At 36.1% G+C, this 72089-nt stretch overlaps 3 protein-coding genes across 9 annotated transcripts in view; all 3 read left to right on the forward strand.

Annotated features, from left to right (window-relative positions):
- Positions 1 to 2125: 2125 nt before the first annotated feature.
- LOC106058110 (HHIP-like protein 1) lies at positions 2126 to 27275 on the forward strand. 2 transcript variants are annotated; one of them, XM_056022353.1, is made up of 10 exons: positions 2126 to 2303; positions 3905 to 4280; positions 10443 to 10572; positions 11598 to 11683; positions 17577 to 17782; positions 21438 to 21581; positions 22545 to 22674; positions 25137 to 25276; positions 25901 to 25982; positions 26775 to 27275. In XM_056022353.1, the coding sequence occupies exons 1-10, from the start codon at positions 2288 to 2290 to the stop codon at positions 26851 to 26853; spliced, it is 1389 nt and encodes a 462-aa protein (XP_055878328.1). In that variant the 5' UTR covers positions 2126 to 2287; the 3' UTR covers positions 26854 to 27275. The 2 variants fall into 2 exon arrangements, with proteins under 2 accessions (XP_055878328.1, XP_055878329.1); XM_056022354.1 differs by having other exon boundaries at positions 26854 to 27275.
- Positions 27276 to 35622: 8347 nt separating this feature from the next.
- Positions 35623 to 49405, forward strand: LOC106073930 (putative phospholipase B-like 2). Of its 2 annotated transcripts, XM_056023834.1 has the most exons (13): positions 35623 to 35846; positions 37753 to 37854; positions 38629 to 38788; positions 40818 to 40912; positions 41555 to 41802; positions 43323 to 43411; positions 44017 to 44174; positions 44290 to 44385; positions 44543 to 44614; positions 45225 to 45377; positions 45506 to 45665; positions 46328 to 46491; positions 46648 to 49405. In XM_056023834.1, the coding sequence occupies exons 1-13, from the start codon at positions 35653 to 35655 to the stop codon at positions 46661 to 46663; spliced, it is 1707 nt and encodes a 568-aa protein (XP_055879809.1). In that variant the 5' UTR covers positions 35623 to 35652; the 3' UTR covers positions 46664 to 49405. The 2 variants fall into 2 exon arrangements, with proteins under 2 accessions (XP_055879809.1, XP_055879810.1); XM_056023835.1 differs by lacking the exon at positions 46648 to 49405 and having other exon boundaries at positions 46328 to 46507.
- Positions 49406 to 61577: 12172 nt separating this feature from the next.
- LOC106057090 (SPARC-related modular calcium-binding protein 1-like) overlaps positions 61578 to 72089 on the forward strand; it is an 82278-nt gene continuing 71766 nt past the window's right edge. For 2 of the 5 annotated variants that reach the window (XM_056023836.1, XM_056023840.1), the window contains exons 1-2: positions 61579 to 61841; positions 62713 to 63142. In XM_056023836.1, coding sequence (XP_055879811.1) covers positions 63011 to 63142 — 132 coding nt within the window. In that variant the 5' untranslated portion in view covers positions 61579 to 61841; positions 62713 to 63010. Of the gene's footprint in view, positions 61842 to 62712; positions 63143 to 72089 lie in introns of all 5 variants that reach the window. The other 3 variants (XM_056023838.1, XM_056023837.1, XM_056023839.1) reach the window with 3 other exon arrangements.

Raw genomic sequence — 72089 nt, forward strand, 5'->3', positions numbered from 1 at the left:
TTCCCTTTTCACCTGGGATACCGAAGCCGTGCTGTGAAAATTGGCAGAAACATTGAAGAAAACAAGAAAACAAGAAAACAAGAAAACAGTGCTGGCAGAAGAAAAGCGCCAGAGAAAAAAAAAATCAAGGCAAGTGATATAATCTCCGCTGGAATAACCTGCCCAGTGTGCAGCCAAACATTCTGGGCTGACGTAGATCTCTACAGCCACTCAAGGAGGCACAAAGCCCCAGTGCAAAGTTCTTGGCCCACAGATCTCTGCAGCTACTCAAGGAGACACAAAGCCCCAGTGCAAAGTTCTTGGCCCACTGATCTCTGCAGCTACTCAAGGAGACACAAAGCCCCAGTGCAAAGTTCTTGGCCCACTGATCTCTGCAGCTACTCAAGGAGACACAAAGCCCCAGTGCAAAGTTCTTGGCCCACTGATCTCTGCAGCTACTCAAGGAGACACAAAGCCCCAGTGCAAAGTTCTTGGCCCACTGATCTCTGCAGCTACTCAAGGAGACACAAAGCCCCAGTGCAAAGCTCTTGGCCCACTGATCTCTGCAGCTACTCAAGGAGACACAAAGCCCCAGTGCAAAGCTCTTGGCCCACTAAATGACAAGCGTTCATCACCGCATCACGATGGGCCAACTATATTTATAAAGTAACCTTATTCTAGCCAGTGAAGCAAAATCTAGCTACAAAATAAGAAAAAAGTTACTTATTTTTACAATACCTCTATTCAGAACTTCATGAAACCTTCAGGAATCTGCACGTATGGAATCTGCACTAGTACCACGGACCTCAAAAACGGCTCTAAGGATTTTTCTAGAAATGTAACATGTATATCACTGAAAAAGACTTACCAGCTCGATGGCCACATGGGGAAAATTCTAGTTGATCGTTATAATTTTTCAAAGTAAAAAATAAATATAGTAAATTTGGCTTGAGTACTTGACTTAGATCTAGGGCTAATATCGGTTTTGAAAGGACTATCGCGTTCTAGAAAAGACTATTTCCGAATTTAAGGCTTACTGATTCAAGAGTTTAATAAATGAAAGTTCAGGAAAATGTTGCGCACCGTCATCCAAGTCTAGCTGTTATTATAATTGAAGTTGTCTAATGGAGCTATTGTCTTTTTACAAAAATGTAGTTTTTAAATGTTTTTCTTGGTAGTTAGTAAAGCAAAATTTAGCAACAAAAGAAAGTGTGACCTAGTTCTAGCCAGTGAGTCGACATCTGGATAAAAGAAGATATCTACTTAAAACTCCTAATTAATAAGAGCAAAAAATTTTTTAGTTTTGGAAGCACAAACACACAGAAAGACCAAAGCAAAAGTCAGTCCAGGTGTACAATGGCTCCAAAGATCAAGTGTAATCATTCTTTGAACTTGACATTTTGGTGACCTCCACAAGTCCTGACGGTGTTAACAAAATTAGGTCATTATTTTGAAACCCTATTTCATGTTATTTTAGGCAGCTAAAACTGTTCAGAAATTGATACGTGCCAATCGTCTGATCTTTACATCAAAACAAATTTAAAAAAACAACAAAAAAAAAAAACCAAACAAGATGTGAATCTACTTTTCTACTAACATTTCTTGAAACTTTGATGAAAGCGATAATTGGTTACAATTAAAATTAGATCTTGATAAAAAGCCTAGCATATAATAACAGCAAACAATTAAAATTTGTCATTCACAGCTTGTCTTCGTAACATTGCAAAACTCTGCAATCCTTTTTAATATTCAGACTCGAAGACACATGTCTTATTAACATTAAGCAATAAAATAAAAAAAAATTAGTAACTTATATGAGATTATACAATAAACAATTTCATAATGTCATTTATTTGTTAGTTTTTTTTTTTTTTGTTTTTTTTTTACTTTTAATCATTACAGTTATGGCGTAAAATACTTCCGTAGAATCGATCTATATTTTCTTTTATCTTTAAGTAGACTTTAAGTATCGATGTCTCGTCATCTTATTGTTCAGCGTCCTTCCTGGTCACGCCAAATCTCCATGTATTCTACTCCAGACACGATACATAAAAAAATGATCGGATACTGGAGGCCAAAAGCCAAATCGATACCGCCCATCTAGAAAAAGGTCTTTACTCCTTTGGAAGAAAACGATTCTTGTGTTCCTGCGAGCCAGGTTGGTTCGGTGCTGTCTGGTTCAGATTCAGTATGAAATTACTAGCATTGTGAAAAATAATTATTATTGTATCAGACTATGTTTGCGTGTAGGCAATACCTGTACTATGTGTTTGTAGGTTCACCTTTAAAGTGAGATACAATTAGGATTATGGCTCACAGTCCAGGTAAGTTTCCACTAAAGGTATACATTTTAATGATGAAATACGTAAACTAATGTTAATATTTTATTAAAAAGTATTCGTCGGGTTGATTGAAATCGATTCTGTTTTGCTATACACTCTGTGAATCTTTTTTTTTTTTTTGTAGACTTGAGCTAGGTTCCTATTTTTGTAATCGCTTATACCTAAGTCATAATAGAGAAAAATGATGTCAGGACACACTAACCCAGCGAGTGACCTTTGGTCAAAAAGGGCTACTATATATTTTAAAAAACTCTTCCGTATTCTGGAGTTCGGTGTTATTAGGAGTATAGCTGTTCTGGAGTATTGCTGTTCTGGAGTATAGCTGTTCTGGAGTGTAGCTGTTCTGGAGTGTAGCTGTTCTGGAGTGTAGATGTTCTGGAGTGTAGATGCGTTTTTCTGATGTAACCACAAAGAAAGTAGAGCGGGTATTATGGTTGTGAAATTGATTCTGATGAAATCACGGGCTGGTCTGACATAGAATAAATACTGGTGTGGAAGTTGAAGGGAGGGGAGACAAGCGAGAGACGGGGGAACAGTAAGACATATATTTGTAGTGAATTATAACTTTTAAAAATGATATATTATTTCACTCTTGTTTTTACATACATCTAGTTTTGAGTTGAATCTGTGTACATTGTTAATAAATGTTATTTGGAGTGTTTGTTCTAACGAGAGGCTTGTTCAAGTTTATTTAAGGCTATACTTTAAGAATAAAATGTTTAGTTATACTAGCTGCTACGAGCTACACATAAACATAAAGCATTAAAGTATACAAACTTAGTAACATAATGGTGCCAGAAGTGAAAGTGAAATATCAACATATGCATCATAAGTGAAAGTATTTATTAACATAATGGTGTCGGAAGAAAACTAAAATAAAGAAAAATGAGCATACTGCTGTCCGAACTGAAAGAAAAATGAACATACTGCTGTCCGAACTGAAAGAAAAATCGACATATTAATATCATAAAAAATAAAGAAAAAATATCCGACATGCTTTCCTAATGATTACATCAGAAACAGTCACATACATTCCATAACACCTTCTCACATACGTTATCTCTCTGACACTCAAATTTTGCAATGTATTGCGTTTAATTATTTATCTATATTCAATATCCGGTATTAAAATATAGAAGCAAGCAATTATTTACAAGGTGCAAAGGTCGCATCTGGTTAGTCTATGGACCTCTAAGCCCCTTAGTCAATTAACTCATTTCTAGATTCATTGAAAGATCTTTTACTTTATTATACAAACATATAGCAAACTTATAAAGTAACTAAATGCGGTTTATTACCCTGCACTTAATATGCTTGTCATGACGAGACGAGAACGAGGCTGTCGTCTGCTGGCCCGTTTTGTTTGTTTGTTTGTTGAAACTTGAACGATAATTTATTTTACTATAATGTACAATTTAATGTACTTCTAATTTTTTTCTTGAAGTTTTTCTATAAAAATACATTTTGAAACAAAGACATATCTTTTGTTTATATTTCACATGTTCTTTTCTTTTTATTTTTTGAAAGTGTTATCTTGCAGCCATCATAGTTTTTGTTAATTTTGTGGATACATATGTTCCTAGCAACGGAGAAGCTTGTTGTTATGGAGTTATGTGCCTTGGTTCTCACACTCTTTCCTGTGAGTTCAACACAAGTCTACGACCAGGCCAAGATGCCAGCAAGGGAGCAGTGCTACTGCCTGCACAAACTGACCTCTGACCTTCGAAGCCCCGTGTCCGCCGAGTTCTATTTGGAAAAGGGCAAGGAGCGGATACTGGTGGTCGAGCAGCGAGGCTTGGTCAAGAAGCTGACAAGGGATGGCGTTGTCCTGGACACCTTCATGGACATCCGTGATCGTGTGGTGACATCAGAGAGTTACGGAGACAGTCGTGGGCTACTCTCTATTGTCCTTGACCCTTACTACGACACTTCCAAGAAAGTGTATGTATATTACATCAGGTGAAGATTTTTGTACAAATAAAACTTGTCAATGAATTAAGACATTTTTAAGTTGCTTATCCTTTAATATAAATATTTTAAATAAATTTTGAACAAACTTAATACGTATAAGTGGTCCACATCAAAACTTTCCTGTCTGCTTCTCGAATCATAGCTCAAACAATTATGGTCAGCAACAGAGATACAGTTGTTGTTAAGGTCCTAGGTTCTAAAAGTATTGGTACATTGAAAGTCACCTCTGAATGAGGTTAAATCATACACTCGACGTACTATGATTTAATCGTCTACTTCTTCCTTAGTTTGGTCATTAAACAATAACAGACGGTCCAATGGGGGACAGTTCAATTGAACGGGCGATTGTGTGTTGTTGAAAGTTCTATGTATTGTTTAGTTTAGTATTGTTGGTAATTAAACAGTAATATAGACGGTATATTGTAGTGGACACTACAATTTAATAGACGATTGTGTGTTGTGGAAAGTTCTATGTACCCCACCCCCACCCTCCCAAACATATCCGAAATAGAGGCTTAAAAATTACAGAGAATCCTTAAAAGAAAGTCCTATCAGACACATTCGTCAAATATAAAAAAAAACTTAAATTATAGAGCCAACACTTCGCCTCCTTCAAATAAAACATTATATCGATAAAACATTTTCTACACGGTAATTTAAGGTTCAACAAACATGGAGTGTCATTTAAAAGATATATTTTGTAATTCGCAATTATAGACTTCAATATATATATATATATATATATATATATATATATATATATATATATATATATATATATATATATATATATATATATATATATATATAAAACACCTTTCACCTTCTTTCGTTAAAAAAATACCTAGAAAGTTTTGTTTGTTTGTTGATACCATGAGTTATCTCTCTCTGTTCACGGTGCTATTGACATACCAATAAAATTGACGTATTATCATCACAGTGCCATTAAGATAAAGCTTCCATTAATTGAGAAACGGACACCAAGCGGAGATAAACAGCATTTTATCAAGGACACATCCTTTATGTTCCTTAATTATGTCCCTGGTGGACGCTAATCTTTCTGAGCCGGTTTTACTCAAACGCCAACCTTTAGCTCACCGACATAACTAATGTAGAGGATTTTCAAATGTCCATTCAGCAAATATTTACTAGCATAAAAAAAGTGGTTTTCTTTCTGTAAACGAATGTAAGGTGACAAATATGAATAGTAGAGATTGGTTAGAGTGCATCTTCAGCAGACAAATATGATGTTAATTCAATAATACTGCAACTTCATAGTAGTTACACAAAGATAATCCAATTTGAAATATAATAACATCCACATAACAGCGGTACCAAATAAATCAAATATGCTAAGTCCTCTAGAGTACAAATAACGTCCGCATCACAGCGGGTAACAGAATAGCTTCAATAATACGTATCCAGCTCTAGGTACAAACGAAATCTACTGAAATATGTGTACTGTCTCATAACCCAGAGACGACTCTACCCAACTGACTTAAGGTTACCACTGACTAAAACTCAATTTAGTCATTCTTTACTTCCTCTTTCTATGTCCGAGGTTTCTCGTGCTTTTCACACTCTTGACCCAAGGCGAACATATTACTGGCAATGTCAAGCGAGACTGTGACATTTCCATAAACCAAACCATTTATCTATATCAGTGGTTCCCAAACTTTTTTGTCTCGTAGACCCCCTGCCATGTTTTCTGGTTTTCGGTAGACCCCCTACTCAACTTGCAAATTTTTGCAAATTCATCAACATTATTTTTAAACAAATTTCTAACTGTAGTGCGTTGAAGAGTGAAATAGTAATTTAAAACTACACAACTACGGAAATAATGTTTTATATACAAATCAGTTTTTCTATGAATTAGTCTTTCTAACATTAAATATTAATTAATTAATTAATGAATATGCCTTAAGTATCATTGTAAAAGGTTTCGCAAAGAGCAGTTTCTCGTGTATTTCTTGATCTCTCACGTGTGGCTCAAATATTAAATCTGCGGAACTGTTTTTATTAACAGGAGAGGGGTGAAGGCGAGTAACTGGAGCCTAAACCAGGTCTCGTCGGTCAACCTTAAGGAAATATAAGGAGACGATGACCATTACCGCCATGTATCCCTGGGCCGTCCCCTCTTCTTCTTTCCCTGTGGGTTCCAGGCTAGGGCTTGCCATGTTATGCTGGATGCAGGCTGGCAAAGGGTGTGACTTATCCATCTCCAGCGTCTCTGAAGGATATCTACTTCAATGGGCTGCTGCTTTGTTCTTTGCCACTGTTCCTCATTCGAGAACTTGTCTGGCCAGCGGATTATAAGAATCTTCCTCAGGCAGCTATTGATGAATACCTGGATTGTTTCATGGTGGTGATGGTGGTTCTCCAGGTCTCTTCTCCATAAAGTAGTATCGGCTTAACAATGGTGTTAAAGAGCCTAATCGTGGTGGTCGTGCTTTTTTCCCTAGATCCCCAGGTGTTCTTTAGCTAATGGAAGGCTGCTTGAGCTTTACCATGGCACCGCGATTTGGAAGCAGATGCCAAGCAGATGAGCAAGACGTGGAGACAGTTGGAGAGTCTCGCCTAGAACCGAGATGCCTGGAGAAAGCTGGTTGGTGGGCGGTGGTCTATGCCCAGAAAGGACCACAGGCATAGATGAGATGAGATGAGATAAGATGGTGACCATTAGAAAGTTTGTAGCACACAGCGCTACACCTTGTCTGACCAAACTGTATTTATATCTTTTGCAAAGATTTACATAAGAAGGTTTTAATTTTATAACTCATGCCACCGAAGCGACCTTAAACTGTATTGTCGCTTAAAGAAATTCTTTTAATAGCATCAGATGTAGGTTTTTGTAAAAAGGTAATAACAATGTTTGACCTTTGCTGTTTTCCGTATTTTGCTATAAGTAAAGAAATCTTGAAAGACGCTCACTAACCAAAATCTTCTCTAAATGATGTCGAACAGAGATTTTGTGGGTCAATTCTGAACTTTGAGTGTTTGAAAGTTGTTCAAATCTTAATTTTTGTCAGGGTGGCATTGTCTTAGATGATCCTCCAGCGTAACTGGTGTCATATCGTCATAAAAGAGTCACTTAGGCAACTGCGTGTTTGACAAGGAAGGAATGAATCCCAATTTTAAATAATTAACGCTGTACAGTCTACATTTCTTTTTTTTTTTAAATATTAGTTACATGTAGACAAAATTAAGCTATTTAAATAAGTATTGAAACTGAATACAACAATGTTTCGTTTCAATAGCAGGATAAATATTGAAAGGATTAACTCGGGTACAGATCATATATTAGTGTATGAAATAATTACATTAATAGAATGTGAAAATTAAGTTACGACCTGCTTAAATGAAATCTATTACCGTAGACCCCCGTGGACATCTCATAGACCCCCAATTTATTTTTTTACTTTCGTAGACCCCTTGGAGGTCTTCGTAGACCCCTGGGGGTCTATATGGACCACTTTGGGAATCACTGATCTATATGTATAAACAGGAAGAGTAACATCAGATAGGCCTATATAAAATAGGTGTTTGTATTGGCGGAAAAATTATATTTGGCTTTTTTCGCATGTGGTTTACAGAACATAATAAGTCTTGATAAGCTCTGTGTTTTTTTTATAAGTTCTATAATAATTTGTGTGTACTTTTTGGCTATGCAGGAAAACAAATTTAAAGCTCTTCCTTTTGTAGCTCAATTGTTTTAGTTGGCAACTTTGAACCTTGACATTGTTTACTTGTTTGTAAAAAACAATTGATCAAAAGCTTTTTTTAAAATAGATGTCTCCTTTAATGTTAAGATCACATAAAATGAAGGATAGCATGTGGTGACACTGGTGATGACAATTTTAACATTTAAAGCCATCTGTGCCGGTCAGTATCTCTATAGATGAGACCACCCTGCTCGTTTATTTTATTCGCTAACACCAGAAACTCAACGAAAAGCCCTTGCAGACGACGGAAGTGAAAGACGAATAGAAGTGAAAAAAATATGTAGGTCGCCACTGGATTTGCATAGTCATGTAAAAACAATGCACTCGTAAACAATGTCATTATTAGTATTATTTCAAAACGAATTAATTTTCATTCTCTGGCACTGCCAGGGTCGAACTTCGTTAAAGGGAACCAAAATTCATTGTAGTCTCCCTTTAACAGTGTCCACTTTGAAATATTCTGATGATGTGGCAGGCAGCAGTACAGCAGTTTTGTTTTAGCTTTTCATTTTTTTTTTTTTTAGGGGAGGGGGGTGAATCTCCAAAGCTCCTGGCTCCTGACTGTAGTTTTTCTACGCTCATGAAATTTGTGACTGTAGTTTTTATACGCTCTTGAAATTTGTGACTGTAGTTTTTATACGCTCTTGAAATTTGTGACTGTAGTTTTTATACGCTCTTGAAATTTGGGACTGTAGTTTTTATACGCTCTTGAAATTTGTGACTGTAGTTTTGCTACGCTCATGAAATTTGTGACTGTAGTTTTGCTACGCTCTTGAAATTTGTGACTGTAGTTTTGCTACGCTCATGAAATTTGTGACTGTAGTTTTGCTACGCTCATGAAATTTGTGACTGTAGTTTTGCTACGCTCTTGAAATTTGTGACTGTAGTTTTTCTACGCTCATGAAATTTGTGACTGTAGTTTTTCTACGCTCTTGAAATTTATGACTGTAGTTTTACTACGCTCTTGAAATTTGTGACTGTAGTTTTGCTACGCTCATGAAATTTGTGACTGTAGTTTTGCTACGCTCATGAAATTTGTGACTGTAGTTTTGCTACGCTCGTGAAATTTGTGACTGTAGTTTTTATACGCTCTTGAAATTTGTGACTGTAGTTTTTCTACGCTCATGAAATTTGTGACTGTAGTTTTTATACGCTCTTGAAATTTGTGACTGTAGTTTTGCTACGTTCGTGAAATTTGTGACTTTATTTTTGCTACGCTCTTGAAATTTGAGACTGTAGTTTTGCTACGCTCATGAAATTTTGGACTATATTTTTGCTACGCTCTTGAAATTTGAGACTGTAGTTTTGCTACGCTCATGAAATTTGTGACTGTAGTTTTGCTACGCTCTTGAAATTTGTGACTAGTTTTGCTACGCTTTTGAAATTTGTGACTAGTTTTGCTACGCTCGTGAAATTTGGGACTATATTTTTGTTACGCTCTTGAAATTTGTGACTAGTTTTGCTACGCTCTTGAAATTTGTGACTAGTTTTGCTACGCTCGTGAAATTTGGGACTATATTTTTGTTACGCTCTTGAAATTTGTGACTAGTTTTGCTACGCTCGTGAAATTTGTGACTGTAGTTTTGCTACGCTCGTGAAATTTGTGACTGTAGTTTTTATACGCTCTTGAAATTTGTGACTGTAGTTTTTCTACGCTCATGAAATTTGTGACTGTAGTTTTTATACGCTCTTGAAATTTGTGACTAGTTTTGCTACGTTCGTGAAATTTGTGACTTTATTTTTGCTACGCTCTTGAAATTTGAGACTGTAGTTTTGCTACGCTCATGAAATTTGGGACTATATTTTTGCTACGCTCTTGAAATTTGAGACTGTAGTTTTGCTACGCTCATGAAATTTGTGACTGTAGTTTTGCTACGCTCGTGAAATTTGGGACTATATTTTTGTTACGCTCTTGAAATTTGTGACTAGTTTTGCTACGCTTTTGAAATTTGTGACTAGTTTTGCTACGCTCGTGAAATTTGGGACTATATTTTTGTTACGCTCTTGAAATTTGTGACTAGTTTTGCTACGCTCTTGAAATTTGTGACTAGTTTTGCTACGCTCGTGAAATTTGGGACTATATTTTTGTTACGCTCTTGAAATTTGTGACTAGTTTTGCTACGCTCGTGAAATTTGGGACTATATTTTTGTTATGCTCTTGAAATTTGTGACTGTAGTTTTGCTACGCTCGTGAAATTTGGAAACTCTTGTTTCCAATTTTTTTTTTGTTGAAGTGTTGTGAGGCGGCGTGGGAAGTAACTCTTTTCTACGCTTATAGAACTTGGTGACAGTAGTTTGGCTTTAGTTAAAAAAGAAAATAAAGCCAAACTACATCATTGACTGAAACTGCCCCCTCCTATTACGCCCATGAATTATAAGACTGGTGATATTGTATTCAATTGAACATAAAGCTCTCGTGTTCTACCAGGAAGTTTCTGAATGAAGACTACGCCTACGTCAGCACGTTCAAGGTCACAGAGAGTGGAAGGGTAGACACGAACTCGGAAGTGTTTCTTCTGAGAATACACCAACCGTTTGATGGAGGGAACGGTGGTCCGGTAAGATTTGTGATTCTAGGCACGGATGTAGATTACTGACACGAAGCCTTGAGTTGGGCTATAGATCTATGTAGGCCAGGTCGTCTTCTGAGAATTTAAAATATCCAGCTTCATTTTTTTTTAATAAGTATCGTGCTAGTTATCATGTTAGTATCATTTACGTACCATGGTTTAGTATCTTATGATAATGTCTCGTTATTACCATTTTTAATCACGTTAAATCATGTTAGTATCACGTCAGCCTGCTTTCTATTTGCAAATCATGGTCTAACCATTTTAGGCAATAGACTTTTTTTTAGTATAAGCAGTAAAATAGATAAAAATGTTATGGGATTAATTTATCATATGGTGAGTCCCACTTCCTAGATCACACTTTAACTTCACCTTCAGTCTGTTGGGGCACTCACATGATCTGACAACCATCTCTTTCCATTACCCCTCTCTCTCTCTTGCTCGTCCATTCCTTAATGTTGTCCTCCCATCGTGTCACTATAAAATAAAATGAAAGAAGCCGTGGCGTTAAGATTTTTATTTTGTGTGTGTCCCCATTCTTCTTTCTTCTCATCTGTAGCAAAGTGCCTCCTGTCAGACCTTGAGATCTACTGAGCTGATGTTGTAAAGGTCTTACTATAGGCCATCTCTTTCTATGGCTAGCGCAACAACCAAAAGTCATTAATTTCTCTCACTAATGTCAGAGAACCATTAGAGTTGGGTGGACTCAGGAGCGTCCAGAAAGTCCCGAAGTCCAAAATCACAGATTTCCGCGAGATTCAAATACGAAATACTTCGTTTCAGAAACCAAGCGCCTTATCACTTATCCACCACGGCCACATCTGTAGCATTTAAATGAGAAAGGTTAAAGGTCTTAGTTTCAGAAATGTGACAAACTGCACAGCTCAAGCTTAGCCAGTTCTCAATGTCTTGCAGCCGTCAAGGTGTGGGGAATCTTTTGCATAACAATAATGCATGAGTGCTATTGCTGTGTAGCCTGGTGCTGTTTATATGTCTGTGTATCCTTTCTCCAGATGTTCTTTGGTGATGATGGCTACTTGTACATAGTCACTGGAGATGGGGGCGAGAAGGACGATCCCAAGGGAAATGCACAAAACAAGTGAATAGAATTGTAACATTTCTAATTCAATATATTTATTTACTTATTTATTTATTTATTTGTGCATTTTCAACAGTTGCCACATAGCTCATAATACATACACATCTACATACACATAATACATTCACATAATACATACACATAATCAGGAGCTGACTGGCTATATGGGCATTTGGGCAAATGCCCGGTGGGCCGGTACTCAAATGGGCCTAAAGGGCCTCATGAATGCCACTATGGCACGCATTAAATTGTTAAAGGTTTTATAATAGTATCATATATAAGGGGCTAAATGAGCGTCATGCTAAAAACATCTTTTACAGACTACAGTGTAATACTAATTTAATCTAACACATTTTCAAAAACAAAATATAATAGCCTACATCCATAGACAGTGCTAATAGTAGTCTTCATCATTTTAGTGCCTACAAACATAGCGAATTAAAAACATCATTAGGCCTATATATTTCTTATAAAGATAAAAAGCATGCATACAGTTATCGATACATTATTAAAAAAATAACATAATGATTTTGAGAACAGATAGGCCTATAATAGGAGGCCCATCATATGATATACAATTTATGGGCTGTACTGTATAGAAATGCCTGGGCCGATTTTGACATCCAGTCCGCCCCTGCAAATAATACATTCACATAATACATTCACATAATACATTCACATAATACATTCACATGTTGACTATGTGCACACTTTGATTAGAGTTAGCAGACGTTCAGTGAAAGAAGGAAATGACCCCGTGCCCTCTGTCAGGCAGCCATTGGCCTCACTCTATTGTTTGCTGCAACTGAATAGTGTACAACAATCTGATACTCGCACTCACTAACGGATCAACATCCTCCAATGCTATCCTTAGGCACTAAAGCCTATTGAAATTCAACAGAGAAATAAAACAAGAAAAAGGGTATGAATGTATGCGAGTGTGTGTGTCATAGAGAGAAAGAGAGAGTGAGAAAGAGAAAGAGAAAAAAATATTTCCTAACATTGACTGATAAGGTGTTCGCCTTTGAGCGCTCCTACCCGAAACCCATCAGTTGTATCTGCCTATACGATCATACTGCATAGATTTGATGGACATCGATAATGGCTAAATGTGTATCCAGAGTGACAAGTCTATGTCATGGGTAGAGATGGGGCAGGTATGTGTCAAGTCCTCATGTCAGCAATTTCTTAACCCTGTCGAACGAAATGACAATGGCCCATCATAACTCTCTGTAAATAGCTTCAGAGCGTCTTGCAGCGAGCACAAGTCAACGAATCAACAACTCAACAGGTCAACGAATCAATAACTCAACAAGTCAATAAATCAACAACTCAACAAGTCAACGAATCAACAACTCAACAAGTCAACGAATCAACAACTCAACAAGTCAACGAATCAACAACTCAACAAGTCAACGAATCAACAACTCAACAAGTCAACGAATCAACAACTCAACAAGTCAACGAATCAACAACTCAACAAGTCAACGAATCAACAATTCAACGAATCAACAACTCAACAAGTCAACAAATCAACAACTCAACAAGTCAACGAATCAACAACTCAACAAATCAACAACTCAACAAGTCAACGAATCAACAACTCAACAAGTCAACGAATCAACAACTCAACAAGTCAACGAATCAACAACTCAACAAGTCAACGAATCAACAACTCGTCTGGTCAACGAATCAACAACTCAACAAGTCAACGAATCAACAACTCAACAAGTCAACGAATCAACAACTCAACAAGTCAACGAATCAACAACTCAACAAGTCAACGAATCAACAACTCAATAAGTCAACGAATCAACAACTCAACAAGTCAACGAATCAACAACTCAACAAGTCAACGAATCAACAACCCAACAAGTCAACGAATCAACAACTCAACAAGTCAACGAATCAACAACTCAACAAGTCAACAAATTAACAACTCAACAAGTCAACGAATCAACAACTCAACAAGTCAACGAATCAACAACTCAACAAGTCAACGAATCAACAACTCAACAAGTCAACGAATCAACAACTCAACAAGTCAACGAATCAACAACTCAACAAGTCAACAAATCAACAACTCAACAAGTCAACGAATCAACAACTCAACAAGTCAACGAATCAACAACTCAACAAGTCAACGAATCAACAACTCAACAAGTCAACAAATCAACAACTCAACAAGTCAACGAATCAACAACTCAACAAGTCAACGAATCAACAACTCAACAAGTCAACGAATCAACAACTCAACAAGTCAACGAATCAACAACTCGTCTGGTCAACGAATCAACAACTCAACAAGTCAACGAATCAACAACTCAACAAGTCAACGAATCAACAACTCAACAAGTCAACGAGTCAACAACTTAACAAGTCAACGAATCAACAACTCAACAAGTCAACGAATGAACAACTCAACAAGTCAACGAATCAACAACTCAACAAGTCAACGAATCAACAACTCAACAAGTCAACGAATCAACAACTCAACAAGTCAACGAATCAACAACTCAACAAGTCAACGAATCAACAAGTCAACGAATCAACAACTCAACAAGTCAACGAATCAACAACTCAACAAGTCAACGAATCAACAACTCAACAAGTCAACGAATCAACAACTCAACAAGTCAACAAATCAACAACTCAACAAGTCAACGAATCAACAACTCAACAAGTCAACGAATTAACAACTCAACAAGTCAACGAATCAACAACTCAACAAGTCAACAAATCAACAACTCAACAAGTCAACGAATCAACAACTCAACAAGTCAACGAATCAACAACTCAACAAGTCAACGAATCAACAACTCAACAAGTCAACGAATCAACAACTCGTCTGGTCAACGAATCAACAACTCAACAAGTCAACGAATCAACAACTCAACAAGTCAACGAATCAACAACTCAACAAGTCAACGAGTCAACAACTTAACAAGTCAACGAATCAACAACTCAACAAGTCAACGAATCAACAACTCAACAAGTCAACGAATCAACAACTCAATAAGTCAACGAATCAACAACTCAACAAGTCAACGAATCAACAACTCAACAAGTCAACGAATCAACAACTCAACAAGTCAACGAATCAACAACTCAACAAGTCAACGAATCAACAACTGAACAAGTCAACGAATCAACAACTCAACAAGTCAACGAATCAACAACTCAACAAGTCAACGAATCAACAACTCAACAAGTCAACGAATCAACAACTCAACAAGTCAACGAATCAACAACTCAACAAGTCAACGAATCAACAACTCAACAAGTCAACGAATCAAAAAGTCCGAAACTCGACGAATCAACAACTCAACAAGTCAACGAATCAACAACTCAACAAGTCAACGAATCAACAACTCAACAAGTCAACGAATCAACAACTCAACAAGTCAACGAATCAACAACTCAACAAGTCAACGAATCAACAACTCAACAAGTCAACAAATCAACAACTCAACAAGTCAACGAATCAACAACTCAACAAGTCAACGAATCAACAACTCAACAAGTCAACGAATCAACAACTCAACAAGTCAACAAATCAACAACTCAACAAGTCAACGAATCAACAACTCAACAAGTCAACGAATCAACAACTCAACAAGTCAACGAATCAACAACTCAACAAGTCAACGAATCAACAACTCAATAAGTCAACGAATCAACAACTCAACAAGTCAACGAATCAACAACTCAACAAGTCAACGAATCAACAACTCAACGAATCAACAACTCAACAAGTCAACGAATCAACAACTCAACAAGTCAACGAATCAACAACTCAATAAGTCAACGAATCAACAACTCAACAAGTCAACGAATCAACAACTCAACAAGTCAACGAATCAACAACCCAACAAGTCAACGAATCAACAACTCAACAAGTCAACGAATCAACAACTCAACAAGTCAACGAATCAACAACTCAACAAGTCAACGAATCAACAACTCAACAAGTCAACGAATCAACAACTCAACAAGTCAACGAATCAAAAAGTCCGAAACTCGACGAATCAACAATTCAACGTAAACGAATCAACAAGTCGAAAAATCTAAGAATCAACAATTTAATAAGTTAACATATTTACAAGTCAAGAAATCAACGAGCCAATTAGTTAATAAATAAACACGATAATAATTCAAGTCGACAAGTTAACAAGTCTACACGCTAACTATTCAAGACAACAAGTTAACTATTCAAGTCAACAAGCTAACTATTCAAGACAACAAGTTAACTATTCAAGTCAACAAGCTAACTATTCAAGTCAACAAGTTAACTATTCAAGTCAACAAGCTAACTATTCAAGTCAACAAGTTAACTATTCAAGTCAACAAGCTAACTATTCAAGTCAACAAGCTAACTATTCAAGTCAACAAGTTAACTATTCAAGTCAACAAGCTAACTATTCAAGTCAACAAGCTAACTATTCAAGTCAACAAGCTAACTATTCAAGTCAACAAGTTAACTATTCAAGTCAACAAGCTAACTATTCAAGTCAACAAGCTAACTATTCAAGTCAACAAGCTAACTATTCAAGTCAACAAGCTAACTATTCAAGTCAACAAGCTAACTATTCAAGTCAACAAGCTAACTATTCAAGTCAACAAGCTAACTATTCAAGTCAACAAGTTAACTATTCAAGTCAACAAGCTAACTATTCAAGTCAACAAGTTAACTATTCAAGTCAACAAGCTAACTATATAAGTCAACAAGCTAACTATTCAAGTCAACAAGCTAACTATTCCAGTCAACAAGTTAACTATTCAAGTCAACAAGCTAACTATTCAAGTCAACAAGTTAACTATTCAAGTCAACAAGCTAACTATTCAAAACAAGCTAACTATTCAAGTCAACAAGCTAACTATTCAAGTCAACAAGTTAACTATTCAAGTCAACAAGCTAACTATTCAAGTCAACAAGCTAACTATTCAAGTCAACAAGCTAACTATTCAAGTCAACAAGTTAACTATTCAAGTCAACAAGCTAACTATTCAAGTCAACAAGCTAACTATTCAAGTCAACAAGCTAACTATTCAAGTCAACAAGCTAACTATTCCAGTCAACAAGCTAACTATTCCAGTCAACAAGTTAACTATTCAAGTCAACAAGTTAACTATTCAAGTCAACAAGCTAACTATTCAAGTCAACAAGTTAACTATTCAAGTCAACAAGTTAACTATTCAAGTCAACAAGCTAACTATATAAGTCAACAAGCTAACTATTCAAGTCAACAAGCTAACTATTCAAAACAAGCTAACTATTCAAGTCAACAAGCTAACTATTCAAGTCAACAAGTTAACTATTCAAGTCAACAAGTTAACAAGTCAACAAGTTGACAATTCATTCAACATATCAATATATCAAGGAGTTAACAATCGTCAACTATCATCAAGACTGTTTATATTTTTTAGTGTCTTTTTTTTACTTTTTTTTTTACTTTTTAAAATGTTCTACTTATGTCTGAATTCTTAGGAATGCATCTGTAATCAAATAGGAAGGTACACTTAGCATTTACTGCCAATTAGCAATTGCTGCTAACTTATTGGATTTGGAGAGCTGAACTAAAGTTTTAGGGTTAACGAAAGGATTGTTGAAAGTGATTCAGACTTCAGACTTCTGACTTTCTGACAATTCTGCTCAAAGCCTGAACTCTACAAGTACTAAACATGCACTAAACTCTTTTGTTAATGGGTTGGTAGACAGTTTCTGCGTACTAAGCTGATCCGCCATCTTGTCTGTAAGTTTACACTATAGTTACCTTACTCTGATTATAGACGATTATTCTTTATTGGTGTTTTTTTTTCATCTATGGAAAGAAAAGCTAAAAATAGATAGCCACTTATTGAAGATCTTAATTGTATTATGAAATACTTTCAGGAACTCATTTCACGGAAAGGTACTGAGACTCGATGTGACTAGCGGCCAGCAGGACTTCACAGACAAGGAATCCGGGACGGCTAAACTTTACGGCATCCCCGGGACCAACCCTTTTATCAACAGCACTCTCGCCAGGCCAGAACTATACGCCCTCGGTATTAGGAACATGTGGGGCTGTAGCCAGGACACAGGGAACAAAAAAGGCGGTCAGTACTTAGAAGAGACTATGAGATAGATCTCTCGTATTATTGAGTCTAGTCTACGATGGGAAAACTATAAATAGCTACTAGCTTATTGATGTATTGAGGTACAGAATAAAAGATTACCTATGTTATTTTCAAAGGTACTAGCCATATGTTACCAGCGGCCCGCCGGTCTTAATTTGCGTATCACTGTCGATATAGTCACTGAGAGTGTTTTGTAAACAATGAAACGAAATAATAATGTTATAAGTATTGTTACGTTCTTCTCTATCAGGGCCTTCTGTAAACACTGCTAAACAATAACATAGCACATCTAACACAAGAACTTGACAACTAGAGCTTCAATAAACAATGTTGTGGTTTAATTACAAATACATCAACAACAGCCAATAAACACAATTGGCTACACTAACTTCAAATGCTTTGCTACACAACAGAACTGCCTAATTAATCACTACAAGTCTTTCTAGCTCGTACAGCTACATTTTCAAGGACTCGCGAGTTACCGTACAGTCCTTACTGCCTTGCTGTCCAGGACTCAACTGTCCTTTCGTACACACTGTCTCTCGTCCGTGAAGGCTCTCGGTCACATGACCACAACACGGGTCATACTTTCATGTACTAGCAGTACTGTCCATTGTCTATCGACAGCCGTTGACCCGTTGAGTTGTGTATGTCAGTAGGCCTCACACACATTAACCCTTTCAGTCCGCCACTGGAGCTACTACAGTATAGCGAATGCGTGAATGTAAAAAATAGCATGAATGGAGCTATCAAAATAGCTAATCGACCTAAATCCATTTTTTTCAAATAAAAACATTTGCTTGTACTCCTACATATATTTGATTAAATATGAAATGAATAGACTTTATTTTATATGTTCATGTGTTAAAGTATAAGTATATCGGTATCTGGAAATTTAGGCACCGGATAATTAGGCACCGGAAATTTAGGCACCCGGTAATTTAGGCACCCGGATATTTAGGCACCCGGAAATTTAGACTGAATTTTCATGATATAAAAATAAAAGAAAAACTGACAAAACGAGGGAAAAAATGACAATCGTGAGAATGTGTGGAAAAAATGACTCCGGATTAATAGTTATTATAAAATATAGACCTCACAGGATTCAGGGAAGGGGAGGTAGAGTTGATTCTCTTCTCATTGCTTCCTGACCTTAGTCCTTCCCCCTCTACGCACTCCCTCTAAAGGAGAGGATTTGTGGCGGGTAGATGTTGAACTAGGTTACACACTGGAGTACAGGGCAGGGTACAGCATTGAACATAACTGCTAAAATGGAAGTCTGGAGAAAATTGTCTTCTTATAGTGGGAATGGAAATGAGCAGGGTGGATTTGCGCGCGTTACTTATATGAATTAAATATGTTGATAAACTAAAGTAGTATACATATTTTATAATAGCATTAATATCTATTATCAACACTCCTTCTTTTATATTGTTAATGGGTAACCCCTTTAGGAAGATCTATTGTGGGAGTGTATAGGTGTGTTACGTCCTTCAAATGTGGTCATTAACTTTTATTGAATTAATATGTAGATTTATGTAATATAATATTTATATAAATAGCAATGGAAATCGCAAAACGGCTAGAAATTACGATAAAATATAATGTTTTGAAAATTTAAAAAAAAGTTTATGGAGAAGACAGATGAGTTAAAAATGTAAATATCATTTTTTTTTGGAATATTGGTCTCTTATTAATACTTATTCTGCTTATAGAAGATTGTTGATGTTCCAATTTAACCCCGCCTTCTCTATCATAAACCAAAGATATTTACTACAATTTTCGAGAAGGCATGATTCTTCCATTCCTTTTGTGTTCAGTAGGCCTACCTTATACAATTATTTTTTTCTTCAGAATGAAAAAAAAAACGACAAAAAAGGTTTCATACACTCATTATTAAACACACACACACACACATATTTAAAAAAAAACAACAAAAAAAAACCCACTCGTCTCCCTAACTTTCAAAACTGCCAATGAAATTTAACTATCTTCATTTCCTTTATATATATTATTATTTTTATTACTGTTCTTATTATTATGATGGTTTTAACAGAAATGTGTCTACCAAAGTTTTTGGAAGGCCTCTAAAATATAATCCCCAGACTTCCATTTGAACACCTTTGTGTTTCCATACCCTTTAGTCCAGTGTGTAGCCTTCAGATTCACTACGTAACTTTTACGACTAAGTTTACATCTACCTGCGAGAAATCCTCTCATTTAAGTGAGAGTGTGTGCGCCCCCCCCCCCGCCCCGCCCATCCCATTTTAAGAGTACGACCCCTCCTTTTTCCACAAGCAGAGGTCGATTGCGATTATATTTATCACCAACACTCCCCGACATAATAAAAATATTTTATAATACTTTTTAATCCTAAGTATTTACATTAGTAACTAAATATTTACACAATTTGCATAATCATCAATTAAAAAAAACTCACCAGTCAACCTTAGGGGTTGGTGATGGACGGAAGCAATGAGCGGAGAATCATCTCTACCTCCCCTCCCCTGAATGCTGTGATGTCTATATTATATAATGACTCAGCAGTCATTTTTTCCACACATTCTCATGATTGTCATTTTCCCCATTTTGTCAGCTTTTCTTTAGTTAGAATCGTTATGGTTGCTATTTTTTTGATAACGTCACCGATAGCCCATAGCCTAAGTATAACATATACGTTAACATTTTAAAACTACTTTCAAAATTAAGGTCGCTAATTAAAGAGTGCCTAATTATCCGGTGCCTAATTTTCCGCCATGTCAAAAAGTGCCTAATTATCCGGTGCCTAAATTTCCGGGTGCCTAATTATCCGGGTGCCTAAATTTCCGGGTGCCTAAATATCCGGGTGCCTAAATTTCCGGGTGCCTAAATATCCGGTGCCTAAATATCCGTAAATACGCGGTGCCTAAATATCCGGTGCCTAAATTTCCTTAATTCAAGTATATCTATCATCTTTGAATCAGATCTTAAGTTAGAGATAGATCTAGACTAATCTAGAGTTAAATATTGGCTTGGATAGAGTTCTTTCTGCGCGTGGGTGGAGGCTTCGCTCTGCGCATGCGTGACTTTTTTTGTTAGATGTATGGACTCATGAATGGAACTATTAAAATGTATATCAATATGACTTAGCAGCAATAGCGAACGAATGTATGAAAAAACAAATTTGAATGTTAATTTGATTAAAGTATGAAATGTATGTTTATGTGTTAAAGTATAAACTATCTTTGCGAAGAGAAGTTATATCATCTTAGAGTTGAATCGGGTATTGTTTAATGAAAGAATGTGCGTCAGGACTTCTAAATTCGCAGATAAATTCGAGTCCGAAGATTATTGAGGAATGCAGTATTTCCCGTGGATACGCAGGCCCAGCTGTGACCAACATTTTTTTCACATAATAATAATAATATTAACAAATGTCAAGTGTCTTATTCACTCATTCCATACATTTCATACCATATTGAGGTACGTAATATCTCACATATACCCCATAGGATGGCTGCTAAGGATATTTTATATCTATATTGTCCATTTTAATAGCTTTGCTTTTTAATTCGTGATTATCCTATTGGCATTCTCATAGTACAGTGAGCTATTGATTGATCAGTAACTGATTATTGTGTTTTATTTTGGCCAGGTACTGGACGCATCTTTTGTGCCGAGACAGGCACAAATAAATTTGATGAGATCAATCTGATAGAAGCAGGGGCGAATTACGGCTGGAATGTCAGGCAAGGGACAGCGTGTCAGATGACCAATGTGGCAGAGTGTCGTCCCCTTGGTAAACCCCTCTAGTGTATATGTCTCTGTATACTGGTATGTGTGTGTGAGTGTGATAGTAGGCCTACAAATTCAGCGTGTCTTTATACTCTATTGTGGCTTTACTTTTAAATCAGCGTTTCTCTGTTAGGCGCGACCCATGGAAAAAAAAAAGAGTGAGGAACTAAACACAGACAAAGGAGACGAAAGCGGGCCTTTTTTTTTTCAAGGACTAAATATCGGTTCTCTATGTGGCTCGGTGGTAAAGCGCTTGGCTTCCGAAACGGGGGTCCCGGATTCGAATCCAAGACTTGGATTTTTTTTATTTCGTGCCCTTTAGGGCGTCTCAAAAGTTGGGGAAAATTAAAGGGTTGGTCGTAGTGCTAGCCACATGACACCCTCGTTAACCGTGGGTCAAAGAAACAGATGACCTTAATATCATCTGCCCTATGGATCACAAGGTCTGAAAGGGGAACTTAAGGCTACTTTTCTGTGTTTTATAAATCCATATTTGTGTAGGTGACAGTATTAAAATGTTTATAAAAAAAAAAAACAATTATTGAACTAAATGACGTCCTTTCCATGTAATTAAGATATATCAAAATGTTGTGTGTGTGTGTGAGAGGCGTCTGCAACGAGATCTAATCAGTTTGTTCAGAAGGATGTCGGCTGTAATAACATTTAGCCCAACGTCTTGGTCAGCTAAACATATGCAACCATGTGTTGCAGTTGGATATCTTGGCTTTAGTGAAGTTAAGCCATTTAATAAATATTGTAACAAAATACAATTAGATATTATAACCCTAGCGGAACAAGAGTCAAAAACAAAAAAAAATAATTTCTTAGCACTAAGTATAACTTCCAAGAATTGGGGTTAGGTTTGGGGCTACGGTTAGGTAGTCGAATTTCCAAGAATTAGTTGTGGGTTTAGCGAGAAAAGAAATGTAATTCCATTCAATGTCAACTGTTTTTCTTCTTTTCTTAGAAAATGAAAGGTATCCAATCTACGAGTTCCCTCATAACAAATCTCATGCTTTGGTTGGAGGCTATGTTTATAGAGGGCGCCTGTTTTCATATCTGTACGGGATCTACACATTCGCTGACGCCGTTACTGGGTAATCCGCTTTTTTTTCTTAAATATGCTTGGTCTAGTCACAAAGACAATGTATAGTCTATACGTTAGATCTAATAACATGTATTCCGTTTAATTCAGGAAGAAAAGATTCAACTTTAACGGGAAAAAATAAGATAGATAATTTTATTGGCCGAAACAAATGGAAATTCATTCAGGCTGCAACTGTCTTTTATATATTAAATATATTGAATAGAAATTAAAATTCAGAATTGGAGGAATCAACTTTGCCCTTCCACCTAAATGTCGAGTGGAAGCTCCCCGCCCCCATCTTTACGTATCCTGCCGTGATAAATTTGTAAAAACAACTAGTCATTTCTCTCTGTCCATTAAAAAATATTGTCTGTCTGGGCGGATTATTTTACACTTTTTTCTCTCACACTTTCAATTCTCGAATCAAGAAGAAATTTTGCACAATTATTCATAGTCGATGACGACAGATGAATCAATAAAAAAATATAGCGATGAAAGATATATCAGAATTGAACGGTGCACTCCCTTTACTCACTATAATATTCTTTTAAGTTAGTTTTTTTTTTCAAGTATTTTTTTGATAAATATTTTGCTTAGTGTTAAAAACCAAGTGAAGTTAGTAGTGCATGGAGGCAAATCCACAACAATAAGCTTATTGGTGTATCTGGTGTACAAGACAAGGGAGAGGTGTACACAACAAGAAATAGGTGTACACAACAAGAGAGAGGTGTACAGGACAAGGGAGAGGAGTACACAACAAGAGAGAGAGGTGTACACAACAAGGGAGAGGTGGACACAACAAGAGAGAGGTGTACACAACAAGAGAGAGGTGTACACAACAAGAGAGAGGTGTACACAACAAGAGAGAGGTGTACAGGACAAGGGAGAGGAGTACACAACAAGAGAGGTGTACACAACAAGGGAGAGGTGGACACAACAAGGGAGAGGTGTACACGACAAGAGAGAGGTGTACATGACAAGGGAGAGGAGTACACAAGAGAGAGAGGTGTACACAACAAGGGAGAATTGGACACAACAAGGGAGAGGTGTACACAACAAGAGAGAGGTGTACACAACAAGAGAGAGGTGTAAACAACAAGGGAGAGGTGGACACAACAAGGGAGAGGTGTACACAGCAAGAGAGAGGTGGACACAACAAGAGAGAGGTGGACACAACAAGAGAGAGGTGGACACAGCAAGAGAGAGGTGGACACAGCAAGAGAGAGGTGGACACAACAAGGGAGAGGTGTACACAACAAGAGAGAGGTGTACACAACAAGAGAGAGGTGTACACAACAAGGGAGAGGTGGACACAACAAGGGAGAGGTGGACACAACAAGGGAGAGGTGGACACGGCAAGGGAGAGGTGGACACGGCAAGGGAGAGGTGGACACGACAAGGGAGAGGTGGACAGGACAAGGGAGAGGTGTACAGGACAAGGGAGAGGTGGACTGGCGAACTTGTATCCCGGTGAAGACTAAGAACTCTAATGGGTTCCATTTGTAAGCCTCCATGCACTAATGCTCCGTACTGGGATTAATCCCTTACAGCACGATCCGGGTATCTGGCAGTGTTCTGTAGGGTCTGCCTGTCTCCGGACAAGGTGAGACCCTCGCATACACCAGTTGTATCTGTTTCAAGACTAGTCGTATCTTCGAATGTATTTCTGAGCTCCCTGCATTCGTAGAGGATGTGTTCCACGGTCTCGTCTTCAGCATGGCAGTATCGACATCTGGGATCGTGATTTTTCAGCATCCTAGCGAAGAAGCCTCCTATCGGACAGTGCCCAGTGCAGAATCGTGTAGATTACTTGCTCCTTTCTGTCTAGCTGCCACCACTCGTCTTTTCTGTTTGCGCGTTTGAGAACTTTCCAGACTTACCATCCCGTACTACAAAGGTCCCAGTTTCTGTACAATTTAGTCTTGAAGCATTCACAAATTCTCACTTTTGCACTCTCGTATGTTTGCGGCTCCTCTTACGTGCTCTAAGGGAGTAATTCCCAGCATGGTTCGTTACTAATGGGCTTTCTGATTCGGTGGGTCTAGAAGCGTTCCTAGCTTCACCAAACTGTTGGCCATCTCGTTTCCTCTGATTCCATTGCACAACCATACGTACCTGATATTGTGTAGTAGCACATAGTATTTTTTAGTTGGCAATGTCGTCCTTGACATTTGTTTGTTTATTTATTTCAAAATCTCTCGTGATCGTTTCCTTTTCTGGCTTTTTTCCGAAGATTCATTATATCTGCGCCACATTTCTTTACATCGCTTTCTCTCTTTCTTTTTTTTTTTTTTTCGTATTCGCTAAGGATCATTAACGGATTTTTTTTATAAATAGTGTAACAAAGAGCAGATTACTGTGATTAACTTGTGTGAAAATCCAGAATGATACAACATATACATTATATAACTTACAACTAGCTTGCAACTTGTATTTGTGTGTATTTGAGCACATTTCCGTAACGATTCCCAGGAAGACGTATCTCTTAGAGGAGAAAGATCAAGGAACGTGGGACAGAAGAGACTGGCTCCAGTGTCATGTAGACAAATGTCCGTCAGATGCCAGGGAAACACCTTTGAAACACATATTGGCATTTGGTCAGGATTTAAAAAGTAAGGCATATATATATATATATAATAAGGCTAATCTTCGAGTCCGAAGATTAGTGAGGAATGCAGTATTTCCCGTGCCTGCGCAGTCCCAGCTGTGACCTACATATTTTGCCACGTCCAGGGCAAGCATAACCATTTTCCGCAGGCGGTCGATTTAGATTTTTATTTTCGCCGTCTACGTTTGTCCTCGGCATCAGATTTTCTTTTGGTCTCAAATGTGTATCCCTCTGCCTACGTGAGTGACCTCCAGCTTCTCGTACTGAAGCCGCCTGCAACCAGGTGCTCTCTTCTTAAACTTAATGAAATACTCAGAAAGACACAGTGCCATAAGAGAATGTAATGGGTTGCCTGAATGAGCCAGGAAAGCCAATGACTTAACAGAGTTGAAATCATTGATTAGCATGCATAGCTAGTTTATTTTTAGTTCTTTTAGTGGCTTCTCGAAATGAAATATGTCGCTATGTAACATTGTTCCGACATTGAAAATATTTGTAAAAAGAATATTAGTATATTAATTAGGATAAATATAAATTGTTGTTGGACATTTGATATACCATCCTGATAAACCAGCCCTTGCCATATTGACATTATATTGTATTGACCTTTATTAAACTTACACCTCAGGTGAGCTCTATTTACTTATGGCAGACGAATTTCTTATTGGCTCAAAAACAGGAAAGATGTTTGCATTACTTCCCCTGAAAAGGTAAATTTGTAAATTTAAATCAGATTAACTTGATGATAATTGACCTGCTCGCTAAAGTAATAGCGATTAATATATTACCGAGAATTTCAATGAAGAAAAGTCTAAAACTTTAAAACAAACAGACAAAAACAATGACTGCAGGTAAAAGATCGGCCCCAAACCACGCTCCCCATAGACTGCATGTAAAAGATTGGCCCCAAACCACGCTCCCCACAGACTGCAGGTAAAAGATCGGCCCCAAACCACGCTCCCCACAGACTGCAGGTAAAAGATTGGCCCCAAACCACGCTCCCCACAGACTGCATGTAAAAGATTGGCCCCAAACCACGCTCCCCACAGACTGCAGGTAAAAGATTGGCCCCAAACCACGCTCCCCACAGACTGCAGGTAAAAGATTGGCCCCAAACCACGCTCCCCACAGACTGCAGGTAAAAGATTGGCCCCAAACCACGTTCCCCACAGACTGCAGGTAAAAGATTGGCCCCAAACCTCGCTGGTGGAACTTACAGAGCTCATCCACATTCTCTAGCTGCTTCGGGAAAGGTGGGGGGGGGTAGGGGGTAGAAATATTTTGTTGATAAGAGATCACAAAGAAAGGAATGAGACTAGGAATCACTATGAATACATTTTTTCCACTAGACATTTCTATACATTAAATGGAATATAATATATGTATTTCTAATACTAAGAGACTACCAATAGTGTTTTTTGACTTCTTATGTCAGAGAACAAAAGTGATTAATAAAACATTTTTTAAAGCTCATTTTAATTTGCACTCTTTGCTCTTCCTAGTGATACAACAGCACCATCATGTTACAGCTGTCTGGTGGTAACAGTGGCAATGGTCTTCTTATGGGAAAACATGAACTAGTGATACAACAGCACCATCATGTTACAGCTGTCTGGTGGTAACAGTGGCAATGGTCTTCTTATGGGAAAACATGAACTAGTGAGACATTCCTGACAAGAAATAACAACAACAGAAATTATTTTTATTATTATTTTCTTTTTTGCTTTTGGTATGTGTGCTGAAGTAAGAGAGAGAGAGAGAGAGAGAGAAATATAGAGAGAGAGACTGTATGCATGACTATTCCCAATGGTTTTGAGAACAAGTGACAACGTTGCCAACTATTTTAGAGAACTTGCTTTCTGGCAATGCGACTGATCTAACTCGAATGATATTGTTATCACAAACAGACTTTTTGTACCAACACGTTACTATTTTTCTCTGAATGTTTCATGTACGTAGATGTATATTTACTAAAATGTTTATATTAGAATGCAATAAAGTTATTGACCAATCGAAATCATCTTAGTTTCTTTTTAGTTTAAACATAAAATTATAGCTTTTTCACACTTTTTTCTTTTCAACACTATAGGAAGATAAAGGAAACAAGGCTTAACGAATTGCCTCCCAAATTCGATGCAGGCAATTACGGTAAAGAATACTGTCTCCCCTTTATGTCAGTATAGATTGTAGGCCTACTCTGGGGCTGCTGTAGCAGGGCCTATGTTATGTCAGTATAGATTGTAGGCCTACTCTGGTGCTGCAGTAGCAGGGCCTATGTTATGTCAGTATAGATTGTAGGCATACTCTGGTGCTGCAGTAGCAGGGCCTATGTTATGTCAGTATAGATTGAAGGCCTACTCTGGTGCTGCTGTAGCAGGGCCTATGTTATGTCAGTATAGATTGTAGGCCTACTCTGGTGCTGCTTATTTCGGACGGTTTCGAGACAACTACGGCACACGGTGCCGCCACTGCATCGAGGACGTAAAGACAATAGACTACATTCTGTATGAATGTCTAGTTCTGCATGAAAGACGATCGGGACAAGGATTTGATAGAGAACTGGTACATGCGCAACGTTAGGGCTGTCCTTGTACGGGGACATGGCGACATTAAAACTCACTGCTCGCTTCCTTCCAAGTGCTCTAAGGGACTAATTCTCAGCAAGGTTCGCTACCTATGGGGTTTCTGCTTCGGTGCTGCTGTAGCAGGGCCTATGTTATGTCAGTATAGAATGTAGACCTACCCTGGTGCTACCCGCCTATCGACCAGTATTGTAATAAAAGTTATATTTAGTTTTGCTTTTTAAAAAAGTTTGTTCAAATTATTTTGATTTCTACAATAAAAGATGTAATACGCCTACATCGGCTAGTTGTACAAGCAATCTGGAGCTACAATCCAACGACCAACCAACAACAATACGGCTCCCTTATTTATTTTTATACACATGATACCAGTGGCGTCACTAGGATGGATGTCACCCGGTTCAAAAAATAATTCCCGTGGGTTTGGTCTAATGAATGAAAATAGCCTGCATTGACTAATTATCTACATTAAATGGTGGTTAGACCTCGACGTAAGAGTTATCCATTTTATTTTAAAAGTTCGTTCTGTATGACAATGTATCAATGTTATCAACATATATATTTCAATGTAGATTAAATCAAAGATGACATCAATGATAGCAAAGACTTTCCAGTCATTTCTTACCCTAAGTGCGAGAGTAGGCCAACATGTTTTCCATTTTTCAAAGGTTAATGAATGTTCTTCATATGCCTAGTGATATTTCGAGAATACCAAAATGTATGAAGACAGTCGTCATTTGAACAATGATTATTTGTTGATCTCCTGATATGATGGTGCTTTTTAATAGCTTTGATGAAACAGTTTTTTAAATTAAAGCAGTGTTCGTTTCCATGCAGCTAGTACATAACTGAAAGCACAGTTTAACGCTTCGCTTGTGATATAAAATGTGATATAATGTTGTGAACATTGTGATGAAGTTTCAACCAATATTAATTGAAGCAGAAAAGAATACAAGCAATATAGTTCTAAATATATTAATTTGCATAATCACTTTCATGTATGATGTATCTAGCCACTGACAAGTATTTTTAAAAAATTGTCTAATTTTGCAAAAAGTGATTTTTTTTTCTCACTTGGGTGCAGTATCACTCCCTTTTGGATGTAACCCGGTGAGGACCGCACCCCTTTAGGTACGCCACTGCATGATACTGTAAGCAGTGTTATTACTGTAGGTATCTCATGACCCCGAGATCTTGATGTAGAGCTCAATACAATCTATATATATAATTCTCTTCATGGCTCAAGTGTTTGGACACCAAGTAATGGAAAGATCACTCTTTTATTTCTGCAAGTCGGACGAACTAGAGTTACCCCACGTAATTTTAGAGGCGAAAAAAAAAAAGAGGGGGTGGGGGAGAACAAGTAGTATTCACCCGTCACTAAATAGCACGGCCGGACTTAACCATTCTGACCAAGAAGTAATGGAAAGAGAACAAGTAATCTACTCTGTATTCACCCGTCACTAAAAGGCAGGACAGGACTTAACTATTGTGGGGCCTAATGCGAAACAGATTTCGTGGGGCCACGTTTGGGTAGAGATTCGGATAATAAATGAAAATTAAGAGTTTGTATTAAAAAATAAATTTGTCTTTGCATTTTATTCATTCATTACAACGTACAGAATTACTTTACGAGCCTTGCGTGTAGCGAAGTCATACAGTATATCATAAGAATTCTGTTTTCTACATAGATCATGGGTATTGCATAATGACGTGTTTTTTTATCGTGCGTAGGTTATAAAATGGTTTAATTTATTAATTTATACACCTAGAATTTGCGCGGGTCCTATGAAAGTGCGGGGGCCCAATGCGGTCGCATTGGTCGCAGTGGCCTATGGCCAGCCCTGCAAAATAGCGGCGTATGTTACGCCGCCGGACGACTAGTGTTTTATATTTATCATATATATTTAACTTTATTATATTTCCAAGTTTTGGTTGAAGTTGTAACGAATGAGAATATAGCCTACTTCAATTTAGCACTTAAAGTTTTAGGTAATTGATATGCATTCTAAATCGGACATTTAAATAGATCTAGATCAGTGGTTCCCAAACTTTTTTGTCTCGTAGACCCCCTGCCATGTTTTCTGGTTTTCTGTAGACCCCCTACTCAACTTGCAAATTTTTGCAAATTCATCAACATTCTTTTTAAACAAATTTCTAACTGTAGTGCGTTGAAGAGTGAAATAGTAATTTAAAACTACACAACTACGGAAATAATGTTTTATATACAAATCTGTTTTTCTATGAATTAGTCTTTCTAACATTAAATATTAATTAATTAATTAATGAATATGCCTTAAGTATCATTGTAAAAGGTTTCGCAAAGAGCAGTTTCTCGTGTATTTCTTGATCTCTCACGTGTGGCTCAAATATTAAATCTGCGGAACTGTTTTTATTAACAGGAGAGGGGCGAAGGCGAGTAACTGGAGCCTAAACCAGGTCTCGTCGGTCAACCTTAAGGAAATATAAGGAGACGGTGACCATTAGCGCCATGTATCCCTGGGCCGTCCCCTCTTCTTCTTTCCTTGTGGGTTCCAGGCTAGGGCTTGCCACAGTATGCTGGATGCAGGCTGGCAAAGGGTGTGACCTATCCATTTCCAGCGTCTCTGAAGGATATCTACTTCAATGGACTGCTGCTTTGTTCTTTGCCACTGTTCCTCATTCGAGAACTTGTCTGGCCAGCGGATTATAAGAATCTTCCTCAGGCAGCTATTGATGAATACCTGGATTGTTTCATGGTGGTGATGGTGGTTCTCCAGGTCTCTGCTCCATAAAGTAGTATCGGCTTAACAATGGTGTTAAAGAGCCTAATCGTGGTGGTCGTGCTTTTTTCCCTAGATCCCCAGGTGTTCTTTAGCTAATGGAAGGCTGCTTGAGCTTTACCATGGCACCGCGATTTGGAAGCAGATGCCAAGCAGATGGGCAAGACGTGGAGACAGTTGGAGAATCTCGCCTAGAACCGAGTTGCCTGGAGAAAGCTGGTTGGTGGGCGGTGGTCTATGCCCAGAAAGGACCACAGGCATAGACGAGACGAGATGAGATAAGATGGTGACCATTAGAAAGTTTGTAGCACACAGCGCTACACCTTGTCAGACCAAACTGTATTTATATCTTTTGCAAAGATTTACATAAGAAGGTTTTAATTTTATAACTCATGCCACCGAAGCGACCTTAAACTGTATTGTCGCTTAAAGAAATTCTTTTAATAGTAACAGATGTAGGTTTTTGTAAAAAGGTAATAACAATGTTTGACCTTTGCTGTTTTCCGTATTTTGCTATAAGTAAAGAAATCTTGAAAGACGCTCACAAACCAAAATCTTCTCTAAATGATGTCGAACAGAGATTTTGTGGGTCAATTCTGAACTTTGAGTGTTTGAAAGTTGTTCAAATCTTAATTTTTGTCAGGGTGGCATTGTCTCAGATGATCCTCCAGCGTAACTGGTGTCATATCGTCATAAAAGAGTCACTTAGGCAACTGCGTGTTTGACAAGGAAGGAATGAATCCCAATTTTAAATAATTAACGCTGTACAGTCTACATTTCTTTTTTTTTTTTTTGAAATATTAGTTACATGTAGACAAAATTAAGCTATTTAAATAAGTATTGAAATTGAATACAACAATGTTTCGTTTCAATAGCAGGATAAATATTGAAAGGATTAACTCGGGTACAGATCATATATTAGTGTATGAAATAATTACATTAATAGAATGTGAAAATTAAGTTACGACCTGCTATAATGAAATCTATTAACGTAGACCCCCGTGGACATCTCATAGACCCCCAATTTATTTTTTTACTTTCGTAGACCCCTTGGAGGTCTTCGTAGACCCCTGGGGGTCTATATGGACCACTTTGGGAATCACTGATCTAGATCTATAATATCTTTACGCCCCCCCCCCCTACTCGGCCGACTCTCCCCCCCCCCCCCCGAAGGGAGGGCGGACGAATTTTAGTAAAGAAATCACACGAATTTATTAGTTATGTTAATATTATACATGTATACTAATTATTTATATTTCAACCTATTTTTAGATTATTTCGTCCCCCTTCTAGTATGTTGGCCGATTTGGTGGGATGGGGATGTGGCGATGGCATCAATCCCCCCCCCCCACCATAAACTTTCGAGTGGTGTGGGCGGTCTTATATATTTGTAGAAATCATAGCTTGTTAACAGAATCAATTAAGTATCTATGTAATTAAAACTTGATACTGGTATTTAAACCGATGTTTCCCTGTTAGCCGATTGGGTGGGGTAAATTAAGTGTAAATACATCTACTGCCCTTCACACCTAAATCATAATTTGTAAACAAAATTAGTTGAATTACTATATAATTTTTATATTATGTCGCTACACTTCTTGTATCTTAGCCGATTCGTTGAAATGGGGGGGGGGGGGGAAGGCGATTGCTACTACTGCCCTCCCCACTCTAGCCCTCTGAAAATGGGTTGTAGGCCTACCAGTTGGAAGTGCCGCAGGGGCGATACATGCGATCGCCTTCCGCCTATCGGACAAACCAATACTTCTTTATTTTTTGTATTTTAGTTAAGAAATTACAAAAGTTAAAAAATTATATAATTTATATTTGCTATGAATTAAATTCTTATATCGAGTCGCCCCACCCCCTATTCTTTAATGCCAAATGCAATCATTAGCAGAAATTATAAAAAGGAGCGAGAATTAATCGTTTTTACTCTACCGCCCAATCCCCTTTCCAGACGAAAACATGACGTTTTATAACAGAATAGTCAAATATGGCGACAGAGTTGATGTCATTGAAAACGATTTATCATAGTTATTTTAAGAAGGACTTCGTTTTGGAAAATTTAGAACTCATACGAAATTTTCATTATAAGAGTAACAATTTCGAACCTTTTTCCAACCTTTACTCATACTGATATTTTTCTATTGTATTAAAATTTTTTAGATTATAGCTCACAATTCACAATATATTGTTGTAACCCTGCCTTGCACCAGTGCTTTAGGTGCGCACTAGCGCACTAGTGAACGTAAACAGGAAGACACTAGAATGGAGAGAAGAACAGTGCATCAGGGATTGTGAATGTTTGGAAACTAAGAAGCCAGCTTTTGGTGCTGCCTGGAGGTTGTAGAAGGGACCTTGAGCGAAGCGGGGAAGGCTGTCGTTGGTCCACATTCGGGTTGCTGTCTAAAGGACTGGTAAATTAGTAGAAAGACTCTGAGGAAGCTGAAGGATGCTATGTGTTTGTCCTAGTGAATAAACACCTGTCTTTATTTCCTGTTACACTGTGTTGTGTTGCCTGCCTTTACGTTGAGTGCCTACCCAAGAGTTACAACAATTGGTGTCAGAAGTGGGATTTAGGCTGCTCAGCGAAAGGAAACAATGACAACGCTGAGGAAGCTAGATGAACTTAGCTGTAAACAGTTAAAAGAGGAGCTCCGAGCCAGGGAGCTGAGGATCTTCTGTGCCAAAGAAAAAATGAGAGCCAGTCTTTGGCAGGCTCTTGTTGATGAAGGGGAGGATCCATAAATATACCTGTTTGAGATAGAACCAGATATTGGTGAGGTGCTGAACACCATGCAGAACTGATTAAGTGAACTTTGTACCTTCCAGGATTCGATGAATCATTCTATGGACAAACTGATACGTAACGTGCAAGGCCAGATCAATCCTGTAAGAGAGAGGAGTCTAACATCATTCAACAACAATGAACCGTTACTCATTCAAGACTGTGGCTGTACTGATAGTTACAAAGAATGCGTCAATCTTAACAAGAAGCACAAAGATTAACAGAAAGAGACAGTCGAAGCAATAGACGAAGTCTGCTACGCGACTGAAACTTTTGCTGTACCAGCTTTGAGTGCAACAACGACCTTGACGGAGCAGGAAAACTTTGAGCCTGCGTTAGAGCCTGTCATTTTGGACCTTAAGGACCCCTGTCGATCTGCCAGTACCTACGAGGGGAACTTGAATTTTGATTGTTGCATTCAGGCGGTAAGCAGCAACTGTACATGCGGTGCTTCACGAAGGGAGTGCAAATGTCAAGAAACCCATCAACAGGGTCTGAAACCAGTGGACTTCGATACTTCTGTTTTCACCAGCGAGAGAGGCTCTGAAGGTGGTCAGAAGAACCCTGCAGCTGATGGACTTTTGCACCTGAAACGTTGTAAAGGTGCCTTACAGACAATTCTCCCTGAGACGGCTGAGGCTGACAGTTTGTTAAACAGCGTGGCTTCTTGTGGGTCTACAGCTCTTTCACAAGTCATCCTTAGAAAGGGTCTGATGAAGCGCAGTTCTGAATCAACTTCATTAACAACAACAAGAGCTGTCACTACCACTCGATGTGTCAGGTGGCTGACGCCAGCAACAACCGTCAGGATGGAGAGGCCACGTTTGCGACATCGTGTCGAAAGAAACTTGGTCAACTGGAGAAGGAGAAAACGGCACCTGCAGAGAGCAGTGTGGATCACTTTGTGGGGAGCACGCTCCATGCAATCTGTGACTCCCACTGACCGACCTCCACCTACATTGATCAACCGTGAACATATTTCTTTTCGGGACGAAAAGACTAAGGTGGGGGTAGTGTTGTAACCCTGCCTTGCACCAGTGCTTGAGGTGCGCCCTAGCGCACTAGTGAACGTAAACAGGAAGACACTAAAATGGAGAGAAGAACAGTGCATCAGGGATTGTGAAGAGTCTGAATGTTTGGAAACTAAGAAGCCAGCTTTTGGTGCTGCCTGGAGGTTGTAGAAGGGACCTTGAGCGAAGCGGGGAAGGCTGTCGTTGGTCCACATTCGGGTTGCTGTCTAAAGGACTGGTAAATTAGTAGAAAGAAGCTGAGGAAGCTGAAGGATGCTATGTGTTTGTCCTAGTGAATAAACACCTGTCTTTATTTCCTGTTACACTGTGTTGTCACGTTGTGTTGCCTGCTTTTACGTTGAGTGCCTACCCAAGAGTTACAACAATATGCTTATATCCTAAAAATGCAAAAAAATTAGTGTAGAATCTAATTGGCCCACTTAATTTCTCGTATCACTTCCGAAATTTTTTTTAGAGCTTTTAATTATAGTTTTGTAACAAAATAAAGTTACAAACATGCCTATTGAACAAAATGTATCACTTACAAATGCGCTTTTTTTTTTAATATTATTTTTCGAATATTTTTTTTTCGGCGGCGATACTCAAAGTCTTAATCTAAATATGTGAGTATCTTATTTTTTTAAAGGAATTTAAAATCGGTTGTATTTGCAATGTAGTAAGGGCCTGTAAATTCATATTAGAATATTTTTCAAGTAAAACATTATTCAAAATGTCCTTTTTTAATACGATGAATAATCAGCTGTATACCTAGATGGCAGGAGAATGCGTTTCTGCAGTGAAGAATGCAAGAAAACGCTTTTGGCGTCGGGGCTTCGCCCCGGATCCCACTAGGAGAGCTTACAGTTACAGCGCTCCCCCAGACCCCGAGCTGCCATTAAGATAAAGGTCCCAACATTTTTTTTTTTTTTCGCCAAAGGTTGAGAAACACTTTTTTTTTTAATTCTAAAATATAGAAACATAAATACATACATATATATATATACGCGCGTTTATGGTTAGGGTTTTCTGGGCGTTAGGGTTAGGGCTTGGAAAAAAATCGCCCCCCCCCCTTCACTCCAAAGTTCTGGATCCGCTAGTGTTCAAGGCCTAGATTTCATATAAATATACAAAACTAAATCAACTTTGGCTAGACTTTGGGTGGATGCGGCCCGCGGGCAGAATTCTTTACCAAATTTATAAAACTAAAATCACGTGACTGTTCATGTGACACAGACAAAATGGCTGAACACACAACTTTGCTGTTGTTTCTTACATTCACATTGTTTTCAGCAATAGCATATTGCCAAAGTGATTCTATCACACAGCTTTGGGTTGTGCTTGACGATGTAAATCAAACATACACGATTTATAACACTTCTCAACCAAATTTCATAGCCGTTGCAAGCTTTGATAACAGTATCAACCAAACAGGGTAGATTAAATTTGATTAAATAATAAATTAGATCTAATTCTAAATTCATTGTCACATGTCATGATTCATTGATTGTGAAAAAATAATTGTGATTGATTAATTAATAATTTTTATTAAGAAGTAGTACTACTACTAGTTGTAGATCACCCTGTTAATCACCGTATTTCAGTATTAGACTTATATTAGACTAGATTCCTAGATGGCTGCCTGGTCGTGCGGTTTGCACGCTGGACTGTCGTTCAGATTTATCGATGGTCCCTGGTTCAAACCCTGTCCGCTCCCATCCCCCGTCGTCCTGCGGGAGGTTTGGACTAGGAAGTAATTATCTTCAACTCTGAAGGAACATCCGAAACATGTAAAACATTTTACAAACAAGATCTATTAAATCTTTTGATAATAATGATAATTAGATGTGACGGTATGGTGGGGAAAAAATTATTACTTTTCTTGTATTTTAACGTCTATTATTAATTTATTAATAGTTCAAAGTTAGTCAATCCATCATTGTGTCTACCGGCTCCTAATCACTATGACTCTGGCACCTATTTTTTTTACAAAAAAAAAAAAAACTAATACTTAATAATAATAATAATATTGGCACTAGGCACTAGGGCAGACTTGGCTTTGACACATAATTTTCACAATTTGACCAGTAACGATTACTCCTCCTTATTCTTATTACAAATATTTGAAATAGGCTACTCACCTATGATATCTTCTGTGCTGTGATAGGCCTATTTTGACTGTCAAAATGGTAGATTTTAATCGCCCTGATCTGCTGCTCATCTGTAAAAAAGAAAAAGCTGCTACCATTATTGACGTCACCGTACCACTGTCTTATAATTTAAGAAAAACGAAGTTGGAAAAACAAAGAAAATATGGGAACCTAGGCTTGGAGATTAAGCGTTTAAATGGAAGTTATCTAAAACAACTAGATCTATATACCCCATTGTTATATCAACCGATGGGTAATAACAACTGACCTCACAGATACCTTCAAGACCCATAACATTCCTAGGAACATTCTCATTGCCTGTCAGAGGGTGGTACCGCTGCAGACCTGCCACATCACCAGAAAATTCCTCAGTGAAAACTGATAAAGGGACTACGATGAATTTTGTTTCCCTTTTACAAAACTCGACCCTGGCAGCGCCAGAGAATAAATACACGTTCGTTTCTAACATAATACATCTAATAAGTCTAAACAAGTAATACTAATAAATTATAAAGTCTAATTATTCTTAATATCAACTAGATCTAGATTCTATAAGTAATAAGTAAACTATGTTAAAATTAATAAAAAGCTTTAAATTTAAAAGTGACATTAAGTTGATTGCAGCTGTTGAATGGTAATTAGTGCTGCTGTCTATACTATGCACACCAGCCTCCTGCAGAACATGGTTATTGGTAATGTAGTCTCCAGTTGGAAAGTTCTCTTACATAGGCTGTGGGACTCACATTTAAGGCCCAAAGAAAAGCCCATATTGTATTGAAGAGAGGCACAGAAGACAAAAAGAAAATTGAATAGATCCCCAGCTGACAAAGCTTTGTCTGCATCAGATGTGGAAAATATGCAGGTCACAACTGTGTTTGCATAGTCATGTGTAACACTTCACTATCCTTAATTTTAAGAATTAAAGACACTGCCATTATTACATGGCCCCTGATTAGTTATAGTTTTAAATACTCAAAAATTGCTTATTATAAAACTATATTTTAATTTTTTTTTTAGTAATAAGCTTAGCACCTTTCTTTTTATATTTTGTTTTATTCTACATGGCCTACAATTAAACAGAAAAATAACTATATAGATTATGTTCTTGAATTTCATTTTTTATTTATATGATTATGTATTTTTTAAAATGTTTACTGTTATGGCTTCATTCCATATACACTATATTGATAGATGGGCCAAACTAGATGTTATCACTACTTCTGGTCCGAATCAGAAGTATACAGACTTCCAGCAAATGTATGCCGCTGGATTTGTCGAGGGACACATCACAAGGTGAGAATGCTACAATGGAACTATTATCTTTGACTTGACTTCTTGATTTTCTAATAGTTAGCTGAACTTCACATGGAATGCCTGAATTTGTTTTAAAGTGTAGTTTAATGTCACACCTCAGCAATACAGGTTTGAGTAAGTTGTAGGCTCTTTGCAAGTTAAAGTTAGCTTTGAGATATTTAACAACTCTATCCATGACAATTTTTAAATACTAGTTAATGTATTTTAAATTTTATCTTATTACCGCCATTAAATTATTGTCTTACCTAATGATTTCCATGTGTCCTAGTATGAACTGTATTTTATTAAATAAAAAAATAAAAAAATCCAGATCAACAAGAAATCTATTTAGATAACTTTTTTTCAATGTACATAAAAGCTATTTAGATGCACACAAAATCATGTATCTGACATGTCTATATAATTATATCTAGTTTAGTTGTTAGCAAAGTAAGAGTAATGACTAATCACAATGTTATGTTGTTTTTTTTATGGACATTTAGGTTTTAAAAACAATCTACCTTATTTGCTTGACTTTAAAAGAGCTACTATTTTCATTGCAGCTAATATTAAACTTTAACTAATTAACTATTTGTTTGCATTTTAAACCAACTCAACATTTTGAAAATTTAATTGACCCATGGTCTCTGCACTTTTTAAAATAGCTTCTTCATCGAAGTCTTTTTTAAAAAATATTTTGAAATTAATCCCTGTTCTGAGCACACTCTTGTACTTACAATATAAATATTTTGTCTTTCTACACATCTTGTACAGATCACTGATTGGCATGCACTGGATCAACACAGTAGCTGGCTTTTGTCAAGAGCCCTTATCCCATCAGTGTCTCCAGTTAAAGAAATTTTTGGAGGCCAATTTGAACTGGATGAAAGAACAAATTAGTGCTTATGGAACCAGGGAATATTTCTGGCATCATGCAAGTAGAATTTAGTTTTTATTACAAGTATATGAAGAAGCATTATGAGCTTCTTTTCTAGTTTTAAGGAATGCAAGTGCCCAAAAATAATTGAAAACAAACATGAAAAAAGCTTAAAATAATAATAGGAAAGAAATGAAACTGTCTCCAAAGTTTTTAATTTATAGTAACCTTGCCTGATTCTTCCAATTAGATAACTTTTAAAAAATAGATCTATATTGTTGTAAATTTAAGGGAAGCAACTGAACCAAGGTTAGATAATATTAGATAAAGAATTTTTATTTATAACTAGTCGACCGGCGGCGTAGCTATTTTGCAGGGCCGGCCATAGGCCACAGCAACCTATCCGACCGCAGTGGGCCCCACACTTTCATAGGACCCGCATTTATTCTATGTGTAAATTATTAAATTAAACCATTTTATAACTTATAAAAGATTTCTCGCGGCCGCCTGATTTACCAGGAGCTCCTGGAAATCTCCTGAAGTTGCAAAATATTTGAAAAAGTCATGGAAATCTCCAGAAATTATTAAAAAGCTTTTGAAAACTCATACAAATCTCATGAAATATATAGACAAAAATTGTCATTTTGGGGTGTCATTCAATATGGAAAACGCCAATCCTAAGGGCGATAAATAAAAACGGCATTATGCATTAACCGTAATTGTGTAACCTGGTGAAAGAAGCTTCTCGCGCCTCAAACTAATGAAGAATTACTTTAGTTCAACAATTCTCGTAGATAGATTGAAACATTCATTAATTGTTGCTATTGAGCGTTATCTATGTAGGAAATAAAATTTTCATGATACACTGTAAGACTAAGCTACACACAAGGCTCGTAAAGTTCGTGGGATAACTCTATCCGCAGAAATAAAATAGTGATCTTTCCTTTACTTTTTCTTCTCATCCAAACTCTTGAGTGAAGAAGAGAATTATATATATAGATTCATAGGACCCTCACTTTCATAGGACCCACGCTAATTCAAGGTGTATAAATTATTAAATTAAATCATTTAATAACTTCAAACAGATTTCCGCGCCCTCCTGTCGATTTACCAGGAGCTCCTGGAAATCTCCCGAAATCGCAAAATATACGAAAAAGTACTTAAAATATACGGAAATATATACACAAAAATTGTCATTTTGGGGTGTCATTCAACATGGAAAACGTCAATCCTACGTGCGTTAAACAAAAACGGCATTATGCATTAGCCTTAATTATGTAATCTGGTGATAGAAGCTTCTCGCGCCTCAAACTAATGAAGAATTACTTGAGTTCAACAATTCTTAAAGATGGATTAAAACATTTGGTAATTCTTGCTATTGAGCGTGATCTATGCAGGAAACAGAATTATTATAATATACTGTATGACTTCGCTACATAAAAGGCTCGTAAAATAATTCTGTATGTAGTAAAGAAGGAATAAAATGCATAGACGAATTTACTTTGTAATGCAAACTCTTAAATTTCACTTATTGTCCGCTTCCCTACCCCTACCCAAACTTGGTCCCGCGAAATCCGTTTTGCATACAGGATAAATCTGTATCTTTTGCATAAGGCCCCACAATGGTTAAGTACGGCCCTGCTATTTACATATATATGCATAGTAGATTACTTAATTTCTTTCCATGACTTCTTGGTCACAATGATAAAGTCAGGCGCTGCTGTTTTGTATTTGTAAAATGTTTGTTTGTAAAATGTTTTACATTGTTTCGAATGTTCCGTCAGAGTTAAAGATAGTTTACTTCCTAGTCCAAACATTCAACAGGACAAAGGGGGATGGGAGCGGGCAGGGTTTGATAAATTTTTAAATGACAGTCTAGTGCGCAGCCAGTCATCCATAGTGTGAACACTACTCTTGTTTTCTCATGGACTATCCGCAGAAATAAGAGAGTGATCTTTCCTCTACTTCTTGTTTAAACTCTTGAGGGAAGAAGAGAATTATATATATAGATATAAATATTAGTCTTCATCTTCAGTTTACTATTGTTAGTTAAAATAATATTAATCAGATACGATTTTTTTTTCAGATAAATCTGTATCTTTTGCAAGCCACAGGCCTCCAAGATGGATACTCTAATTATCCAGGTGTCCTCAATACAGATATTGATGTCCTGGGTCTCTAGTAGGTTTATTTCATAACATTATCTTTGTTGATATAGTAATAGCAAGTAGCATTTAATACTAGTAGCATTTTGCGCAATGTCCACAAATCTACTGTGAATGATAATTACATGAAACTTTGATGTATTTTATAAGATCAACTGGTAAATGTTTATAAAATGTCAAACTCAAAGAAAGAGGCACATTTTTCAGGATTGAAGTTTCAATAAAATTAATAGAATACAAAAGTTAATGGGATAAAAAAATTAAAGGATCATGATGTCCTTGCTTAACTTAAGTGTTTAAGTCTAAATAAGACTAAGTCTAAACATTTCAACTAGCTAGTCCTAGAGTTTAAAGCTTGTATAATCTTTTCAGTCCTGGGAAAAATGTCAAAATAGGTGTATGACTTGAATTGTATTGCGCATCTAAATATCAGTGAATTCTGTTGCAAAATGCATGTATGAATACCTTTGAAAGAATAAAATTTGTGTGATTATTTCCAGTGCTGTGTCTTTTGGCACTAGTAGGGTGGTAGATGTACCTTAAAGTTTTATCTTTCATGCCCTTGCCCTCATTGGGGAAGATTTACAGAAGTAAGATTGTGTGAAGCACTATGTATGTTTTTATTTCCTTATTATTTATTTATTTTATTTTTGTCTAGTTTCTTTCAAGTTGGTGGAGATATGGAAGATCTTGGAGAACTTTTTCCATCATTGTCCAAGATCCGTAGCTCAGTGGGCCAGGACAATCATTGGGGGTTTGGACGAGGTCACTGTTCTGCTCTGCTCCGTCTACTTCCAGACTTCTCCGACCTCTATGTAGCTCAGGACACATGGAATGATCTCCCTTCAATGCTGAGGATTTTGAAACGTTACAATTTTGACCTTCACCTTTTGCCATCCTCGAAAGGTACCTGCTTTTCTTAATATATCAAATGTAAACAATTATTGTTGCTGTTTTTTTAATTATTTTTTTTTATAGGTTTTTATAAGTTTGAGGCTTTTTCAGAAATGAAGATTATAGATCCTATCCCAGATCTCCTGCAGGACGACAGTTGATGATGGTGGACAGGGTTTGAACACTGGACTATCAGGATTAGTCCAAGGTGCATACAGCATGGCCAGGCAGCTATGCTTTTCTTTAGTCAGTAACAACAAAGGAGATAACACTATTGTAGTTCATTCTTCATTTGTTTAACAAGCCAGACGTAATGCTACTGCTACATAATGTTAACAATGTTACAGTCCTACCTTTTACAAATAAGTTTGGCAGTTTCATTTGCAGTCTAATTCATATAGCATTTATTATATTTAATACAATTAATTATTATAAATAAATATGTATATTTGACAACTTTGACTAATTAGTTATCGTGGCATTAATAAATAAATACCAAAAATAAAGCTAGTAACATAACCTTTTGTCCAACTTAATTTAAACTAGACAAAAAAGTTTTAATGTTAAAAAATAGCTTTTTTTATGATGCAACTTAATTTTGATTTAAACTTATAGATCTTCCTCATTTAATAATGAATGTCATTTTCTGTACTTTTTCAAGCGGTAATTAGACATTTTATCAATTAGAAGTGTATGATATTAAAAACCAAAATTACCGTGGTGGCTTCCTGGTCATGCGGTTTAGACTATCATCACTGTGGTTTTGAATCCCAACCATTCCTTGCTTCCATTCCACTATGTAATGCAGGAGTTTTAGGCTAGAATGTAAAAATTTTCATTTCTGAATGAATGCCCTAAGCTTAAAAAACAATAACAAAACTATATGTTATACCATAACTTTACTATATTTAGTGTTCATCACAAATTCAGTCTTAAATTTTGAAGTTAAGAATGGTGAAATCTGTAACTTCGATTTGGTGGTAGTGATAACTTTTTTTTTCAATAATACTTACCAAGCGCAAAATATATTCTACTCTCACCATTTAGAAAAAAAAAAAGAATACATTTTGAAAATATTGAAGCTCATTATAAAAGACTTGTTTTAATTATTACAAAAAAAAAACAACAACAACTAATATTGGAGTCGTCACTATAAACTGTATTCTGCCATTTCTTTGGATAACTCAGTTGTGAGAAAAGGGGGGTAACTGCTGTGTTGGTGACACTGTTTCTACCATAGCTTATACCTATTCTTTCATCTCAATTGACTCTATGAGATGATACATGACTGAAGTAGCCAACAATCAACATCAACCATATATTTATTTTCAAGGCAGTCTTGAGGTCCTTGATGTGGTCTATGATCTATTGATGTTTCATTGTATCTTGTAACTTAAAACCCATTTGGGGATCTATAAATCTATTTCTAACACTTTACACCTTCAATGTATAAACTTGAATAACTCATGCTGGGTAAGTTTCTGACTATGAGACGCAGTAATATAAATGATTTTGTTAATCTCCTTGATCAGATAGTATACCTGGCAACATTATGACCTTTTCATCTTACCCTGGCGTCTTATCTTCTGGAGACGACTTCTATTTAATTTCTTCTGGTTTGGTGAGTTAATATTTTTTTCACTTTTATTATTATCAAGATGAAAGAAAGCATGGTGGCCAATTAGTCAAACACTGAGTTTATAAACCATTGATCTCTTGGGTGCAGGCTGGTATTCTCCAAGTCCACATCTGACAGTTTGTGAAGGAAAGCTAAAGTGGTTAGTCAAAACTGCTGTTAACTACAGCAATAAGAAAGACATCTACCCAACAGACCTTAAGAAAACGTTTTATAAAAATGTTGATCTATACATGATACAACTATTGATGTCTGCATGTTACAGATATGGACATTTACATGTGAGTTCAGCAGGAGGGCAGGAGATGTTGAATAGCTGGGCTCAACCTACCCACTATTACATCAATAGTCCAAAGTGCATACTACTTATATTATTTGCATACCTTAATAACAGGTAGCCTTCTTACTCTTCAACAGCATATTGAAACAAGGAATCATATTCTCCTACAATCTTCATTCTATTACTACTTCATTGTGTAATTCTTCATTGTGTAATTCTTCATTGTGTCCATATTTTTTTTTCAATCCTAACTTGCTACTGGAAAATATTATTTTAATCCTTTTTTTTTTTTTAATCCAAACCTGTGTAGCTCTCTCAAGAAACAACAATTGGCAATTCTAATCCTGACCTACTTAAGTACATTACCTACACCTCGGTACTGGAGAGCTTCAGAAGTATGGTGGCTAATAGACTAGCCTCTTCTGGAAAAGAATGGGCATTCTATTTTTCTCAATTTAACAGTGGCACGTAAGTTTCTTTGACCAACATTTTATTCATTTCATAGAGCAGTTCATCTTTGATTTATAACTCATACGAGAGATTTGAAATGATTTGATGAAATACTTTTCTGTTATATTGACAGCTATAACAACCAGTGGATGATTGTTGATTATAACAAATTTGTACCTTTTGAGAAAAAGCCAACTGATGGTTTGTTTTATTTATTGGAACAGATACCGTAAGTGCACTTTGACCTTCATTAGCTTATAATTTGATATTACTAACTCTACAATTTAAGCTTGTGTTATTTTTTTGTTTTCTGAATATTTTTTTTAGTTTTAAATAAATGTGGATAAAAGTTAACATTTTTTTTTTTTGTTTCCATCAATGCAAAGAGGAACAATCTACTATGAGGATCTGAGCCAGCTACTGTATAACCAATCTTACTTTGGCAGCTACAATGTTGCGTGAGTTTGTTTTAATAAATATTTCAACTGTATTATATATATTATAACATGTTTTAAGTTAATCTGCACATTTGTATGTATAGTAGATGACAATCCGAAAAATAATTCTATTTTTTTTTCTTAAATAATTAACCAATGCTAATAGGCTTCAGGTATTCAGTTACAAAATGCAGTGCCATAATCTTTATGCTGTAGATTTAAGATATTTTAGAATTGTTATTGTCAAGAAAGGTATATGTTGTAACCTGTGTTAAGTCTTGTTGTCTCTAAGAAAGTTATATGTTGTAACATTTATAAAGTCTTGTTGTCTCTGTCTAAGAAAGTTATATGTTGTAACATTTGTAAAGTCTTGTCTCTGTCTAAGAAAGTTATGTTGTAACATTTCTAAAGTCTTGTTGTCTCTGTCTAAGAAAGTTATGTTGTAACATTTCTAAAGTCTTGTTGTCTCTGTCTAAGAAAGTTATGTTGTAACATTTCTAAAGTCTTGTTGTCTTTGGCTAAGAAAGTTATATGTTGTAACCAGAGAAAGTTATATGTTGTAATGCATGTAAAGTCTTGTTGTCTCTGTCTAAGAAAGTTGTATGTTGTAAAGTCTTTTCTCTGTTTCCAGGTATTTTCCAAACATTTTCAATGCCAGTGGCATGCCAGCTCTGGTCAATCAGTTTGGTGATTGGTTCACTTACGATAAGAACCCAAGAGCTCTGATTTACAAGAGGGATGTTCCCAAAGTGGTGGACATGAACTCAATGACTAGGTTGATGAGGTTTGTGCACTGGACTTTATTTAAGTCTATTTCACTTTTAATGTGAGATTGAAAGTCAATGACAACCTGCACAAATGCTGAAGACTGTTTTTTAAAAAAAGAAACTTGACATAATTTCTGATTTACAGATACAATGATTTCATGCATGATCCGCTGTCCAGCTGTAATTGTACTCCACCCTATTCGGCAGAGAATGCTATTGCTTGTCGAGATGATTTAAACCCCATTGATGGTACTTACCCCTTCAGCGCTCTTGGACATCGCCCGCACATTGCTACTGATATGAAGGTGATTTTAAAAAAATATTTTTTTTTTCAAATTATCAAGCAGATATCTCTAATAACATGTGACCCAATCACAAAGAGCCTAACTGGCAGACAAATTTCACATGACAGAATGTTGTTTTTTTTTTTTTAGTCCATATTGTTTATCATTACTTAGATGTCAATACAATTCTAAGAAATGTTTAAAAGTTTTTCAGGTTTTGAAGACCAAAAGAATTACATATTTTGCAAATTGCTAAACTAAAAAAAAATGTTCCTGCTATTAAAGCTAAAATTTGAAGCCTTTGTTTCAATAATTGAAAATAACATGTTTTTTTTTTTTTTTCAAATTCTAAACTAAATTGTTTTTAGAAAATGTCTTATATTTCGTTATAAAAATAATATCTGGCTGCTGGTCAGACTTCTTCCCCATCAAAATTGTTGTTTGCAAGTTTTTTTAAAAGTTAGATTAAAGCTTAATTGGCAACTTAAGGGCAACTTTTGTTGTACATCATTTTTATAACCGTAGATATTTCCTAGTAGTAAGTACACATAAATTGTTGTTTTATTTTTTTTGTTTAATGAAACTAAAAAACAAACATTTATCAAAGTATAATTTTTTTTTTTTTTTACAAACTACTCTTTCTTTTATCACAAGTTATTGAAATATGTTGTTTTTTTTTTCAGCTTGCAAATTTTTCACTGTCTCTGAGTTTGTCCTTCTTGGCTATTAGTAGCCCAACCTATGATGATCTGCCTCCCTTCCAGTGGAGCAAATCTGATTACAATACCATGTCACATGTGGGGCACCCTGACCTCTGGATGTTTCCCCTCATTCTCTTCAACGGCACCTACCCCATGGCTTAGAAGATGGCACCTACCCCATGGCTTAGAAGATGGCACCTACCCCATGGCTTAGAAGATGGCACCTACCCCATGGCTTAGAAGATGGCACCTACCCCATGGCTTAGAAGATGGCACCTACCCCATGGCTTAGAAGATGGCACCTACCCCATGGCTTAGAACTGATAGGACACACAGGGGGCTAAGACAAAAAAAAAGGATATCACTATTTAAAACTTATTTTTATTTCCTTGTCTTAATATTTTTTTCTAATATTTTAAATCATGACAGTAGACTTTCTATTGATGTCTAATTCTGCATATTGAATTGTATATTAATCAGACCAAGAATGATGTAAATGTGTAATGGTGTTAAGTTATAACATGTTTTTTTTTTACTAAAGGGTTGTGCACATTCCATTTGTAGCTAGGCTGGCACCTTCGCCTAAAATAGTAACTCTTCAATTGGCATCTGTTTTATCTTGCAAAGGCTTTAAGTACATCTTGACAGAAGAGCTTGTATCTGCATGTGCTGGTACAAGGTAGGAGTCTTCATGAACTTATTCCACATTGCTAAACAGTATGGCTCAACATGGATGTAGTTAATGTGCTTGCATTAATTTCTATTTGGCTGTGCAAGGTTGTTAGACCTACTTCTCTGGTAGTGCCACTGCAATGTATGCCTTGGATCTATTATCCTTATGATTTCATAGTTTGGATTTGACTTGTTTATTTTTTATTTTGAAATGTTTTATAAACTAATGAAAACTTTAGATTTTTAACTGTGATAAAAAAGTGCAAAAATGTATTTTTAATAATTATAAATTTATAAAATGAGACAAAAGTGTGTGTGTTTGTAGATTTCATCTCAAGATGTCAAAATTGAAGCTTAAATAAATTGTCACATTTTTAGTGTTTATAAATTTGGCATTTTATAGTCGTGTACATATGCTATAAAATCAAAAGAATATTGCCTACACTTGTTTACATATAGCTCTTATCATTTATTATTTTATTGGTTTGTGTCTAGAAAATGTTTTGTAATTCCTATTCTTTTTCCCATTCTTCACACCCCCCCCCCCCATTAACAAACAAAGTTAAAAGCCTTGATTGTTTTCCACACTGTACAGTCTTTTGTGAAACTTTTGTTTGAAAACAAAAAAAAGTGCAATCATATTTAAAACTCTTAATAGTACTGTAGCACACATACCTTTTTTTATATTATTCTATTGTCTCCCTTTTTTGTTCTGTTTTGAATGATTCATTTATTTTTATCAATAGACATTGGAACTGTTTCTTTATATTTCATACATGTATGTTCTATCTATTGTCAGGGACTATCCTTATGTAATAAACAAAATTGTCTTTAAAAGTTCTAACATTTAATGAAGATATGTTTCTATTTTAATACAATGTATGTTACATGTCTTCATAAAATCATGATCGTGTTTGATTGGAATTACATTGACATAATGAGATCTATTCAGGGCCGGTCCTACAGGTTGCGGGGCCCTATGCGAAACGGAATGCGCGGGGCCTAATTTGGCTTGTGATAAGGATAATAAGTAAAAATTAAGATTTTGTATTAAGAAAATAAATTCGTCTTTGAATTTTATTTATACTTTACTAAGTACAAAATCACTGTCAAATTAACCTTACGAGCCATCTTCAGTAAATATTAGTTTTCCAACAACAACAAAAATAGCCAATAAACATTCATATCTGCCTTTTAGATTTACTATCGACTAGCGAAATATCACTTTTGTTATTTTTTTCTAAGAGGTCAAGATAGATTTAGATCTATATTTGTATGCCAGTGACTATTAACGTAAATTAAGTATTTGAATGCTCTGTTTTGGTTAAAATTCGCCTTATTACATTTTTATTAAATGAAAGCTGACAATCCGTTTTTTTTAATCGCCAGTAGGATTGGCGTTTTCCATATTGAATGACATCCCGAAAAGACAATTTTGTATGTTGTAAGTCAGTTTTCAGAAGTTTTTAAGAATTTCAGGAGATTTTCACGACTTTTTCGTATATTTTATAATTTCAGGAGAATTCAAGGAACCTTTAATAATAAGTTAAAATGGTTTAATTAATAATTTACACCTAGAATTTGCATAGCATGGGGCCTATGAAAGTGTGGGGCCCACTGCAGCCACATAGGTTGCAGTGGCTTAAGACCGGCCCTGGACCTATTAATAAGTCTTACAAGGGAATATTTCTACACTTTGTATCTGCAAATATTTTAAATTTATCTTGTTTTGGTGTAATTAGTGTAATTACATTGACATAATGAGATTTATTAATAAGTCCTACAAGGGAATATTTCTACACTTTGTATCTGCAAATATTTTAGATTAATTTTTTAGGGGTGGAGTTTGGCGGTGCTGTAATAAAAGGGAAATAATTTTATGAATATATCCCTTGCCATTCTACATTCTTGATTATTGATCTACAGCTTAATGACTAAAACCAGAATCTTCTTTTAGTTTTCTAATGTTATAGTACAGACAGGTTTCTTAAAGTTGAATTTAAAATGAGATCTTATCTTGTTTTTATTCATTTCCATTTACTTTGCATTTTTAAATTTGAAATATCTTATCATGAACAGAATGTTATTTTACAATGACAATATCTATGACTTTTTTTTCTACAAACACTGTAGGCACTTTTTCACTTTAATTGTTCTCAGAAATAAGTCAGGGTATGGAAAACAGAAAAAAAAAAAAATAATAATCTGTATCAGTTGTGTTGAGTAAATAAAATTTTTCATTTTACATTCCAATTCTACCATTAAGTCATCTCCCTGATATTTGAGGCCTGCCATTGGATCTCATGTAGTCTGCCCTTGTCATTGCCCAACTCTCTAATGCTTATCATATTTTAGCCTTGTGTAAAATAAATGTTTTACAAAGTATCAGAGCACACCATTTTAATGTCATACTTTGTCAGTCATGTAGAGTGTCATTCACAGTGATTTAATGTTGTTGTCATTTGTAACTTGTATGCTACATTGTATGCTGTCCTGTCAGTTTTTGGGAACTTTGAAGTTTACAAAATGTGTGCACAAAGTTTAAAAGCCACATTATTTGATTTGATAAACTGTTACTGTTACAGATTTCATTTGTAATTACAAAAACATGTTTTTTTTTACAAAATTAAATAAAGCAAAATAAAGTAGATAATTTATTGTTTCGTTGATGTTTCTCAAATTCATAAAGAAAAAGGTTCAAGGAGTTTTTTAAATAATGTTCTTTGAAACTGATAAGGACGTGGTTGTTTCCCCTTGACTACCAGTGAATAGAAACTGGTTAGCATGATTCACGTGAGCAATTTAATTTCTCTTATGAACTACTGCACAGCACTGTTAGATAGCCGATCAACTTCTGATAGTTTTTTGACAAACAAGTTTTCCCAATACTTCCACCACATGGAAGGTTTTAAGGCGAGACAGAAAAACAAACAATCCCAGCAATAATACAGCAATCCCCCCAAAATGTAGACACACTTCATATGATAGTAACCAAACAAGAACTGGATTGTTGAATATTTACTTGACATTACACCATTAGATGTGGATATGTGGATACTTAAAAGACAAAAGTCTATGCTATGAAACCTACAACATCGTATACACAGAGAGTTGTCATTGAAAATGATTGTGTCAAAATACCAAGGGAATTGTTTCATGATGTGTGTGATCCCATTGCTTGACATTGCCAGCTATGTCTGGATCAATACAGACATCAGTTTGAGAACAGGCAGAGAAAAACATAATATATAGAACAGTTCTTCCCTTTATATAAGCTTTCTATTTTTTTTATAACTATTTTTTATTTCGCTTGTTAACTTCAGTGTCGACAGTGAACGAATGCTAGCTGCTAATATAAAATCATTCTTCTAGTGTTGTTTGTATTATTCAAAATATTTTTATGGAATATAACTATTGAATCTTGTGTATGGAAAAAAAATGGTTAAGAAGTTTATTTCTTTTCTGTTTGTACGATAAATCATAATAGCCGCAAGGGTAAAGAAGGATACAATGTGAATAGATTGCATAGCCTGTGAATATTTACATGTCTAGGAATCCCAGGCTACATTTGCGAAATCACGCGCTGGTATGCTAATTGGTCAGGAGCTGTATTAAGTAACGCCAAGGTGTTCCCTTACGATATTGACTTCCCCCCCCCCCTATCCGTACCGCCACCTGCAGTTATTAATATGGGAAGGAGGGATGGCGGTAGAAAGTTCCAGCACTGTTAAGTGAATGTAAGAGGTGAGCGAAACGCTATCATGGGGGGTCGAAGGGGAAAGGCTGGTGTCACGGTACGCTCGAAAAGAAAGGGGATGGGGTGACATTTAAGATATTATTGGTATGAACAAGAATAATGGCAGCACCAGGTACCATTTTTATGTATGTAACGCGCATGTCTCATTCATTGTTTCAGAACTTGGCGTCACGTGTATAATTATATGAACCTGGTACATGTATAACTTGTGAGTTTCAGACGATCATTTAGAAATAGCTAGTTTAAAATCAAAGATTAAATCATCTACAAGGCAGCAGGGGGGTGAAAGTGGGTAATGCTCAAACCTGGGACTACAGCCGGAGAGTCTCAAACCCATATCATTATCACGTGATGGACACACACCATAAGCTAATGCTTTATTGAGTAGCCTAGATCATAGACTTTTTGCTTTCCTTTCGAGGATACGTGTCTAAGTTGACTAAGACATGTACTAAGACTCTTCACTAGGTGAAACAATTGTGTGACATAGAGCAGAGGCGTTTCTATTGTTGGTGTCCACCGATGCTGTTAGCTAATGACTTCACCACTACCACCATCACACCTTCCCAAACGAAACTTCCCAATGAAGATTATTCTTATGCGTTGAGACGCTGGTTAGGATATCTAACTACTGTCCACCCGGTAAAATTTGCTTTTGAAAAAATAAATCAATAAATATCATAATAATATAGGAAATAAGTGAATACAAGGCCAAAATACATAGGCCTACAACATTTGTAAAAAAAAAAAAAAAACAACACATTTCCACCTTGTTTCACATGCAGATAGAGAAGGGGGGGGGGTAAAGTCTGTATCCATTGCCCCCACGGTTATTTTGGTATTATTATTTTCGAACACAGTGATGCCCAAAATACGGTCCGCGGGCCACATCCAGCCCGCGACGTGTTTCTATCCGGCCTACCGAAACGTCGGCACAAAGTGTAGTTAATTTCCTTTCAAAAAAATGGCATTAAAAATAATCTATCTCTAAGTTAGGGTAAATGGATTGGTACGGATAATAAGCTAACATATTTCTTTTATAAAGAAAGAGTGGCCCTTTTGAAGAATATGACATTCAACAACTTTATGAGACACTAAACACTTAAATAAATAAGGCGGCTTTATATCTTGGCTTGGTTTGAGACGCGATTGGTAGAATACACCTAGAGTGGACACTATTTACCAAAGAGGGACTAGAAAATGAGTCGTCTGTAAGGCTAGCTACAGAGTTGCTCACATTGTAAGTAGAGACATGAAGCCATTTTCCGACGGCGAATGCATACAAAAATGTGTCGTGAAAAAAAGAACGCCGTTGTAGCTGTCAACCTTTCTCATGACAATTCCAAAGCGAGTGATAGATATGGGTAAATAGATCCATTCAAAACTAACTGACAAACCAGATCGAAAAGTTTTCTATTGCTGCTGAAGAGTCTACTAGTTATGTAATGCACTTAATGCATTATATATTGCTACGCTTGGTCGTGTTGTAAAGCTCTGCACTGTCGTATGTAAGGTCAAAAGTTAGTATTAACCATTAATAAGATATTAGTGAAGTTAAAGGTTCACCACTTATAATATATCGGAATCGGCTGTTAATGGTGTACAAAAATGAAAAATCTTTAATATGTGAACATAAATGTGTACGGTTTTGGGGGGGGGGGGGAGAAAAAAATCCCCCCTAACCCACCCCCCCCCGAAAAAAAATCCTGGCTACGCCCATGTCTAGACCTATATCTTTATTCGTAATTCATTTATTATAACAAGCAAAATATAAAAATAAATACTTTAAGAAAAAGCTTACATCAGTGAAAGTACAGCACATTTAAAGCCATATCTGTCAATACTGTAAAGTTTATTTCCCCGTTTCTATATCAAACAAAATTAATTAATTACCATAATTAATTAATTGACTTTTTTTTTTTAATCGATTCATGGTTAGGGACAAGAAATAACTGTGCAAAGTTTCAACTTCATTTGAGAATGGGAAGTGGTGGAAATAACGTGTTGAAAACTTGTACCAGACAGACAGACAGACAGACAGACAGACGGAGTGAGTTGATTTAAGCTTTGTAATAAAAATACCACTTTAAAGTAGAAGTAGTCTATGCTAATATTTCTTATACCATAACATTCAGTGAACTGTAGGTCGTCTATTCATTTGAGAAGCACCAAATCAGTGCACATGCTTGCCCATTAGTTCTATAAAGCTGAAGTCTTGTTTCAATTTCATAACGGCTAGGCCTGCTAACCTGCCGATATAAATTATATTCTTACAAGTGGGTCGGCCTGTCAGGGAGATCTCTTTGACAATGGCCCATTGTGCCGGCGACAAGTTTGGGGCCATAAACGAGCGGGAATAAAACACCTACATGTCTGTGTAGGTGTGTGGTAGGAAAGGTGCATGGAGAGAGAGAGAGAGAGAGAAGGAGAGAGCGAAAGAGAAAAAGAATATGGGAATGTACTTAATGTTGCACCTCCATGGGCTTATAACTGGAGGACCAGGACCTTGTTTGGGCTTGTTTGGGGGTGGGGTGCGGCACAGACATAGAATGACAGCTAGAATGAAAAGATAACTCCTGTTTCCCAGATCAGATTTCCCAGTGAACCAGAAGGAACTATTTCGCTCCTACAAGATAGATTGATGTCTGACATATTTCTCTAGGACTATTGGAAACAGAGGTGAGAATGAGAAGATAACTTGCTGGTTAATTATACCCACCTTTTTTCTTTCTCCTCTCTATCATAGTTTCTACCATTATTGGGCATGTCAATTAGAAAGTCTCAGTAGTCTTGCTCAGTAAGACAGGAGCATATTGGGCAGCACAATACTCGGAGGAGGGGGGCGAAATCCTCTTGGTCATCAGGATTCTAACCCAGTGCAACTGCTTGATTGCTATTTGTAAGCTGGAGCGCTTTTGCCTGTCGACCCTCTAGGTTCGGATGTTGGTGTACTCTAGAAATGTTGGAATTATTTGTATGGGTCGGTGCTACAAACTTGATACACATTTTTAGCATTTGGGGATTTCAGGATAAACAATGTCAAGGACGCTAGATGGACCTTCAATGTCGCTAACTAAAGTAGAAAAAGCAGCATTAAACTACAAACGAAGATTTGACAAAACATTGATCCTACCAGGCTAAAAATGCACTATTAGCCTACATTTAACTGTTCCAAAAACAAAGCTTTCACCCGACGCACCAAAAAGCTAGCTATGTATAGTGTTTAAAAAGCTAGCTATGTATAGTGTTTCAAAAACTAGCTATGTATAGTGTTTCAAAAACTAGCTATGTATAGTGTTTAAAAAGCTAGCTATGTATAGTGTTTCAAAAACTAGCTATGTATAGTGTTTAAAAAGCTAGCTATGTATAGTGTTTAAAAAGCTAGCTATGTATAGTGTTTAAAAAGCTAGCTATGTATAGTGTTTCAAAAACTAGCTATGTATAGTGTTTAAAAAGCTAGCTATGTATAGTGTTTAAAAAGCTAGCTATGTATAGTGTTTAAAAAGCTAGCTATGTATAGTGTTTAAAAAGCTAGCTATGTATAGTGTTTCAAAAACTAGCTATGTATAGTGTTTAAAAAGCTAGCTATGTATAGTGTTTAAAAAGCTAGCTATGTATAGTGTTTCAAAAACTAGCTATGTATAGTGTTTAAAAAGCTAGCTATGTATAGTGTTTAAAAAGCTAGCTATGTATAGTGTTTACGCCTAGATACAAATCTCTTGGGCTAATTGATGCTCTAATATGTTAATTTAAAAAAAAAATGGATTAATCTATATTCATCGACAATGAATAATTGAGTAAATTCTTAACTTGGTCAGAGAAGGTGAATAGGGAGAAATAACGTGAACAAGATGTTTTACAGACAGATAGATGTGTACCAGACAGATAGATGTGTACCAGACAGATGTCTTTAACAGTAGAACAGTGTTGGATATAATGGAGCCAAGATAACAAAGATGGTCAATAATTTCCAGTGGTTGGTCCTAAATGGTTATGTGAAATGCAGTATTTGTGTTATGAACTAGTATTTTAGTCTTGCTTTGACTAATATTTAAGTGAAGCAACTGATAGTAAGTTCAAGTAATTATCTACACCTGTTGAGCTGTGTAGTTTGGTATTAAAATAAAAACAAAATTGCCGGCACTACTATATTATGACGGGGATGGGGTTGTAGTTGGAGTGAATGAGATCCCCCCCCCTCCCTAGTGGTAAAATAAAGCGAGATCTCGCATGTTTTTCAATCTATTCTATCTACTAATACATGACTAAACATGACTAAACATGACTAAATGACTAAATATTATACTTCTAAAGGGAGAGAATTAAATACTGAATAAACATAATTTAAACAAACAAAAAATACTTCTTACCAATGTTTCTTACTTTTTTTTTAAAAATTTCTAATGATAAACGAATTTTTTTGCTTTCTATTTTTTTTAAATTTATTTTAATATTAAAATATTGTTTACCTTAACACTATAATGAAACTACGTTTCATTAAATATAAATATTGAGACAATATGTAGTTATTTGGGTAGTGTCATATATAACAGATTTAAATTTACTATTCCAGCCCAAAACGCTAGTAGGCCTTGCCAAATGGTAGTACTATTTTAATTATGAAGTGGCACTAGGGCCATGCTTATCATGAAAGCTGCGGAGCCGTCACTTTGCCACTTGGTCATATTTCAGATATCGAATAAGATAAGATTAGAAAAATATAATCTTGTTTTATTTTGTCTCAATTTTTTCTTCAGAAATGCAAATTATTGCGCCCCTTTACATGTTGTCAGTAGATGGCAGCGTGCATGGTTTGAATTTGGGACCTGCGTCACAACAGCTCAAAGCGCATACCATATGACAATGCTGTTTTTCAAATTTAATACTGTTAAGGTCCTTATGGTTCTCTATTGCTTTCAAAAGAGAAACCTTTTTTTTTTGCAGTCTTCCTTAAAGATGAATATCTATATCTTTATAACAATACAGATCCCAGACGTTTTATAGTTCAACAATAAACTTTCATTAACTAGACTTTATCTCTATATTAACTAAAGTTTCTTGTAAACCTACTGGATCAGCTGTTAGCAGTTTCTACCAGTTTCTACCTTTGTTCTCTCTCCTGTTGGCAGCTTCTACCTCTCGTCTGCTTAGCACGATGACATGCCTCAAATAAATGCATCAGCATTCTTAGTTATCAACACCCCCCCCCCCCCCCCGCAGAAGATAACACGCAAGCGCACGCGTCACTAACAGGCGAAATCAGCTACATACCTAGAAGTCAGTCTTCTACCCAGGGGAAACTGACAACACTCTGTGGGCTTAAGAGAGATCTGTGACACGACAGACTGACTTGTATTCACCCCCAGTAAATTAGAAACATCTATTTGCAATCTTATTTGACTAGATATTGTGTCATCATTTCTAATGGACGTTCTCATTTTCAGGTTCAAACGGGGTGCTCTCTTAACTCTATACGGTTTAGCTTCAAATGGGGATCTCTCTATACAATATGGCTTCAAATCTTCTATACAGTATGGCTTCAAATGGGGTTCTCTCTGTACAGTATGGCTTCAAATGGGGTTCTCTTTATACAGTATGGCTTCAAATAGGGTTCTCTCTGTACAGTATGGCTTCAAATGGGGTTCTCTCTGTACAGTATGGCTTCAAATGGGGTTCTCTCTGTACAGTATGGCTTCAAATGGGTTCTCTCTGTACAGTATGGCTTCAAATGGGGTTCTCTTTATACAGTATGGCTTCAAATGGGGTTCTCTCTGTACAGTATGGCTTCAAAAATGGGGTTCTCTCTGTACAGTATGGCTTCCAATGGGGTTTTCTGTATACAGTATGGCTTCAAATGGCTTCAAATGGGGTTATTACTGTACAGTATGGCTTCAAAAATGGGGTTCTCTCTGTACAGTATGGCTTCAAATGGGGTTCTCTCTGTATAGTATGGCTTCAAATGGGGTTCTCTTTATACAGTATGGCTTCAAAAATGGGGTTCTATCTGTACAGTATGGCTTCAAATGGTGTTCTCTCTGTACAGTATGGCTTCAAATGGGGTTCTCTCTGTACAGTATGGCTTCAAATGGGGTTCTCTTTATACAGTATGACTTCAAATGGGGTTCTCTCTGTACAGTATGGCTTCAAAAATGGGGTTCTCTCTGTACAGTATGGCTTCAAATGGGGTTCTCTTTATACAGTATGGCTTCAAATGGGGTTCTCTCTGTACAGTATGGCTTCAAAAATGGGGTTCTCTCTGTACAGTATGGCTTCCAATGGGGTTTTCTGTATACAGTATGGCTTCAAATGGCTTCAAATGGGGTTATTACTGTACAGTATGGCTTCAAAAATGGGGTTCTCTCTGTACAGTATGGCTTCAAATGGGGTTCTCTCTGTATAGTATGGCTTCAAATGGGGTTCTCTTTATACAGTATGGCTTCAAAAATGGGGTTCTATCTGTACAGTATGGCTTCAAATGGTGTTCTCTCTGTACAGTATGGCTTCAAATGGGGTTCTCTCTGTACAGTATGGCTTCAAATGGGGTTCTCTTTATACAGTATGACTTCAAATGGGGTTCTCTCTGTACAGTATGGCTTCAAAAATGGGGTTCTCTCTGTACAGTATGGCTTCAAATGGGGTTTTCTCTATACAGTATGGCTTCAAATGGCTTTTAATGGGGTAATTACTGTAAAGTATGGCTTCAAAAATGGGGTTCTCTCTGTACAGTGTGGCTTCAAATGGGGTTCTCTTTATACAGTATGGCTTCAAATATGTCTCTCTGTACAGTATGGCTTCAAATGGGGTTTTCTCTATACAGTATGGCTTCAAATGGCTTCAAATGGGGTTATTACTGTACAGTATGGCTTCAAATGGCTTCAAATGGGGTTATTACTGTACAGTATGGCTTCAAATGGGGTGCGCTGGCAGAAGTCTCGTAAAGTGCGTTGTCAGCATTCCCTGAAGCCTGAAGTCAATCTACAAAAACATATTTATATAACTCATGAGTTTCTGTGTCCGCTTGTGTGCGTTTTCACAAGTCAAATATTAATCATATTTTTTTTTTCGGATGGGAGATTAATAAATAATATCTTCAAAGTATATAGTCTAAACACACACACAAATAATATAACGGTCAAACTAGAGATAGTAATTCTTTTCACAACGATATACAGCAACTATAATTTTTTTGGGAAAATCGTTCGAGACGTTTTCGAAATTCAAGATCCACCCAGCCAGGTTCCTCCATGAAGTTCTGTGTTGAATAGAGGTATTGTAAAAAGACAAACTATAAAAAAAAACAAAAAAAAAAAACCTACAAAATACAAAATGGTTGGTAGAAAGCTCCTGCAGGAAAAAAAAAAAAGATATACTCATACAAAAATGATAAGTTTACATTATTATTATACAAAGATATGACAGAAAATCCAAATAATCTCTAGATAAACCCAAATATTTATAATGGATGACGTCATTGATTATTGTGTTATCGTATGATAGTGCTGCCTCCATTTTTATGTACACCACTGCAATCAACGATTGAGATATCTACCTTTCCGTTAGGAAACGTAACATCAAGCTCTTTGCATGCAGTTATCTATGTCAGTCAATTGAAAAGAAACTTAACAGAGACGTGATACACAAGTGGCCAGGGAAGCGATTCAATGCAAGGTAAAAATATAGCTGTTCTTTTCAGAGCAATTAAACGCGGAATAAAAGCTTCTCATCAAGTGATCTATACAAATATCTAGCAGTATGTCAAGAGTGCTACCAAAGCCAGCGATAATGTGCGAATATGTGTGATGCTCTATAACTGTTTGGGATGCTGTAGATCTGGATTTCTTTTATTAATGTGACTTGTCGTTGCATTCTTGAGGACCTAAAAAAAACACACGCTAATTTTATTAATTTTAATCTCCAGCAAGTGTAAATATACATACACATTTATACAAACTAAAATATTTATAGACTAGAAATTTTATGTGAAACTAAATGGAATGAAGGGAATATTTTTTTTTTATCCAAAGTAATTTAATTCCTCTTGAGGTTGAAGTTGAACACTTTGAACTTGAATAGGGCCATGGAGTCCGGTCTTCGCTTTGAAAAGCAGACAACATACAGGGGGGAGGGGGGGCACGGATAGGTTAGGATGCAGTTAGGCATATTGTTGTTTGGGGCTTTTGGCTTATATCTTTTTGGTTGCTGACGGCTATCGTCTGCCTCGTAGCTCGAGACACAACTGTGACGTTTGTAAGGGGAGACCACGCGCAGTTCTGAGCCTATACACTAGCATACTCATCGATGGAATATTAATTTGGTTAAATATGTTGGCCAGTAGTTTTCATTTCAAATTGATCAGTACTTAAAAAAAAAACGTAATTGGTTCTACACATTTTTGTGTGTGTGTGTTTCAATAGATCTAAGCTTGTGTGAATGGAACTATTTAATTAAACTATTTAATTGAACTATTAAAGCCACAGAATATTCCTGCCATTCCATTGTATAAATGTAGATATTTCAACTTTTGGTTAAAATATAACACACTACATAGGCTTAACGAACACATTATATATAGTGCTTTTATATGATTTGTAAACAGGCTCTACAGACGATGGTTAATCATGTCTTTATAGTAGGCCTATTGTATGTCTTTATAGTAGGCCTATTGTAATCGTGCCAACTGACAACAGCTAGTGAGGAAATACAAAAGCAGTTAAATACATAATATTATATTAGGAAGACGCGCTATTAAAAAGCAGTAATAATAACAAGCAGTAATAATAACAAAAATATAAGTGATACATTCATTTCTTATTTAATGACATCACTGTATAAGCCTATGTATCGTCATTATAAGCGTCAGGAGATAATCTACAGAGTAGGTTTACTCATTAATTTTCCATTGGAATAGCTTCGTACTGCCTTGTAGTTGTACCCCGAAGACGAGATCCTTGATAGTAATAATTGAATCACAATATCATTATGAGATAAGCGTGTATGAATGTTTCATCGCGCTGTTATTGTCAGGAATACAGATACACGGGTGCCGGGAAACTTGTGGTGTCAGAGCGCGAGCTGTTGGCGACATCAAAGGGGGACAATTTGTCAAGTCATGAGACGCAACTTTGTGCAGATCTTTCTTTGTGGCGTTCGAACACAAACAGTGTTTGAAAACCAGAGATATGACTGAGGGCTGACACCAAGAAATAGGAGCGAAGATATGACTGAGGGCTGACACCAAGAAATAGGAGCGAAGATATGACTGAGTGCTGACACCAAGAAATAGGAGCGAAGATATGACTGAAGACAAGGAATATACATAAACATCAACCGGCACTATACAGTAAACCGGAGTCGCCGATTGTTTTAAGTACACTGCCTAGTACTGCGAGCTGTTTAATGGAAGGAAAGTTAATTTATTATTTTTATTGAAGCTTATTATCGTTAGAAGTGATGCAGAGCAATAGAACTCGTTACTATACTGAGTTGTACATAGATGAGAATGTCTCTTCAGACTAGGGCTCGACAGTCCCATGAAGAAAGTGCTCTATGAAATAAACCATAGTCGTGTTAGAGGCCAAAAATAGTTATAATGAGTTTTAAATTTAAATACATTCTTAGTGAATCTTTGAGGTCAGTGCTTCACAGGGAGGCTGCGGCGTTGCGGGCAGCACCGGGTGACTCCAACCTTAGTGACGCCACTGTGATACTGATTTCTTAGTTTTAAGAATTAAGAACGGACGTGGGGCAGCTTTGTACTATGCTCTCTCTCTCTCTCTCTCTCTCTTTCTTTCTCTCTCTCTTTACGCAATTAGGACGGACTCAGAATGACATTTCTAAATTATATAAACGCCACGGACCAGTCGACAACACTGCCCTGCAGATAAGTTTAGTTCTAATCATATGCACAGACACAACATGTTTAGTCAATGGAAAAAAAGGGAGAACGTCATATAAAGATCTAGTTTCGAACACGACAAGGTCGCTTGTAATTCTCCCATCAGTGGAGGATACACTTAAAGCCAATGGCTATGTTGTACACAATTAGGGTTGACCTTGAGGTAGAGAGTTCCAAGCTCTCAGGTGTACAGGCGTAAGTCTTAGGAACTTAAATGCTTGATGTTCACCTTCGACCGGAAGATAAAACTTAGCGTATCATGGTTACCAAGGCCACAAAAAAAAAGTTAGACAGGATGCTATAAAATAATGAATATGGCTGGAAATTGCTACTCTCGAGTCTACGTGATTGCCAGGGGCGACATAGACCAATACTCAAATATTGGGTATCGACGTGTTTTAGGATTAGGGTCACTAAGACATCGCCTGCTCGTCCCAGGCCCTTATTTCAGCTGATTTACTCTCTATGCGTTACTGCCCAACAATTGCCCTTCTAATTAATGGAACGCTCCTGTGAGTTTTTTTTTTAGAGGCTGGCCAGGACTTAATGAGCTATAATATAGAAAGCGTTTGAGTATGTGAGTGCACGCGAGAGCGCGTGTGTGGCACAAAGGTAGTAAGTGGGAGGGAATGAAGCAGTCCAACACACGGTGCGCTAGTTCGTCGTTAGTATTACCATTGAAAGCCCCCCCTCCCTTTAGTTTCTTCTCATTCTCTTGTCTTGCAAAAAAAAAAGTGTGTGTGTGTGTGGGGGGGGGGGGTCGACCAAAGGAAAAGAAGGTGGGGTGAGGACGAGCCAACGCCTCCATCTCTCGTGCTTCTTCTGGTGTAGCCCTAAACAGGAGGGGAGATTTAAGTAACAGAGGGGGGGGGGGCGCTGAACAAGGTGTGGGGGCGCAAGGTAAACCGTTACAAGAACTACACCTGGCGGTTGTTATTGTTTTATTCCTTCCTTCCATCCTTATTTATTTTGACATCGGAGACAAAGAAACCGGATTGACAGACCAATGGATTATACCAGCTGGACACTAGGATGACCATTTCAGACGGAGCTTCTTAATACTTCCTTGTGCTTTGATTTCTTTCAGCTACTTAGTTAACAGTTATACTAGAAGTTAACAATTTTGTTGTGAACGTGTGCATCCTTAGTGGTTTGCTATTTCTACAATTGACGTGAGTTGAATTGATACATTGCATTAAGCTAGAGCAAAAATAGTTTCTGCGGAAATAGACGGGAAATAGATGAGAAGCGTTAACTCTTTCTCTCCGTAATTATTTACCACATTCTGGTGGAATCAACGTTGGTATCGTCATTTAGAAGAGAAAGAGTTAAGAAATATCGGTAATTAGAAAATGTTATTTTTTGAACATCCTACACTAGTCAAAATCAGAAATGTTCGTCTCTGATTACAAGAGGATGATGTCGTAGTGGAAGAAATATTCATAAGAATTTAAAATAAAAATACAAAGTATTATTCTCCTTCATTTATAAATACAAAAGCCACAATGCGTTTTTTTCCCTGTATATACAATGGAGTATGCAAAATGAATCATTAATGTTGAAATACTTTTAAAGCGTTTCAAACGATATTCTTTTGTCTGGCCAATAGTTCTGGTCCTAGTGTGTTCGATCATTCTTCCATTAGATTAGTTATCTAGCCTAAAATAGGACCTTTTAACTACAGACATGTGAAGCAATATAAACAAATAAAATCCAATTTAGAAAATTGTTCCGAAAATGCGGAGAAGAAATTATCTTTTTATGTAATTTTGAATATGTAAAATATTTTTACTTTGATTTTTACAAATTTAAAAACTAGCTCACTACCTTTGTAGATTGGAAGATCGCTCAGGGAATACTGCATTATTTCATTTCCTACGCTAATATGCGTACTAGGAGTTAATTTGTATTTGCTGCTAGGAGTGTATCCTGCGTCATTCCTGGATTTGTGCAGCTCAGAGAAGATGTTCTAAAAATGACGCAGATTGTCTGTTGTGAAACCGAAGCAGTTAGTTCACCGCATTCTTTTTTTTTTTCTCAAAGTTTGATAGCTCTATTCGGAGATTTTAAAAGAAAATGTGATTGTACAGTTGTAGTTCTGTCAATGCAGAGACATTACACATTTATATCTAGTTATTTCTTTGAGACTTGGTCTTATTTATGACCTTATTATATGTTTTGTACTCAAGGAAGGATTAGATTAAGGGAGAATAACGCCTGGTACAGCAGATGTGACGCGACATTCTGACATGTATTGGATGATTCCTACGTAAAAAGCTCTGGTTTCGAGAGTACAGACTAAATCAATGACGTCATGTCTCAGCCAGACTAAGTAACTATAATGCCTTTCAAAATTGTTTCTTGGCTATTGGCTTGCGCTGTCTCCAGTGACACATTTATCGTGTCCTTTCTGGCAGTTTTGCTGTGGGCTTCTGGCGCTGAATGCTTGGACATCAGAGAAGTGGACGGCAAGGTAAGGCAGACACGTGATCTAGTATTGCATTGATCAAGCTGAAATTTTGAACAATTATTTCTTTTACCTGACAAAACAAGAATCAATACAAAAAAAAATTACTGTCTAGTTAATAACCTATTGCTGATTAATTGTTTTCTTAGGTATTGAATAAGGGAAAGAAATTGTACTTGACTGATATGGTGGTATAAGTAGAATTGATTCCCCTTTATACTTTGAAGAGAGAAATAAGTCGCCGCTTTTAAAGTTTGAAACTAACAATAGATAACTATAAAAACTCTCTATTATCATAAGAATTTCGCTGGCACAGTGGTTCATATTTTAACCTGAGGAGGCTTGAGCCCTCAATTTCGAATTTATGATAGGATCATAATTTATGGAGAAAGCTAAAAGCATGAAATTTCGCTTAACAAAAACAATTGGTAAAAATATTCCTAATCGCACATATTTATTATTATTAATATAGATTTCAAATTTAATTACATGACTGACCCAAAGTAATTGATAGAGACAGAACTAGGCTTCATATAATCTTTTTTTTTTAAAGTAGTTTTTTTTAAATATATTTTTCTTGTTTTTCGTATGAAGTTCTCTAATATTTTTCTTATCTTTAAAATGTGCTAAAAACTTTTTTCTTCCCAGATTGAATGGTACATGTACCCACTTAGTCTTACCGTTACCACATATGGCTTCCCCCTCACCCAATCCGCGCCACGCTTCTAAACAAACAAAAAAATGCGGACGTCACAATTGTATGACCCTTCATTTGACTAGAACTGACGGATATATTTTACATAGTAACATATGACAAAATTATGTAGATCTTTATAAGGCGTGTGTGCCTTTTTTTTTTTGGAGGGGGGGGGTATTCTCATCATTGCGCACAGTTGGTGTAAATATGTTAATTTTAAGTTAACATTGTTTTGAACACATGTTTGTGTTCACCTTTAAAAACATATCATTTATACATTTTCACACATTTCCCAAGATTGTCGACGAGGTCACTTTAACCTTCTGTAGGTCCTCGCGTAAAAGTTCAAAATATAATACGAACTCTATTTTTTTTTAAAGTTTAGATTTACATTCTCGTATTTCCTGCTCATACTTTTCAATGTTGTTTTTACTTGTATTTGTTTTTAAATAACGTCTTTATAAACGCACCGATTTGTTTGGTTAAATAGGTTACATAAACAGCAAATCTTTTCGAAGACTCAAGACTGAGACAAGCATGAGAGAGAAAAAAAAATACTTGGCGGCAAACATTTGTTTCGTATTATTGTTTTGTCATCATGCTCTTGAATACAAATTCCACATGAGTTTACGATGACTTTAGTGTTAACAGACTGAAGGAAGACAAGAGTGAGATTAAAAAGAAAGGGTGGGGGGGGGGGAGGACAGAAGATGCGAGATCTGAATAAAGGCATTGTACATGGGGGGGGGGGACATTCTGTTAACGGTTTTTGTGATTACTTACATATCTCATCGTATCTTATAGATTACAGAAGTTACTTCAAACAAGAAAATAATTATTTCCTTCGCATTGCATGTGTCAATCTAGTCATTTATGTTAATCAGTGACTTAAACTCTGCTAAGTCTTTGGTTTTCCTGGCTGATTTATGCAACTCATTACATTCTCTAGTGGCATTAGGCAAGAAGGAGCACTTTTACGAGTTTGTCCTACCATATGGAATAAGAATTGTGCCTTTATCTTTGAGACTTTCTGAGAATTTTATTAGGTTTTGTTTTTCTATTGGTAAATTATGGTTTACTGTTTTATATATTACTTACTTAATCCTGTGTACTCCCAGGGGAGCATAGGGCCGCAACCACACCTCTCCACCGAACTCGGTTCTGAGCAGCTTTCTTCATCTGCTCCCATGTCATTCCAGTACCCTCAGCTTCACTGATGACTGACCTCTTCCAGGTTTGCCTGGGTTTGCCCACTTTTCTCTTTCCTTGTGGGTTCCAGTCAAGCGCCGGCCTTGCAACATTGGTAGCTGGTTTTCGCAGGGTGTGTCCTATCCAGCTCCATTTTCGTTTTGTGATGTCTTGTAGTCTTGTATTATTGTTACTTATTGCTCCAGTTTTCATAAACGGAGTCGAAGGATTTATAAATATTTTAAAACATTTTTTGGTGTAGTTTTTTTTAAGCGTTTCTCTTATCTCGTCTGCTTCTAACACAAAATTATTTCTTTATTATAGAGCAGTAAACATTAATCTTTCATTATAGAGCTGTAAACACTAATCTTTCATTATAGAGCTGTAACCACTAATCTTTCATTATAGAGCTGTAAACACTAATCTTTCATTATAGAGCTGTAAACACTAATCTTTCATTATAGAGATGTAAACACTAATCTTTCATTATAGAGCTGTAAACATTAATCTTTCATTATAAAGCTGTAAAGACTAATCTTTCATTATAGAGCTGTAAACATTAATCTTTCATTATAGCGCTGTAAACATTAATCTTTCATTATAGATCTGTAAACATTAATCTTTCATTATAGAGCTGTAAACATTAATCTTTCATTATAGATCTGTAAACATTAATCTTTCATTATAGAGCTGTAAACATTAATCTTTCATTATAGATCTGTAAACATTAATCTTTCATTATAGATCTGTAAACATTAATCTTTCATTATAGAGCTGTAAACATTAATCTTTCATTATAGAGCAGTAAACATTAATCTTTCATTATAGAGCTGTAAACATTAATCTTTCATTATAGAGCTGTAAACATTAATCTTTCATTATAGAGCTGTAAACATTAATCTTTCATAATAGAGCTGTAAACACTAATCTTTCATTATAGATCTGTAAACACTAATCTTTCATTATAGAGCTGTAAACATTAATCTTTCATTATAGAGCAGTAAACATTAATCTTTCATTATAGAGCAGTAAACATTAATCTTTCATTATAGAGCGCTGTAAACATTAATCTTTCATTATAGAGCTGTAAACATAAATCTTTCATTATAGAGCTGTAAACATTAATCTTTCGTTATAGAGCTGTAAACATTAATCTTTCATTATAGAGCTGTAAACATTAATCTTTCATTATAGATCTGTAAACACTAATCTTTCATTATAGAGCTGTAAACACTAATCTTTCATTATAGATCTGTAAACATTAATCTTTCATTATAGCGCTGTAAACATTAATCTTTCATTATAGATCTGTAAACATTAATCTTTCATTATAGAGCTGTAAACATTAATCTTTCGTTATAGAGCTGTAAACATAAATCTTTCATTATAGAGCTGTAAACATTAATCTTTCGTTATAGAGCTGTAAACATTAATCTTTCATTATAGAGCTGTAAACATTAATCTTTCATTATAGAGCTGTAAACATTAATCTTTCATTATAGAGATGTAAACATTAATCTTTCATTATAGAGATGTAAACATTAATCTTTCATTATAGAGCTGTAAACATTAATCTTTCATTATAGAGCTGTAAACATTAATCTTTCATTATAGAGCTGTAAACATTAATCTTTCATTATAGAGCTGTAAACATTAATCTTTCATTATAGAGCTGTAAACATTAATCTTTTATTATAGAGCTGTAAACATTAATCTTTCATTATAGAATTGTAAACATTAATCTTTCATTATAGAGTTGTAAACATTAATCTTTTATTATAGATCTGTAAACACTAATCTTTCATTATAGAGCTGTAAACATTAATCTTTCATTTTAGAGCTGTAAACATTAATCTTTCATTATAGAGCTGTAAACATTAATCTTTCATTATAGAGATGTAAACATTAATCTTTCATTATAGAGCAGTAAACATTAATCTTTCATTATAGATCTGTAAACATTAATCTTTCATTATAGAGCTGTAAACACTAATCTTTCATAATAGAGCTGTAAACATTAATCTTTCATTATAGAGCTGTAAACATTAATCTTTCCTTAAAGAGCAGTAAACATTAATCTTTCACTATAGAGCTGTAAACATTAATCTTTCATTAAAGAGCAGTAAACATTAATCTTTCATTATAGAGCTGTAAACATTAATCTTTCATTATAGAGCTGTAAACATTAATCTTTCATTATAGCGCTGTAAACATTAATCTTTCATTATAGATCTGTAAACATTAATCTTTCATTATAGAGCTGTAAACATTAATCTTTCATTATAGATCTGTAAACATTAATCTTTCATTATAGAGCTGTAAACATTAATCTTTCATTATAGATCTGTAAACATTAATCTTTCATTATAGATCTGTAAACATTAATCTTTCATTATAGAGCTGTAAACATTAATCTTTCATTATAGCGCTGTAAACATTAATCTTTCATTATAGATCTGTAAACATTAATCTTTCATTATAGAGCTGTAAACATTAATCTTTCATTATAGAATTGTAAACATTAATCTTTCATTATAGAGCTGTAAACATTAATCTTTCATTATAGATCTGTAAACATTAATCTTTCATTATAGATCTGTAAACATTAATCTTTCATTATAGAGCTGTAAACATTAATCTTTCATTATAGATCTGTAAACATTAATCTTTCATTATAGAGCTGTAAACATTAATCTTTCATTATAGAGCAGTAAACATCAATCTTTCATTATAGAGCTGTAAACATTAATCTTTCATTATAGAGCTGTAAACATTAATCTTTCATTATAGAGTTGTAAACATTAATCTTTTATTATAGATCTGTAAACACTAATCTTTCATTATAGAGCTGTAAACATTAATTTTTCATTTTAGAGCTGTAAACATTAATCTTTCATTATAGAGCTGTAAACATTAATCTTTCATTATAGAGCTGTAAACATTAATCTTTCATTATAGAGCAGTAAACATTAATCTTTCATTATAGAGCTGTAAACATTAATCTTTCATTATAGAGCTGTAAACATTAATCTTTCATTATAGAGCTGTAAACACTAATCTTTCATTATAGAGCTGTAAACATTAATCTTTCATTATAGAGCTGTAAACATTAATCTTTCATTAAAGAGCAGTAAACATTAATCTTTCACTATAGAGCTGTAAACATTAATCTTTCATTAAAGAGCAGTAAACATTAATCTTTCATTATAGAGCTGTAAACATTAATCTTTCATTATAGAGCTGTAAACATTAATCTTTCATTATAGAGCTGTAAACATTAATCTTTCATTATAGAGCTGTAAACATTAATCTTTCGTTATAGAGCTGTAAACATAAATCTTTCATTATAGAGCTGTAAACATTAATCTTTCGTTATAGAGCTGTAAACATTAATCTTTTATTATAGAGCTGTAAACATTAATCTTTCATTATAGAGCTGTAAACATTAATCTTTCATTATAGAGCTGTAAACATTAATCTTTCATTATAGAGTCCTTGTTATTGTTTATGTTCTCTGTTTATTTCAGAAACTCTCCCTCAATAATCTTCTTTTAATTTTCTTAGATTTTGTGTCATTAGGTTTCATTACATTGACCCTAGTTTGCTCTCTATCGCTTTTTCCCCCTCCTGTGTCTTGTCTGAATGTAGGGAAAAAATAATTGGAGGTTAATGAAATGTCGGGGTCTGTGATAGTGAAAATCATTCAAAGCAGGTCAAGACTTTAAATTTCATTTCCCATTAATTATTATTTATGGAATTAATTCTGCACACTAGCCCTGAATCAGAGGCATACACATGTACGAATTGTGGCAAACTCTGCCGTTCTAGAATTGGCTTGATTAGCCACACCAGATTCTGCCCCGTCTCAAGATTAAACCAAAACCAGTGACTCATTTGGGCGCATCCATTGCCTTTCGAGACAAAAGGAGCCATATAATCCTTTGAAGTTTAACACTGTTATTCCAAAGGACATTTTTGTTTAATTGTAACATCTTAGTTGAATGCCTAATTGCGTAGAGAGTCACCCAAAATTGGCCTCCGCATAAACTTGCATAAAACTAAATTGTGCGCGTGGTATATAAGGCAAAGGTTGCCCCCGTCATACTTGACGAGTCAGAGCTTGAAGAGTTGGATAAGTTAACATACTAATGTAGCATCATAGTAACTGTAGAGTGCCGAATAGGAAAGGTGGGGAGCATATTCCGAAGGACAAACCAAGCTATTGGACTTGAGGCAAAAATACTCCTACTTAACACAATCGTCATCCCAACAGCAACATATGCATGTGAGACATGGAAGTCGTCTGCCGAAATAGAGAAAAGATTAAATATGGTCCAACAAAAAAATGGCTGAGAACGATTTTGGGAGTCAGTTACAGAGATCGGGTCCCAAACAAAGAAATCCTATGCCGAACTTGGACTCGACCAACTAATGAGGTTTGATTGAGCATTGCATATCCTCCGACAGAATGAATTACATACTAAGAGTTGCAATGACATGGAGACAAAAAAGGAAAGCGCAAACAGTGGATTGATGCCACACTCTCATGGAGGACCTCAGAGCAGTGGTACCGGGTTGCCAGTGACAGATCTTTTGGAGACAGCTTGCCGTCCAATACGCAGGAGGATCTAACTCAAGTCTAATTCTAATTGTGTATACAAGAAACTATGATTGAAAATGGCCCCCGCGCACTGCTATTTCCGTCTCTGCAAACATCATCTATCTAAAGTCTTAATATTAAACCTATATAAATTGAAGCCCAATATTGAAAATTTTATTATCAAACTAGACTACCAAAGGGCGTTTTTTTGTGTGTTTGTTTTGTGAATTCATAATACAGGAAAAAAATTATTTTGCTTCGATTTCTTTACATTTTCATCATTTAGTGTAGATGACTTAGAAGTCACTGGAGAATGTTAAAAAAAAACTACATAATTAGCTGTTTATGGGTCTCTACCGAAAAATGTAAAACATGGCAAAGAGTCTACGAGACCAAAAAAATGTTTGGCAACCACTGGTCTAGATTCTAAAATGATTTCAAAATTAAAAGTCCAAACAGTGATCAACAGGTGTACTTTTAAAACTCATTACATGGAACAAATCTAAAAACTCGGTCGGAACCAAATCAGTTTATTCGAAGTTGTTTCGATGTATTACCATTTTGAGTGTGTGTGTGTGTAATTTAATTTACGATGTTTCTTTTTTTTTCCCCTTTTGAGCGGAAAGTTCAAGTGATAGCAGTATACTTGCTGTGTGTCTGCCAGGCAGCTGTTGTACTTGTGAGGGCTGACTTCAGTCCGCGGTACCGGAAGTTTCAATCATATGACATCACTCACGTGTTGGTCTGTAATTTGTACATATTTGACAAAGACCCAAGTGTTGGTCTGTAATTTGTACATATTTTACATAGACCCACGTGTTGGCCTGTAATTGGTTCATATTTTACATAGACCCACGTGTTGGCCTGTAATTGGTTCATATTTTACATAGACCCACGTGTTGGCCTGTAATTGGTTCATATTTTACATAGACCCACGTGTTGGCCTGTAATTGGTTCATATTTTACATAGACCCACGTGTTGGCCTGTAATTGGTTCATATTTTACATAGACCCACGTGTTGGCCTGTAATTGGTTCATATTTTACATAGACCCACGTGTTGGCCTGTAATTGGTTCATATTTTACATAGACCCACGTGTTGGCCTGTAATTGGTTCATATTTTACATAGACCCACGTGTTGGCCTGTAATTGGTTCATATTTTACATAGACCCACGTGTTGGCCTGTAATTGGTTCATATTTTACATAGACCCACGTGTTGGCCTGTAATTGGTTCATATTTTACATAGACCCACGTGTTGGCCTGTAATTGGTTCATATTTTACATAGACCCACGTGTTGGCCTGTAATAGGTTCATATTTTACATAGACCCACGTGTTGGCCTGTAATTGGTTCATATTTTACATAGACCCACGTGTTGGCCTGTAATTGGTTCATATTTTACATAGACCCACGTGTTGGCCTGTAATTGGTTCATATTTTACATAGACCCATGGGCCATGTCGTCAATCGCAGAACACACAGGCACCACCTATTTTGTAGTAACACTCTATGTAACAGAAATATTTTTTTTCTCTGGCAATGACTATGGTTCAGACTAAACACAATTTGAAAGCGACCAGGCAGAGAGACAACTAGGTGCGGCCTTCGTATAGACATTTTCAATTTTCTAAAGAGCAGAAGAACATAATCCAGACCATTCCCTTTCTCTACACACACATACACAAAAAGAGTTCCATTTGGCCCATCCTCTAAGCTTTACTTTGATGAAGAACTCACTGTCACACACACACACACTATGTATAAGCTCAAACACACAAAAGCTACTTGGTTATCCTCCGATGGTTCTTAAACCATAATTTAAAGCACCTGTTGCCAGCTTCCAGAGGACACATAACACTACCATGGTGAGGATTGCTGACATCTACTTAGTGTCTCTTACGACGTGTCAAAAAACTCAACCTTATTCAGTCACCAAGTTCTCGATGTACTATAAGGCTTTGCCTGGTATTTATTTTTTGAAAAAAATTCCATTACACATGTTATTCATACATCACACAAATTTGAGAATCCTTGCAGTGTATCTCATCAAGTCGGCGCGCACGTGAAGAAACATAATGACAAGCTGAGACAGGTATCTGGATGCCAGACTCGTGGCCAGGCTTGCCATATAATGTGGTGATGGGCCGCTCACCTTGTGTTGGAGCATGTGGCACACATCAACACACATCGACCCGACAGTTCACAGGGGCAACAAAAGCAATAATGGGGCAATAGTAGAGGTTTTTTTGTTTAGCTGTGTCTATAACTTACTAGTCTAGTTTTGCACCCTGATGGATTTCTCGAAGTCATACTATGAATATATCATTATGTTGCATCTGCTATGTGGAGCATTTATATTAGCATTTATAATGAATTTATATTAACAGATTAATGTATAAAATATGGTCATCTCTAATACGAATTGAATCTGTTTTCAGATGCTGAGTTTTGGTTATAGCGAATG

The sequence above is a fragment of the Biomphalaria glabrata genome, chromosome 3, assembly GCF_947242115.1.
Source record: "Biomphalaria glabrata chromosome 3, xgBioGlab47.1, whole genome shotgun sequence".
Classification (NCBI taxonomy): domain Eukaryota; kingdom Metazoa; phylum Mollusca; class Gastropoda; family Planorbidae; genus Biomphalaria; species Biomphalaria glabrata.

What these genes read in the sequence shown, in the direction of transcription:
- LOC106073930 (XM_056023834.1), top strand. Translation starts at nt 35,653, where the DNA reads ATGGCTGAACACACAACTTTGCTGTTGTTTCTTACATTCACATTGTTT. An exon ending in GTCGAGGGACACATCACAAG is followed by an intron (nt 37,855 to 38,628) that starts GTGAGAATGCTA and finishes CATCTTGTACAG; the next exon opens with ATCACTGATTGGCATGCACT. An exon ending in TCTCAATTTAACAGTGGCAC is followed by an intron (nt 44,175 to 44,289) that starts GTAAGTTTCTTT and finishes TTATATTGACAG; the next exon opens with CTATAACAACCAGTGGATGA.
- LOC106058110 (XM_056022353.1), top strand. An exon ending in GTGTATGTATATTACATCAG is followed by an intron (nt 4,281 to 10,442) that starts GTGAAGATTTTT and finishes GTGTTCTACCAG; the next exon opens with GAAGTTTCTGAATGAAGACT. An exon ending in TTCGCTGACGCCGTTACTGG is followed by an intron (nt 22,675 to 25,136) that starts GTAATCCGCTTT and finishes AACGATTCCCAG; the next exon opens with GAAGACGTATCTCTTAGAGG.